Here is a 72,089-nt window from a genome sequence, read left to right as displayed (position 1 = left end):
CTTCCGAATTCCCATTTAAGTGCCCTCCAAAATTAAAGTAGAACACTAATTACTTACATATGATTGGATTTTTTCGATGCTGGTTCATGCAGATGGTGGTGCTAAGAGTGTCCATGCACTGCAATGGCTGTGCAAGAAAAGTTGAGAAACATGTATCAAAGTTGGAAGGTATGTCCTTATAAAATGGTAACTGGTTGATCACCTTTTGTATTTCATCATCTTAAAGATATTATACCCACCAAGATCTTTGAAAATGAATCGGAGTAGTTCATTTGATGAGATTTAAGGTCACCATTTTCATTGAAAATCATATACTTCTCTGTGGGCATGCATCTTCTTTTGGCAGTAAAACAGCCCTGATCCTTTTTTTTTTTGTGTTCACATTGATTTGTATCTCTCTTACCGTGAAGTAATTCATTTTTCTTTTTCCATTTTTAATAATTATCAGGGGTGACCTCATACAAAGTAGACTTGGCAAGCAAGATGGTGGTGGTGATTGGGGACATAATTCCTTTTGAAGTGCTGGAGAGTGTTTCTAAAGTAAAAAATGCTGAGCTTTGGAGTGCTTCTTGCTACTGATCATGAAGAATAACTTGCTCTCACTTGCACGTTACATCCCACTCATCCCAAAGAATTTGCAATTTTATCATTATCAAGCAATTATTATGATACACCGTACATGTCATGTTCCCATCTTTTGTTCTCTTGTGCAGAGAAAAATTAAAATATCTGCATTATATAACAGGAATTAAGCCTTTTGTTTGATTAATTAGCTCTGTGGCTCTGTGCTTTATTCAAAGGCGTAGAAGTTCAGAAATTGTTTAAATGTGACCGACAACCCTGTATAAGAAGTTACTTCAACAAATGAATTGTGTAAATATCACGAGTATTAAAAATTAAAAAAATAATAATAAAGTGGTGTGTGTCTATTATGTATATAGATTGTGTGTTTGGGTTAGAGAATATGTCTTATTTTTTAATAAGAATTTCTTCGAATACTTTTCTCTTTAGTATGATTCTTATTTAAGTAATAAGTAATTTCTCTTTTGGGACTTGACTTATTCAAAGAGGAATATTACTAGTATAAGAAAATGAATATTTCTCCTACGAGAAATAATCACTATATATATGGATGTTGGGTTTACTTATTTGTATAATATAGCAATTAGTTCTCTGCAAGGATATATGGATGTTGGGTTCACTTATTTGTATAATATAGCAATTAGTTCTCTGCAAGTAGATAATTTTTAATGTGAGAGAAACGGTAGGTCTATTGAGAGATTGGATGTCATTAAGATTTTAGGTGTGAGGAAAAATACTAAAGTGATTATACTAATTTTTCACATAGTAAATTTCCTCTCGTCATCCTCGACAGTCGTAATTTTTTTTCAATATAAGAGTTTTTTATGTAAATTCTTATATTATGTTATTGATTTTATTCTTCATTTATTTTTTATTTTTTATTTTGTTTGATACTTTTACTTGCAAGATCTTGGCTGGTATATATATAATGAAAGTGTCGTTCAATATTCAGGCTCATCTATTTTACAAAAGATAGCTCTCTGTATAGACTGCTGGGCCCAGGCAGCAGAAAATAAGAGTAGCACATCCTCTGCGATGTGGTCCAGAGAATCGCAAATGAAGATTGCATGGAAGAGATAAAATGGCAAGCTCAGTCTGTAAAGTGGGAAAGACCAGGATGGCACTGCATGCCCAGCCCACCGACATTAAATGCTTGTTTCCCTTATAATTTATCAGAGTCACATAATTCAGAGTGAAGACTTTAAAAGCAAATAAATCAATCGGCTGAATCTAGCTAGGATGCCAATATGGCCACAGATCCACGGACAACAAGTAACAGTCTTCAAATCTTCTGTTGTAAGTACTTGCGCCCCTTTTTTCTTTTTTTATACAACGAACCCCCGATTCTACCCTCCAAAATCAACAATAGAGAATTTAACCTTAGCCAACTTCATTAGAAGGGGAATTCCGTCTCACTCGAACCCATGCACTCAAGATACACTCAAACCTTGAGTATAACTTTTTCTTATTATGGTTTTGTTGAAGATATAGTTGCAGCTGAGCTGGACAGACCTAGCTGGCGTGTCAAGTTGGAAATAACCGACTGACATGTGGCAAGTGCTAAGTGGCTGAACTAAATCTAGAGTTGTTAATTAGTTAGAATAATAGCTTATAAGCTTAGCTAAGTAAGCTTATCAACTGTATTGAACTTTTGGTTAATAAAAATCGAGAATCTTCTATTTCATTTTCTCTGTTTTTTCTTTGTTTCCAAACATCTCATTACAAATTCTAATATGGTATCAGAGCCACGAAGCATGGCAAATCCAAACAATTCAGGATTGTCTTCACTTTCCTTTTCCTTTATCCAACCAACAAAACTTGATCGAACAAATTATCTAGTGTGGAGAGCTCAAATTCGAGCTTCGATTATTGCAAATGGTCTTGAAGGTTTTATCAAAGGTGAATCTCTCTGTCCAAATCGTTTCCTCTCTTCATATGAGAATGCTGCCAGTAGGTCAGAAGCTCAGAGTTCAAGCAGACGTGAAAATCCTGCCTATATTGATTGGAAGAAAGCTGACAAGCTTCTACAAAGCTGGATGCTGTCGTCTATGGTAGACAATGTACTTATCATGATTGTGGATTGTGATACTTCACTTGAGATCTGGGAGAAACTTGCCGAGATGTTCATGTCACAGTCAAAGGCTAGATATATGCCTCTGAAAATGCAGATTCAAACCATAAAGAAAGGAGCTATGTCAGTAAGTGATTACTTCAATAAGATGAAAAAAATTGCAGATAACTTAGCTATTAGTGGTAGTCCTCTTGCTTCAACTGATTTTATAATGCATTTGTTCACTGGTTTAGATGATAACTATGAGTCACTTGTGACAACCATACTTGCTAGGCTGGAAAAAGATAGTCTAACTGTTGAAGAAGTGTATTCCTTAATGCTTAGTCATGAAACTAGGGTTGAAATGAGTAAGGGAAAGGTGCAAAATGAATTGATGCACGATATGTCAGCTAATTTTTCTCAGAAAGGACAGAATTACAATAAATTCAATAATGCTAATCAGAGAGGTTTTAATGGTGGAAATTTTACTGGAATAGACAATGGCAAAGGAGGATATAATGTTGATAAGGAAGTCATTTGTCAAATATGTTTCATACCTGGTCATGTAGCATACAAATGTAGGAATAGATTTAATCAGAATTTTATTCCTAGACAAGGAAGAGGTGGTTTTAGGCCTCGAGGTGGTTTCAATTACAGAGGTTTTCCTGGTCAGTCTCAGAACATGTATGGAAGAGGTTATGGTGGTTTTTATGGTGCTGCAATTGGTGTTCCTAGATATACTGCACCAATGTTTCAAGGAAATGTTGCATATCAGAATGCAAATGTTATGTATCCTCAAGGATTTCCTGTGATTCAAGGACTACCAGACCAATACAATGGTGCAATTGCTACTCCATTTGCTAACTATGGAGTTATTCCTCCTACTGTTCCTAATGCACAGATTGCTCCTACTGCTCCAGTTGCTGGTTATGAAGTTGTAGCTAATCCTGCTTGGTATATTGACTCAGGGGCAACAAATCATGTGACAAAGGAAGCAGGTATCTTCTCTTCTTACTCAGTTTATCATGGTTTTGATAAGCTACATGTAGGAAATGGCATGGGGCTGCATATTAAACATGTTGGTTGCACAATATTGAATACACATGCTGCAACATCTATCTATCTAAATAACATTTTGCATGTCCCAGCTATAACCAAAAACCTCTTAAGTGTATCTAAACTACTGGCTGACAATGATGTTGTTGTTGAATTCCATAAAACCTCTTGTTTTGTCAAGGACAAGAACTCAAGGATCATCTTGCTCAAGGGGATTGCTAGAGGAGGATTATATCAAGTTGAAGGTCTTGTTGCAGTGTCTCATGCTGCAGTTTCAAATAGAGTCAAGTCTAATGTTTTTTGTGTCATTTCCAATTCCAGTTCTGTGTCAAATGTATGTTCTTCTCCAGTGTCAATGATTAGTCATTCCAATATTTCAAACTTTATACACTCTAGAGATATTTTGACAGATGTAAATACTTCTCAATTCAATAATGAAGCCTCAATGGCCTTGTCTGTTGCTTACTCAAAATCAGTTGATTACAATATTTTGCATAAGAGAATTGGTCATCCTACAGTGCATGCTCTTAAACAAATTCTGAAGCATCTCAATCCTTCTCTCGATATCAATAGAGCCCTCAAACCAATTTTTTGTAATGCTTGCCAATTTGGAAAATGTCACATGCAACATTTTCCCTCTATAAATACCACTACCATTCAACCACTGGAATTGTTGCATGCTGATATATGGGGACCAACTCATTTGCTGTCATCTCAAGGCTATCACTACTATCTTTCTATCTTAGATGACTTCACTAGATTCACCTAGATATTCCCTCTTGTTACCAAATCTCAAGCCTTACAAACCTTTATTGAATTCCAGCATATGATAGAAAAATGTCTCAATAAGAAAATCAAATGTCTTCAAACAGATTGGGGAGGTGAATTTAGGCCATTTCTTCCTTATCTTGCTGAGTAGGGAATCCAATTTAGACACCCTTGTCCTTACATTCATCATCAGAATGGAAAGATTGAACGCAAACATAGACATATAGTGGAAACAGGCCTTACCCTTCTTGCTCAAGCACATTTACCACTGAAGTTTTGGTGGAATGCCTTCCATACTGCAACATTTCTCATAAACAGGCTACTCACACCCATTCTAGATAATAAATCACCATTTGAGAAATTATTCAACAAAAAGCCAGATTACTCAATTATGAGGGTATTTGGGTGTGCTTGTTTCCCATATCTGAGGCCCTATAATCATCATAAATTAGAGTTTAGAACTGCCAGATATATTTTTCTTGGGTATAGCTCTCTTCACAAAGGCTATTTGTGTCTTCATTCTTCTGGTAGAATCTATGTTAGTAACCATGTTACATTTGATGAGTCATGTTTTCCTTTTCAGTCAGGAGTTGATTTTTCTTCAGTTAGTCACTCTTGCTCTTCTTCTGATCATTCCTCTCAATCTTCTGATCATTCATCTTCTGTTTTTCCTTTGATTCAACTTGATATAACCAAGTCTTCATCCTTAACAGCAGTTGATCTCGGTTCCTCTCTACCCTCTCCAAATTCCTCTTCTCAATACTCTATCCAATCCCACTCAAACCAATCTACCTCACATGTCCATCATTTAACTCCACCATTGGAATCAGCTACTGGTCATCCAATGCTCACTCGATTAAAGGCTGGTATATTCAAACCTAAAGCCTATATTACAGCCAATTCTACTAAGCCTACAGAACCTGCTACTACCTCAAAAGCTCTTCAAGATTCAGCTTGGCATAAAGCTATGACAGATGAGTATCAAGCCTTAATCCATAATCATACTTGGACTCTTGTCAAACCTACTCATCCCGTTAAAGTAATTGGGAATAAGTGGGTATTTCGGATTAAATATAATCCCGATGGCAGTGTCTCTAGATACAAGGCTAGACTTCTTGCTAAGGGGTTTCATCAAACTCAAGGGCTGGATTTCCATGAAACTTTCAGTCCTGTCATTAAATCCTCAACCATCAGAATTATCTTGAGTATGGCAGTAATAAATCATTGAGTACTCAGGCAAATAGACATTAATAATGCCTTCCTTAATGGCCACTTAACTGAAGAGGTTTATATGCAACAGCCTGAGGGGTTTATAGATAGTTCCAGACCTAACTATGTTTGTAAGTTGCATAAAGCACTCTATGGGCTTAAACAGGCTCCAAGGGCATGGTTTGATAGACTCAAATTAGTTCTTACAACTCAGTGGGGCTTTAGGAATTCCATTTCAGACACTTCCCTTTTCTTTAAGAGAACACAAGGTCATCTGCGGCTTGTCTTGGTGTATGTAGATGATATTATTATTACAGGCTCCAGTCCTCAGCTTGTTCAGCATACTATTATCAACTTCCAGTCTGCTTTTGCACTTAAAGATCTTGGTGCATTGAATTATTTTTTGGGAGTTCAGGTCCTTTACAACAAATCTGGTATTCATCTTTCTCAGTCCAAGTATATCACTGATTTGCTTGCCAAGGTGCACAAGCAGGACAGTACACCTTGTTCTACTCCTATGCTTTCTAGAGTGGCCTTTACTAAAGCTGATGGTGAACCCTTTTCTGATGTTACTCTATACAGAAGCACCATAGGTGCTCTTCAGTATGCTACATTGACTAGACCAGAGATTGCTTTTTCTGTCAACAAGCTTAGTCAATTTCTATCCTCTTCTACTGTCACTCATTGGCAGGCATGTAAAAGGATTTTACGTTATCTAAAGGGTACTGTTAGTCTTGGTTTACAGTTCTACAATCATGGTAGTTTGCATGTTGACTGTTTTAGTGATGCTGATTGGGCTGGGGACAGAGATGATAGGAGGTCTGTGGCTGGTTATTGTGTTTATATGGGTCCAAATTTAGTGTCTTGGTGCTCTAAAAAGCAAGCAGTGGTATCTCGATCCAGTGCTGAGTCTGAATATCAAGCATTAGCAATGGCAGCAGCTGAAGTCTTATGGATTCGATCTCTTCTAACTGAGATTGGTCTTACTCTTTCCTCCATTCCAATCATATGGTGTGATAATCAAAGTGCAGCAGCTTTAGCTTCTAATCCCAAGTTTCATTCCAGGACAAAACACATTGAATTGGATGTTCATTTTATTAGAGAGAAAGTTGCTGCTCAATGTCTTAAGGTTCAGTATATTTCTAGCTCAGAACAGACTGCTGACATTCTCACCAAAGCTCTTTCTTATCATCCTTTTCTCTACTTACGTGACAAGCTCAACCTTACTTCCTCGGTTGAGCTTGAGGGGGGATGTTGAAGATATAGTTGCAGCTGAGCTGGACAGACTGTTGAGTGTTAGAAAATGCATATTTATAAAGGAGAAAACCATCATTTTACATTTTAAGTCTTACTAACAACCCTTACTTTTATGTTTTTAACATTCTTGTGATTTAATTACGTGTGTTTTATTTTAATTAAGTACTTTATGTATTTTAGGGGCATTATAGTCATTTCACAATAAAGGAGAGATCAGACGGCAAAACGGACATCACTTTTGAACTCAGGACGGTCAAAAACCTAAGGAGGAGCATAAAAGGAAAAATGGCACTATTCACATGTACGGTACTATTCACATGTACGGTACTGTATACGTTACTGTTCACGACACTGTTCACATAGACGGATGATGACGTGGCATTGACCGATGATATGGCATTGACTGATGAGGTGTCACGATCCTGTTGGACTAAAATTCTTATGTACTGTTGATGGTGACGTGGCAGCATATCAGTGGACGAAAAATCTCGCGTACGGTGCATGCATCACACAGGATTATTTTCAACCAAACCGCGTTACTGTTCATCCGGGTCAAACCGCGTTACTGTTCAAAGTCGGGTCAAACCGTGTTACTGTTCATCCGCGTGGTCAAACCGTGGACTGTTGACTGATGACGTGGCGCAATCCTGAGCGTCCAAACTGTTTTTAATCCGATGGCCATGATTTACTCCATGTATCTATAAAAAGGGGGCCTCTCCCCCCTAATTTGATATCTCTGAATCCATTTTTGGACTCCATTTTCTGTAATTCTCTCTCCATCTTGTATTTTCTTCGTATTTTAATAAATTCCCATTTTGCCCCTAGTTCAATTATGAGTGACTAATTTTCTTTCAAGCTTGGGTTGAAGGTGAAGTCTCAACATGTGTCATGGGCTTAATTTGGTAAATTTATTTTCTCTTCCCCTCTAGTTTTTGTGGATGTTTTGACTTCTCGTCGACAAATAATACTAATCTTGTCTAGTACCGCCTTGGTTACACCGGCTCTCTAGTATAAGGTTATTATTATTTGGCACGGTAAGCCCTTAGCACCATATTGATTAGAGCGTGGTTCATGAGGTGTGGATTCCCCCCTCATGATTTAATTGGTATTAATAAGGAATATTTAGCCCATGATGCATGTTGATACGGATCCAGATACCCAAGTACGTCAATTTAATAGATTTTCTCTTCAATTTATTCTCTCAATTGCAATTCCAATTTTAGAATTTATTCTCGCCATTTTAATTTAAGTTTTAGCATATTCCAAATCATTTCCACCACAAATCCAATCACCCATTTACAAAATTAATTCTACACAATTAAAATCCACCTCCTCGTGGGATCGACACTCGTCACCATTGATCTATACTACAATAGATTCGTGTGCTTGCGAGTACATTAAAATTTGCACAACAAGTTTTTGGCGCCGTTGCCGGGGAGGTAAGTACTTTTAATTCAGAGAATTAATTTTTGTGAATAATTTCTTTTATTTGTTTTCTTGTATTTTTTTTTATTATAAAAAAAAAGAAAAAAAAAGTGAATCTATATTTAAATGTTAGTATTTTTTTTCTTTTTCTCTTCTTTAAAATTCTGTAATTTCATTTTCAATTTATTTTTTCTTTGTAATTTTTTTTTGTTTGTTTATCTTATTAATTTATTTTTAGTTGATTTATTTCACGTATTTGTTTTTATGTTTTTTTTATAGTAAGGTTGTAATAGCGCAATAAGGTTAGTATCGTAATTTCTCCCTCTTCTTTATTTTTATTTGTTTTGTTCCCATCTTTATTTTTATTTTATTTGTTTTGCATGCATGGTCGTAGGTCATTATTACCTAATCTTGAACCTATAGACCTTGAATTAGAAAAAACACTTCGCACACAAAAACACATTAAAAATAAATTTGAAATGGATTTACAAGCACCACAGGAGAGGCCATTTAAGGACTATTTTAGTCCCTTAGCTAATTTGAGCACATCATGCATAAGATACCCAAATGTAGCTGCTAGGAGTTTTGAATTAAAACCTAGTGTGCTAAATTGTCTCCCCACATTTTATGGCCTAGAAAATGAGGATCCATATAATCATCTGAATGATTTTCATGCTATTTGTCAAACTTTTAAATACGAAAATTTTTCAGATGATGATGTAAATCTTAGATTATTCCCATTTTCTTTAAAGGATAGAGCTCGTTCATGGCTTAATACATTGCCTGCTAATAGCATTGCATCATGGGAACAAATGGTAACGAAATTTTTGAATAAATATTTCCCAGTGCATAAAACCAATGATATTCGCAGGAAAATCTCAGAGTTTACCCAGAGAGAGGACGAGCAATTTTTCGAAACATGGGAGCGATTCAATGGGCTACTCTTGAAGTGTCCACATCATGGGTATGAGAAATGGCACCAATGCCAATACTTTTTGGAGGGATTACTACCGAATGTGCAAGAATGGCTAATGGCAACAAGTGGAGGAGAGCTAATGTCAAAAAGTGCATCAGAAATTTGGGAGTTTTTCCAGCGACAAGCGGATAATTCCCAACAACGGAGTCGATCACTCAGGAATACTAGAAGAATTAAAGGAGTGAATGAGGTTCACATTGGCGAATCAACTTCAGGAATCAAAGAAGTCAAGGAGATGGTTGAAGGTCTTGCTCGACAAATAGCATCGTTATCGACTGCTAAATCAACAGAACCACATGACCATGACTCATACTCAAATCAAGCCAATGCCATAAGTGTAATGAGAAAGCCATCAAATTACAACCCATACTCCAACACATATAACCCTGGATGGAGAGACCACCTCAATTTTTCATGGTCTCAAGGATTCCAACAAAATGGACCAGCAGCTCCAGCTCCACCAATGCAACAAATTCCTCAAGCCTCTCAGCCCCCATTTAGACCATTCAATCAGAATCAGAACTACTCTCAACCCAGACCATGGGAGGATGCATTCCAAAATTTCAAGAATGTTACTCACTCCACGATTGAGCAACAGAACCGCACCATTGATGGACTACGAAATGAATTGAGAGCGGGCTTCAACTCACAAGCTCAATCAGTTTCAAACCTCGAGAAGATGGTGGGACAACTTGCTTCTTCAGTTCAGACCTTGGCAATGACTGTTGAGAAAGGCAAGTTTCCAAGTCAACCAGTGCTTGATCCTAAAGGAGTGCATGAAGCAAGTACCAGTTCACCACAGCAGCATGGAGAGGTCAAAGCAGTAATGACCTTGCGAAAAGGAAAAGAAGTCGACAACAAAGTGGAGATGCCAGTGACAAAAGAAAATCAAATTGTACCTGTGAATGTTGAGGACTCATCACCGGAGGAGAGAGAAGAAACCAACCCACGGGAATATGTTTCCAAAGCTCCATTTCCTCAGAGGTTAGCTAAAGGAAAAAAGGAAAAATCCACAGGTGAGATTCTTGAAATCTTCAAACAGGTAAGTGTTAACATCCATTTACTTGATGCTATTAAGCAAGTTCCATCTTATGCCAAGTTTCTTAAAGACCTTTGTACTAAAAAGAGAAATATGCATGTTCAAAAGAAGGCATTTTTAACAGAAAACGTTAGTTCTATACTCCAACATAAAATTCCTTTAAAATGCAAAGACCTAGGCTCCCCCACTATCTCATGTAGTATAGGGAACCACACAATTGAGAATGCTTTGTTGGATTTAGGAGCTAGTGTAAATCTTTTGCCTTACTCTGTATTCGTGAAACTTGGACTTGGAGAATTACACCCAACTCCAGTGGTGTTATAGCTTGCAGATCGGTCCACGAAAATACCTCGTGGTATTGTGGAGGACGTGCTTATCCAGGTAGACAAGTTTTATTTTCCTGTTGATTTCATTGTAATTGACACTCAACCAATACAGGACTCGATGAAGCACATCCCCATTATTCTAGGTTGACCTTTCTTGGCAACTGCGGATGCTCACATTCAATGCAGGACTGGAAATATGCAGTTGTCCTTCGGCAACATGACTATGGAGCTAAACATTTTCAACATTGCCAAACAACCTCACAGTGCAGATGATGGAATTGTTGATGTGGATTTAATTGAAGCATTAGTTGATGATACTTTTGTTTCAAACCTTAGTGATGATCCTTTACAAACATGTTTAACTCACTTGGTTTGGATTTTGATATTGACAGATCGGTCGATGAGGTCAACGCCCTGCTTGACTCAGCACCATCTATGGACACTAATAAATGGAAGTCAAGAGTTGAGCAACTAGCACCATCAGAGAAGCAACTCATTCCATCATCAGAATCACCATCAAAACTCGAGCTCAAACCATTGCCCAACACTTTGGAATATGCGTTTTTGGGAGAAGAAAGCACTCTGCCGGTAATCATCTCATCATCCCTCAATGACGAACAAAAAGGTAAGTTGTTAGATGTTTTAAAAGAGCACAAAGGGGCATTAGGATGGACCATAGCGGACATAAAAGGTATAAACCCAGTAGACTGCATGCATTACATTCACCTTGATGAAAATGCTAAATCTACTAGGGAAATGCAACGTCGGTTAAATCCTAATATGAAAGAAGTTGTTAGAACAGAAGTCCTTAAGCTATTAGATGCTGGTATCATTTACCCCATTTCTGATAGTTCATGGGTTAGTCCTGTACAAGTTGTCCCCAAAAAGTCAGGAGTCACAGTAGTTACCAATGCTGATAATGAATTGATACCCACTAGAGTGACTACATGATGGCGTGTATGCATTGATTATAGAAAGTTGAATTCTGTCACACGTAAAGACCATTTTCCTTTACCATTTATTGATCAAATGCTTGATAGATTAGCAGGACATGAATTTTATTGCTTTCTAGATGGCTACTCAGGATATAATCAGATTCTCATAGCACCAAAAGATCAAGAGAAAACTACTTTCACTTGCCCTTTTGGCACATTTGCATATAGGAGGATGCCATTTGGATTATGTAATGCACCTGCTACATTTCAACGATGCATGTTGAGCATTTTTTCTGATATGGTTGAACGATTCCTTGAAGTCTTTATGGATGATTTTTCTGTCTTTGGTGACTCATTTGATCAATGTTTACATCATCTAACACTAGTTCTGCAGAGATGTATCGAGAAGAATTTGGTCTTAAATTGGGAGAAATGTCATTTTATGGTAAAACAAGGTATTGTTCTTGGTCACATCATTTCGAGCAAAGGTATTGAGGTTGACAAAGCCAAAGTGGATCTCATTTCTAATCTTTCTTCACCCAAAACAGTCAAAGAAGTAAGATCTTTCCTTGGGCATGCTGGTTTCTATAGACGTTTCATTAAAGATTTTAGCAAAGTTTCTAGACCCTTATGCAATCTACTTGCTAAGGATGTACCTTTTGTCTTTGATGATTCATGTCTTGTTGCGTTTGAAAAGTTAAAGCAGTTGTTAACATCATCACCCATCATTCAGCCCCCGAACTGGAACTTACCATTTGAGCTCATGTGTGATGCATCTGATTATGCAGTAGGAGCAGTATTAGGACAAAGAGTTGATCGAATTCCCCACGTTATTTACTATGCTAGTATGACATTGAATGATGCACAGTTGAACTATTCAACTACTGAAAAAAGAAATGCTAGCAGTAGTGTTTGCATTAGAAAAATTTCGATCATATCTCATTGGTTGTAAAATAATTATATTCACGGATCATGCTGCTCTTAAATATCTTCTCACAAAGAAAGATGCAAAAGCTAGACTAATTCGTTGGGTGTTACTTTTGCAGGAATTTGACTTGGAATTCAAAGATAAGAAAGGGACAGAAAATGTTGTGGCGGACCACCTCTCTCGTCTCCATTTTGACACAATTACAGAATCATTACCATTGAATGAGTCATTTCCAGATGAACAATTAATGAATGTAGAAGTATTACCTTGGTATGCTGATATAGTTAATTATCTTGTTACAGGTAAACTTCCAGAGCATTGGACCAAGCAAGACAAGGCTAAATTCTTTGCAGAAATAAAGAATTTCTTTTGGGATGACCCGTATTTGTTCAAGTATTGTGCGGATCAAATTGTTAGACGATGTGTCCCAGAAAGTGAAATTCAGAATATCCTTTCATTCTGCCATGAACAAGCTTGTGGAGGCCATTTCAGTGCTAAGAAAACAGCGACTAAAGTTTTACAATGTCGTTTCTATTGGCCATCTATATTTCGAGACGCTTACACTTTCTGTTCTTCATGTGATAGGTGTCAACGAATGGGGAGCATTACACGGAGAAACATGATGCCACTAAATCTAATTTTAGTGGTTGAGATTTTTGACGTATGGGGTATCGACTTCATGGGACCCTTTCCCCTGTCTTTTGGCCATCAATACATATTGGTTGCTGTTGACTATATATCGAAATGGGTAGAAGCAATTCCATGTAGGACCAATGATCACAAGGTGGTGATAGCATTTTTGAAAAGCAACATTGTTTCACGCTTTGGATTCCCTCGAGCAATAATCAATGATGGTGGTGCCCACTTTTGTAACAAAGCATTCAAAGTACTTTTGACAAAGTATTCAATCACACACAAAGTGGCGACCCCGTATCATCCGCAAACCAGTGGCCAAGTTGAGATATCCAATCGAGAAATAAAGCACATATTAGAAAAGACGATGAGGCCGGACAGAAAAGATTGGTCATTAAGACTTGATGATGCCTTATGGGCATATAGAACGGCTTTCAAGACCCCGATTGGGATGTCACCCTACAGGCTAGTGTATGGAAAAGCTTGCCACCTACCTGTGGAACTCAAGCATCGTGCGTATTGGGCCATCAAGAAATTCAATTTTGACATGCAGCAAGCCAGCTTAGAAAGAAGATTACAGCTGGCAGAACTTGAAGAAATTTACAATGACGCGTACGAAAATGCCAAGATTTACAAGCAACGAATGAAAGTCTTCCATGATAAGCAAATTATGAGAAAATCGTTCACTCCAGGTCAGAAAGTGCTTTTATTCAATTCTCGCTTGCACCTATTCCCAGGTAAGTTACGCTCTCGTTGGTCTGGCCCATTTATTGTTCATACTGTTTTTCTACATTGGGCAATTGAAATTAAGGACCCAAAGAACGGTGTCACGTTTAAAGTTAATGGTCAAAGATTAAAGCCATATCTAGAATACCAACCACATGGAGAAGACATCGAGATAAATTTGAGTGACCCACCAAATTTGAATTGATTTTTTTTTCTTTTCGTTGATTTGATTTTTCTTTCTTTCTTTTTATTATTATTCTTTTGCTAATTGAAATTGCTTTTGCATAAGTGTGTTTATTTTACCATTAAGTTTTCTCTTATCATTTTTAATCATGAGTCTCATACTTAGACCGTTCCTCCTGAACATTCTTAAACCACTTCAACGTGTCAAAACTCATCTCAAAAGGCAGATTCAATTTTGTAAAACACAACGCATTTGGGCTCTACAACCACCAGAGTTAGTAGCCTATGTTGAGGGTTTAGAACGCCAACTCAGAGACATTGAGAGAAGTGTTTACGACATCCAGTTGGAGCTTGAGGTAAATTCAATAAGAGGACGATTTTAATTTTCTTTTTGTGTTTTAATTTGTTTTTTTCTGTTTGAGTGCTTTAGTTTGTTACCCCGGTGAAGTGGCGGATAACGGTACTCCGTGATAATCAAGTCGGTTACTTCAGTTTCCCATAATAACTGATATTCTGAGGCGAAAGTATGGACAGAAACGAGATTCTAGCGAAGCTTCACAAGCGATTCCCTTCACTTCCTCAGAATGCCCTCCTTACGATCTATAAAGCTCGGTCCGAACGCATGCGATTACTCATGAGGAATAACATACCTGCTGACATCCGTTGGTTAATCGAGGCTAAAGTACGATCGGCAGGTGAGTTACCTCCAAAATTTATTGCATTCATGCCTGGTTGTGGTAAAGGAAATTATGCAAGAAAACGACGAGCTCGAAGAATTTCTATTGCTTGTCATAAGTGTGCCAGAATGAGTTGCAATAAAAACCCATGTTCTTTAGGAATGGTGTCTGATAACAGGGAAGATAAGATTCAATTTATTAGGGATGGCTTGAATAAGGAGTCATTGGATGATATCCTTTTGTCTCTTGAAACGCATCCCAGTGGATATGTGCAAGGAGCGATTCTCCAGTTATGGCCATTATTCCAGAAAGAGCATGCACGATATAGTCTCGGGAATCTGACTATAAACGACCATGTTTGCCAGTTTATAAGAAAACTGGATAGGAAGCCTATCCTCGACCCATAGAGGGCGTTCAAGCCGTTTCTGGACGTAAAACCAGAGGAACATGTGAGCCACAGTCGCAACTACGTGTAAATATCCTTTTACTTTATTGTTATTTTATTTCACTATTGTCTTATTGTTTGCATTATTGTCTTTAATCATTTTATTACTATTTACTTTTTCCTTTTTACTGTTTCCTTTTTGACTCGCGAGCCATGTGCTTTACGCGTTATTTGACACTGACATGTTACCTCATACACAACTGTGACCCACTGTCACCAAGACTCTTAAATGTGATTTTTTTTTTCAAGCACTCACAAATTATTTTTCGAGAAGTATCGCAATGGCAGCTACTCCCAATAGACAATTCAAGAACATTTGTGTGCTTTCCGGATTTACCTATGGCAAACATAAAGAGTTCGTTGAGGCAGCCATAGATCTTGGTAGAAGCATAGCAGCGAGAAAATTACACTTGGTGTATGGAGGAGGTAACCAAGGGTTATCAAAAATGGTCTCAGAAGCAGCTTTTATCAGAGGAAGTCAAGTGTTAGGCATCATCCCAAGAGTCCTAAAATCATTGGGCAGTTCGTCTGACTCATCAGGTATGCAAGAAAGAATCACTGAAATGCTTAATCATGCTGATGCTTTTATTTTCCTTCCAGGAGATCTTGCAACACTAGAGGCACTTATCACACTAGCATCTTGGGCCCATCTGCACATCCACCAGAAACCCATCGGTTTGTTAAATGTCAAAATAACTTTTATGATGGCTTTATCGCATTTCTTAACCATGCAATAAAAAATTATTTCATTCCCGCTAATGTGAAAAACTCTTTATTTGTGCTCACACTGCTAATGAGCTACTTGATCTGTTACAAGCTTATAGACCGGAGCCAGACCCCTGGACCTTTGTGTTGGAGCGTCCAAATAATGACGGTAACAGTAGCAGCAGTAAGAAGTACAAATTAGATTTAACTTTCCGCCTGTAAATATTTTCTTCTGTGTTGCACCACCCAGGTGATGTCTTCTAAACTCTACTTCTTTCCTTTCAAACATTGAGGACAATGTTTCATTCTGGCTGGGGGGAGAGAATAGTCGATAATTGTGGAATCTTGGTTAGGTTTTTACTGATTTTTTGTTGTAGAAACTAACTGTTGCTAACTTTTTGTGTTGAAGATGGCTGAATATGGAGTGTAGTTACTCTAGAAACGCATCTTCATTGTTTGAAAAAAAAAACAAAAAAAAATTTCAAAAAAAAAAATTAGACATTTTCTTTTTCTTTATTAAGTTTTGGTGTTTATTTTTCTTCTTTTTAATTTCTCCTCTATGAATATACATTTTCCAACTTTTGAGTCGAAGATGGCTGAATATGGAGAGTAGTGCCTCTAGAAACGCATCTTCTAAGTTTAAAAAAAAAAAACTATTTTCGTTTTCTATCATTTTAAGTGTAACTTTTCTAATTAGTTTTTATGCATCATTTTCACATTCCTGCATGCATATTTTTCCTTTCATGTTTAGAATAGGTTGGGGGGTAGAATGTTGTTTAAAAAAAAAAAAAATTTGTGTGATTTGTTTTAACATTGGATGACATGATTAATTTCAAATTTTAGTATTTGTATTATCTTTGGTCTTAAGTGATGTTACATTATGTTTGCTACTTTACATGTTGATGTCGGAGACATATATGAGTTGCTTGAAGAAATGAACATGTCATAATAAGTACCGAGTGAGTTTTTGAGCCTATCATTTTTCTTGGAGAGTAACCATTTTGCTCATTCTTTATATAGCTTAACAGTTTATTATTGTATGCACGATCTCTAGATTTTTTTTTTGAGTTAACCCTTAATTAAAAAAAAAAAAAAGTGTGTTGCTACATTGGGAGGCCCATCTAACTAGTAGATATGGATGATTATTTAGAGCCCTAAAAGATGATGGAGAGGCCATCTTTGATCCGTTTGAGCCTTTCAAGTCATCCCTTTTATTAAATATCCATAGTTAACCCTTTTGAGCCCTTAAAAATAAAGAAAAAAAAATATTTTCTTTGTCAACTTATCATCTTGACCCACTCCGATTTGGAGTGTTATCCGATATCTTATAAGTTCCATCACCTATTTATGTTTGAGAAAATGTAAATACTTATTTTGTTCAGTGAAGTTATGCCAAATAAAAGCAAAAAAAAAACAAAAACAAAAACAAAAGTTGTTGTTTCAAAAGAATAAAAATAGGTGAAATCCACCTTGCAACTTCCAAAAAAAAAAAAATTCTGCATTTTTCTCAAACATACACTTTGTTTTCCTTATTTCCTTTCTTTGTTAGCCATATCCCTAGCCTACGTTACGTCCTAATAAAAGTCTTTCTTGATTTTAGGGAACTATAGTTTGAAGTAGAAGTTAGTTATATGGGCTAAAAAGATGTAGTGGTGCATAATAAAAATAAATAAATAAAAGATAAATAAATTGGGTTGACTAGCATTTTTATTTGAGTTGAGATCGTATTTTTTATAAGCTAAGGGCATATTTATTTCATCTTGGTGAGAGCATGTGATATCACTTCTTTATTATTTTCTCTCTCAATTACCATTCATTGGAGTGACTATTTTTATTGGTTTTAATTTCTTTGTGAGAGTGTCACTACTTCCAGTGAGATTTTGGGGTTTGACATGTCATTCTTGAAAGTAGCTATAACAAAGTCTACTGGGCTGATTCATGTGGATGGTTGATGTGGGTGTGATGTTGCTTTAGACTGGAGATAATGCTTATACTTTTATTTGATTGCTATCATTAATCTGATGGAATAAATACGAGTGTTTTTATTTCAAAAAAAAAATCATTTTGAATTTGAATTTTGTTTTCGCTTTATTTGCTAGGGACTAGTAATAAGCTGGTTGGGGGGTGTGTTGGGTGTTAGAAAATGCATATTTATAAAGGAGAAAACCATCATTTTACATTTTAAGTCTTACTAACAACCTTTACTTTTATGTTTTTAACATTCTTGTGATTTAATTACGTGTGTTTTATTTTAATTAAGTACTTTATGTATTTTAGGGGCATTATAGTCATTTCACAATAAAGGAGAGATCAGACGGCAAAACGGACATCACTTTTGAACTCAGGACGGTCAAAAACCTTAGGAGGAGCATAAAAGGAAAAATGGCACTATTCACATGTACGGTACTATTCACATGTACGGTACTGTATACGTTACTGTTCACGACACTGTTCACATAGACGGATGATGACGTGGCATTGACCGATGATATGGCATTGACTGATGAGGTGTCACGATCCTGTTGGACTAAAATTCTTATGTACTGTTGATGGTGACGTGGCAGCATATCAGTGGACGAAAAATCTCGCGTACGGTGCATGCATCACACAGGATTATTTTCAACCAAACCGCGTTACTGTTCATCCGGGTCAAACCGCGTTACTGTTCAAAGTCGGGTCAAACCGTGTTACTATTCATCCGCGTGGTCAAACCGTGGACTGTTGACTGATGACGTGGCGCAATCCTGAGCGTCCAAACTGTTTTTAATCCGATGGCCATGATTTACTCCATGTATCTATAAAAAGGGGGCCTCTCCCCCCTAATTTGATATCTCTGAATCCATTTTTGGACTCCATTTTCTGTAATTCTCTCTCCATCTTGTATTTTCTTCGTATTTTAATAAATTCCCATTTTGCCCCTAGTTCAATTATGAGTGACTAATTTTCTTTCAAGCTTGGATTGAAGGTGAAGTCTCAACATGTGTCATGGGCTTAATTTGGTAAATTTATTTTCTCTTCCCCTCTAGTTTTTGTGGATGTTTTGACTTCTCGTCGACAAATAATACTAATCTTGTCTAGTACCGCCTTGGTTACACCGGCTCTCTAGTATAAGGTTATTATTATTTGGCACGGTAAGCCCTTAGCACCATATTGATTAGAGCGTGGTTCATGAGGTGTGGATTCCCCCCTCATGATTTAATTGGTATTAATAAGGAATATTTAGCCCATGATGCATGTTGATACGGATCCAGATACCCAAGTACGTCAATTTAATAGATTTTCTCTTCAATTTATTCTCTCAATTGCAATTCCAATTTTAGAATTTATTCTCGCCATTTTAATTTAAGTTTTAGCATATTCCAAATCATTTCCACCACAAATCCAATCACCCATTTACAAAATTAATTCTACACAATTAAAATCCACCTCCTCGTGGGATCGACACTCGTCACCATTGATCTATACTACAATAGATTCGTGCGCTTGCGAGTACATTAAAACAGACCTAGCTAGCGTGTCAAGTTGGAAATAACTGACTGACATGTGGCAAGTGCTAAGTGGCTGAACTAAATCTAGAGTTGTTAATTAGTTAGAATAATAGCTTATAAGCTTAGCTAAGTAAGCTTATCAACTGTATTGAACTTTTGGTTAATAAAAATCGAGAATCTTCTATTTCATTTTCTCTGTTTTTTCTTTGTTTCCAAACATCTCATTACAAATTCTAATAGGTTTTAACTAATCTCTCTTGTCAATGAACTTTTGGTTGATTATGGACGCCTTTTTTTTAATCCAAACGATATGAGATTTCGTACAAATTTAATTTGTAGAGACCTCATCACTTGGAACTTGTGTTGTATCCAAAAGTATCCCCAACCCAAAGAAAATAAGTTCAATTCTATAACTCATTCATTTTTCTTATAGCCCAATGAATTGAGGGAATAGGCGTCCGAGGAAACTTTATTTCAATATATAAATATAGGCTTGCATACAAGCAAAATCATATATTCGAACCAATAGACGAAGCATTGTCCCTCGTTGATCCACGTGAGCCAACTAGTCAAAGTGGATCCATAAGTTGGGTCCGCCTCGCATGACATCCAACGAGGAAGGAACCAGCGGACTCTGGGTAAAGTTTTGTCTAGCTCGAGCTCGACGAGTAAGCAAATCATTCTTCGTTGTAGCCTCTCATGAGATCACTGTTCTAACTTCAACGAAATGAAGCAAGTGCGAATATCAACTTGACAAGTGATAATGATGGTCTTCTAAATAAGGACGGTCATAGAATTCTTTCGACGAGTATATATGAGTGCCTAAGTAATGAATTCTCAAGTTGAAAAAAGTATTCTTCCCTTTATCAAGCTTATCATACAAAATCTATCATTCTAAAAGAATTCACTGGCCTAGTAACGAGTTGATGGATGTAATTTATATACACATTTTATCTTTAATTATATATTTGTTAGTTTTTTTATTTGTCATTTTTAATTAATTGAATTACTTTATTAAATAGGGAATTAATTGGAGATTATGGATAAAAAAAATGAAAAAACTCAATTTAGGAAGTTAAGGAGATTAAATTGAGAATCTATTGAAGGATAGGAAATTAAAAGAATCAATTTATTGAGATTTAATTCAAAAAGAGAAGAGATGCATCACGTGAGAAGCAATTGCTATTACTATCAGCATGTGCATGGCATTAAAAAAAGAAATCCTAATGCAATTCTAAGTGGTGGGCACGTGGGAGAGTAAAACAAATTAAAGGCCAAGACTTTTGGCTTTAGATTTAAAAAGGTGGGGCCAATTTTGAGGACTATATAAGGTAGCTTTTGGCCTTTGGACAGAGAAGGAGAGGGAGCCGCCAGAGAGGAGAAAAAAAAAGGAGAAAGCATTCGGCAGAAAAGAGAACAGCGGCAACAGCAATAGTTCGGCTTTCCATGGCTGACTTTATTAATTTCGTTGCTTCTAATTTAAGTATGTCTAACTAATTTTTTTATACTGAGATTAAGGATGAAACTTTATTCAATAAAATAATTATCTTTCTATTTAATTAATTCTCTACATGTGTACTTTAATGTTTATGGTTATTGTTTCACATGATTAGTTGAATGTTATTAAATCTTTTCATAAATTTTGTCATACATTATTGATTGTTAGGATTAATATTTGACTAAATCTATGTTAGATCTATGAAGTATAGACATGATTATCTTTGATTCTGTGTCTTTCATTAAATTATTTACACAGAGTACTTAAGAAACTTTGACTCTTTGTTATTCGATATGTTTATATAGGATACTTAGATATCATACTATTAAGCAGAAAAATAACGTACACAAGATTAATTTTAATTGGACTTAATTGTTATATCCATAAGATGACATATATTGATTTCGAATTGTCACTCTAAAATTAGGGATTAATTAATAATTGGATAATTACTAGTTAAATAGTAATGGATTCTGAAACCTTGATAATTTTTGTCTTATTAAATTTTCATTTGCTTTAATTGTTTTCTTAGTTTAATTAGTTTGATTTCTCTTAAAAACTCAATTTGCTCAACTATGTTAAGATTAATATTAATTTTAGATTTAAATTAAATTTTTTAATTTATAGTGTGAGTTCGACCTCATTACTACTATTCTATTTTTAAATTTATGCGCTTGTAAGTATTTTGACCCGATTTCATATTTGGAGAAGAGAGGAGGATGAAGTTCCACCTCATCCCCTCCCAATTTCTCGTTTTAATTTTATTTTTTGAAATTAGTAGTGAATAAATAATACAATTTAAATTGTAAAATATTAAATGTTGATGTAAATAACAAATATAAAAAAATTTATACATATGACATAAGTATTAATTAATATAAAGACTTTAATGTGATTTAAACTCAACAACAGCCCAAAGACTATAACCGACAAGCGCACAATCCATAAATCAAACCCTTAACCACTCGCTCATAGTCTCATTCATTCTTTCCAAATTATTCGCGCCTCAACTAGCACCTATCTCGTCCTCATCTCATCATAGCTCAATAGGACATTACCTCCTCATCTCATTTATTTAAGTATGTATATCTATTTCAATTATTTCATTATTGATATAAAATTATTAATTTTTAGTTATAGGATTATGAAGATTTATTAAAATAATTATTATGATAATTTATATTTTGTAGTATAACTTTTTTAATAAATTAATATTAATGTAAGATATACTGTCAAATTTTATTTATTTATTTTTATTTTTATATAATTAAATTAAATTCAAAAATTAAAAATATATTAATTATTTAGAAATTGAAACCTTCTAGATTCTTTGCTATCATTCGGGAACCCTATATATCGCCTCCTCCCAAATAATTCTAATAGGATCGACGAGGAAAGACCATATATAAAATATAAAGAATAGGCAGGGGGATGGCGGAACCCTTTTCTTCCCTCGTTATTGCCATCCCTACAAAAAATCACATGGGTCATTAAACCAAGCTGTCATCGGGCCTGTCCAGCCCAATTAGTATCCTCGTCCTTTCGGTTTTGGACTTCGCATCATAATCGCTCGCTTTCAAATGTCATAATTGGACGAGTCCGACAAAACGCTGGCGTTGCATCTCTTCTTTTGCGAAGTTTCGTTGTTTGCCACGTCAGTCATTTGCCTGGCCATAGTGAATCCTTTCCTTATCCACATTCTTCTCTTCCTCCTCCAAAATTTTGAAATAAATAAATAAATAAAATCCGATACCGAAAGAATCCAAACGATTTAACATTTGGAAACGCACTAAAAAGATCCTCAATTCCTAAAAAATTAGCAAAAAAGTAAAATAAAAAATAAAAAAAGACACAATGCTCAAATCACCCCTGCTTCTCTCTATTCTTCTCGTCCTGATACCTCTGTCATCTTCGGACCCGAACCCGCCGACCCTGGCCCATGCGGAGCTAACCAACTACGGGTTCCCGATCGGGCTCCTTCCTGTCTCGGTTCAGAGCCACACTCTAAACCAAACCTCGGGCGAGTTCTTCGTTCATCTGGGAGGTGCGTGTAGGTTGACGCTCCCGCCGGACAACTACCTGGCCACGTACTCAAACAAAATCAGGGGGAAAATCGAGCAGGGTCGGATCGCGGAGCTGGACGGGATTCGGGTCCGGGCTTTCTTCAAGTGGTGGGCCATCACGGGGATCCGATCAAGTGGGGATAATCTGGTGTTTGAAATTGGAATGGTCACGGCCAAGTATCCCAGTAAGAATTTTGATGAAAGTCCCGAGTGTGACGGCCATAAATCAGCTGCTTGATGTAGGTTTGGGTTTCTAAAATTCAATTTTTTAAAAATAATTAATTGCTGTTACATTGATCAATTTTAGAGTAAAGTTTTAATTTTTATTATCGGAATAAATAGAAATGTATTAGAAAGTGGTAGGAGGGGCAAGTTTGTAGTTTGACGAGGGAACTGAAAGTCTTGTCGAGTGACCGTAGAAGGAAATAAGAAGTGGAAATGGCAAATCCCAAATCCCAATTCAGTGGTTTTAATTCAAGCGTTATTCGTACATGTACTGGAACTCTTAAGTGATTGTGGTATTGATGAACGAGGGAGTATGATAACATTGCATTGTGAATTTGATGCTGTTCAGAGAACAGTACAAGCCAGAGTTGAGCGTAATAAATCAAACTCTTATTAGATCATAGCTTCTAACAGCTTCATCTTCATGGTTCTACTTTATAGTTAGTAATGGGGAGAGTTGTTAAGATCCTTTTTAGAAAATATGAATGCGTGTTTATGCCTGAATTTGGCGGCTGAAATTGATGTTGAGTTGCAAAATAACACTTTTAGTATTAAGGCCAAGTAAATTTTATCGCAATAATGTTGGGCCTGGAAACTCTAGTTCTTTTCTGCAGACAATAGAGTTTTATCTGCTGAATGCCTCATGCGGAGACTAGAGAGCAACCGTTTCTTCTTACAAATTTTACCACGAGGTCCAAGACATGCATATTAAAAATAGACTTCCTATTTGATCTTGTTAGAAATGCCATTGTCCGTTCTGTAGGATAGTAAGCATAGTACACATTAATACTTTTTATACACCAATATGCTTAATTTAACTCGTAATTCACATTCTACAATGCTTTCGTCTGCATCATGCATAATTTTACTTGGTTATGCATAATTCACATTCTAGTCGACTTGTTATGGTGTTGATGATTGGACGAAAAATTCTATCAAACTCGCGTCACGAATTTTCATATTTCTTTGCAGGGCTTGCTGTTAGCTGCAGGAAATAATATTATATTAACATAAAGCAGGGAGTACTAGCCACTAGGCAATGAATTTGTAGGTTTGTAGACTGCTTATGTCAATCTTAACCAGGTGGATGAAATCCTCATGGTATTTCTTTTCCTGCATGTAATCTGTAAATTCGGTTATGGATTTCAGCCTTTATTATGGCTGTGTCAGTCTCTTCTCGTTATGAATAATGGTAATATTGGAGTTCTGAAATTATTCTGGGTATTGATTGTTTTGAACTGTGTTATCGTATATACCTTTTGGAAATTTTTAGCTAAAAAATTAGGTAGAAATTTCAAAGAGATGGTGATGCCAAAGCATTGTACAATAGATATGATGTTATGCGAATAAAACTTGAGGAACAAGGTTTCCCTCCATTACATTGCCCTTCAATACTTTTTACTGCAAAATGAAAAATAGCATCCACGGATCAAAGAGACTTAGTTGAAGCGGTATAATTCTCAATGAACCGAGTGAACTCGTCCAAATGCTTGTAGCTCAAATGCGTACTGCCAAAAATATCTCTCACTGCCCGTGCATTCGCTCTAAGTGGCTCACCTTCTTGGTCCACCACGACTCGCCTAATGCAATCGGCCACTGAGTCCCTCGTAAACGACCCATCTTGCTCATTTCTCTCTACCTCAAGCCCGAGCCGCCTGCTGTGCATCAACCTAGCAACCAACCCAGTATCCGAACTCCCGGGGAGTAAAATCAACGGCCGTCCCAACCCGAGCGCCTCAATGACCGAACTCCAACCAGAGTGAGTCAAGAACCCACCAATAGATGGATGGGCCAAGATCCTTAACTGAGGTGCCCAATCCGTCCACACCAAGCCCGTACCGGAGACCCGGTCTTGAAACCCGGGTGGGAGTAGATGATCCAGGCCCGATTCCCCTTCGACAAGTGGGCGGTTCTTGATTATCCAAATAAAAGGCAACCCGGATTTCTCTAGTCCATAAGCTAACTCATGCAGCAGCTCTTGACTGAGAGTCATCTCAGTCCCGAATGCAGCATAAACCACCGAGTTATTTTCCTTACTGTCAAGCCAGTCTTTTAACACCGGCCAATGCTCACCCGCGGCGGAATCTTGGAGTGATGGTGCGAGCAAGCCGACCGGCAAAACCGGTTTTTGGAGCATCTTACCGAGTAAACGAAGAGCGTCGGGTTCAAACTCTGCACAGCTCCTGAGAATCACGACTCGGCAATCTTGAAGCACAAATGCTGCGCGAAGATAATCGGACACCGAGTCGTCCATGCCGTCCTGGTTGATTAACGTCTCGTAGGGTTTAAAAGCGAGATTAGATTGAAAGTCTATCCACTCAGGGACCACCGTGAAGTCCTCTGGCTTCTGGCGTCGACCTGCGATCACGTCTGAAGGCGGGCCAGTAAAACAAAGAGTTGCGGCGCTGTATATGCTGAAGAAGACTGAGTTGACGCCGAGTTGAGCGGCGACAGGAGGCAACCAGTGAGAGATAAAGTCGTGAATGATCCAGTTGACGCGTGAATCTTGGAGGAAGTTTGTCAAGGGAAGTTGTAGCAAGTCGTGGGCCTTTTTAAGATAAGGAACTTTGTGAATGGGTAATTCGGCAGTTGACTCAGCTCCCTCTGGCAGGCCATCAAGTTGAGGCAAAGGAAGCTGTATATAGCTCAAACGGGAGGACAAATTAGTGGGAATTTGTGGGAGGCGATCAATATTTTTTGGGGTGGAGATGTAAGATACGTGGTGACCCTTTTCAGCCAAAAACATGGCGACTTGGAAAAAAGGCATGATGTGGCCGTAAGCCAGCCATGGAAACATTGCTATGTGAAGCTTCTGTCTGTTTTGAAGATCCATATTTGCTTGGAGATTGGCTCTAGTTGTTGTTTCTTTGCTCCTCTTCTTCTTTTATTTTATGTCAATTACTAAACATAGTTTGCGGTACTGGAAGCGGTGGGTGATTGATTAATTGGCCTACTTAACATAACAACATTGCAAGTGGTCTCATTCACAAGCAGCTGTTGTCAATTATGGCCGGCAGATTTGATTTGAATAAATTTTTTTATTTTTAAAATTTTTTAAGTTTTTTTAATTTAGTTAATTTTTTTATATTCTACCAAATTAACGAGTTTTAATCTATAAGTTCATAATTTTTGTGAAAGAGCAAAAATTATGATTCACTCATTTATTAGAACTCGAGTGCTTATGGTCTTGGTGCATTAGGGAACAAGGTACGTAAAAGTTTATTGTAATTTTGATTCTGTTACTAGAAAGCTGCTTCAAGCCACGGTTGCAGTTTAGTAATTTAAGCTCTCATTGGATTTCCATTAAAGAAATAAAAATTAAAAATTAAAAAAACTCGTGGGATTCTTGCTTCACCTCTTCATTGTTCTACTTTATAGTTTGTATCTACATACTGCATTCAGAAAGTTAGAGATGAATAAATTAATTTAAAAAATATCTTAATTTGAACTGAATTCTTTAGGCTTCATTTTCTAAAATAAAACAGAAAGTTAATCCGCATTCAACTCTTGGCATATGTCCGAAGATTTTTTAATCAGATTAATTTACATGATTATGACAAACTCGCAAATAGTAACAACGAGAATATTGATAATGCAAGCAACAAACAAAATAAAAAATATCAGTGAATGTTATATTAAATTCAACCGCATATATCATGTATGTATTAATTAATTGTAATACATTAGAAGTATTTTAGAATTTTTATAGTAAAATATGGGTATGCGACCAGGTTTGATCTTTTTGTTTTGAACTCCGATGATAATTTATTATACTAGGCTTGGGTTTAAACCTTAATTATTTTTTTTAAGATTTAAATGTGAAACCGGATGATTGCAAATAAAGATTTAAATTACTATCATTTTTTTAGTCAATTCTATAGATCTCTAATCTATTAACAATAATATAGAAAATAAAAATTAATTTTCTGCCTATGTAACTTAAAAGAAAATTCTTAAAATTTTAAAGAATAATCACCAAAAAATTAGAGTCTTTTAAAAATATGGGATCCTACACCACCGCCTAATTTATTTAGAGCTAAATTTATCTCAATTTTTTATATTTTAAATAAAATAAAATAAATTAAAATTTATAATAATTTAAAAAATAAATATTTTAAAAATTATTTGTTTTGCGGCAATAATCTGAAATTCAGCTCATTAATGACCACCTGGCTGTCGTTTCCTTCGTCCTTCGTCCTTCGTCCTTTTTCCTTTTTTTTTTTTTGTTGTTGTTGTTTGCATGATTGTATCTATCAATTATTATTTTAAACTGTTTGGAGTAGTGGCTCATAGGATTGGCAATGGAATGAGATGGGATGATATGAAATTTATTAATTTTAGTCCTATCCTGTATATATAAATGAGATGAAAAAATATTTTAACCTCATTCTTATATTTTTTTAAGATAAAAATATATTTTAATCTCGTCTAAAAAAAAAATGAAATCCTACGGATCCCATTCTAATTGAAAAAATTTATATTTTTAATCGGTAATGAGACGGAATGGGACAGAATTTGTCAATCTCACTCTCGTCCCGCATATGTAATTGGAATAAAAAAATATCTTAATCTCATCCTTAAATTTTTTTATAAGACAAAAATATATTTTAATCTTGTCCTAAATGAGATAAAATCCCGCAGGATCCCATCCCATCGAAAAAAATTATCATCCTTAGAGGCCCAGGGGTGGTGGGTGACTAGTAGGCCCAGGTCTATACGTAAGTCTAGGGATGGCAAAATAACCCGGACCCGGCCCGAGCCCGGACGAACCCGGATAATTCGGGCTGGGTTGAACCCGCACCGGAATATAAAAAAATCTGGGTCCGGAATAAATTTTAATAACCCGGATATATCCGGGTCCGAGTCCGGGTTTAGGTTAACCCGGACATCCAGAACCCGGACCCGGATATTTAATTTTTATATTATTTTTTAATTAATTTTATTGATTAATCTAAATGTGTTATTATTTAGAAATGTATTAATTTTTTATTTTTAGAATTTTAAAAATTAATATTGATTCATTGATCCGGGTTCAAAATTCAGATTTTTTCGGGTTGAACCCGGACCCGGACCCAGGTAAAAAAATCCGGATTAAAATCCGGATCCGAAAAAAGAAAATGGTATTCGGGTCCAGATCCGGAAAGACTAAACCCGGATCCAAACCCAGATTTTGCCATCCCTACGTAAGTATGTGCATGTCACATCTTTGCTGTCAGTGAATCAACGTCTGTTTCAGCTTTGTTATGACCACGTCGCCAAGAGGACCCCATTGCTTGTAGCCCGTTTGTCGCCAGCGCACCTGCCCCACGCCTATAAAGGACGTGAAATTTTTTCCCCAAATATAGGTCTAAACGGGGCCATTGTATTGCCTGCAAAAATTAGAGCGATTGATTTTTTTTTTATTGAAGATTAATTTCGAATTACTCTTCTCATCAAATGATAATATTCAAAATATGTTAAAATTATTGAAAACCTCAATTTTTCTCTTATTTGTGTTAGGAAGGCAAAAAAATATTTATTAATTCACTTAGGCTTTAAGCGAACCTTTTTTTTTTAGGCCTTCATATATTCAACAACATCAACTCTAAAAGAAATATAAAATAGCTCAAAATTTGTTCTTTTTTTTTGTCATATGTCAATGTAAAATATAAATTAAAATTTTTAAAAAAATAAGAACAATAATAATTTAAAATAAAATAATTATAATGATAGCACTTGGAAAGTTGACTAACTGGAATGAGTATAATAATCATAAGATGATAGCAATGGATTTCATAAAGAAGAATTTTCTTTATAGAGAAAAAAGTAAGAAATTTTTTTAGTTTAGATTATTGTTTATTCAATGTCTATTGGTTTTTAGGTTTTTAATATAATTTAATGGAATGCAAAATATCAATTCTAACATTAATAATTTTGATGGAGTATTTTTCTTTCTTTCTTTTTTTCCTTGAAAGTGAAAGCATTTAATATGTTCCTTGGAAGGATTAACAAACGAAAGGATTAAGGGTTACAGTCATTAATTGTACCATGAAGATAGTATGATATAGAACTTTTATAAAAAGATATAAATCTTAGGATATGTTTGTTAAATATCTTAAATCTAAAATTTTAGTAGTTTTAAATATTTTTTTAAATTTGTTTGTTTATTTTTGTAACTTACATTTGATTTTTTGACAAATACTTATGAATAAGAAAAGTGAATTTTTATTACTTTTATTTAAATGTGAAGTAAATACTGTATCCTAAAAATATTCTTTTAAGGCCATGTTTGCTTAAGCGTAGAGGAGTGGGGAGAGGAAAAGAATTTGATTTCTTTTCCACTTTCCCCTGTTTGGTTGAACCAAATTTAATTGAAATTCAATTTCTATCAGATTGAGTAATTTGCATTACTTATCAATGGATAATGATTTCAAATTCCTCATCTATTGGAATATAAAAATTCTAATACTATCCTCTAAATAAAATTAATTTTAAATAAGTTAAAGTGCAAATAATTTACATTTAGTTTCTTAAATTAATATGATGAACTTATTTGAAAAACGAAAAAGCAGTAAAGTGAATTGCTGGACAGTCATCGGAGACTCGTGGGCTTTTCGCCAGAGAAGCGCTTCACCTTTCAAACCGATACTAATGGAATCCTTATGAGCCGATCTACAACTCTCTGGAGTTAGAAATGCTAATACACATTGTTATTTACCTCAAATCTTATTTTAATGTTTGGAAAAATTTTAACTTTTATATTTCCGACCATATACTGTATTTGCTGCCAAATTAACACTTCCAATGAGTAAAGCATCCATATATGATCATTATTATGTATTTAACGAGATAAAAAATAACGTTCAATAGCGGCCAACAGCGGTCATAGGTGACGGCTGCGACGGTCAACTACTGTCCAAGACCTGGTGTTGTAATTTTAAAAAAAATCTCTATTTAACTAGGTATTTCAATAGGCTAATATATTATTGTTTTCAATAATTATAAATATTTAGAAACTAAATTGAATATATAACTAGTTATGCAATGTTACTTATTTTGATTATAAAATAATAATGAATAAAAAATATAATAAAAAATTAAATGTTTTGTTATTAATTTATTTTCTATATTAAATTAATTCATAGTTTAATTATTTTTTTAAATTTATTAATAATATTAACATTAAAGATAATGGGTATATTTGTCCAAATAAAAAATATGTAATTTCTTTTCCTCTCAAATTTAATGTAAAACAAAACAATAGCAATGAATTTTTGCACTCCTCTTCTCTCATCACCTCTCCACTCCTCTCCTTTTTTTTTTTTTCCTTTTCTCCTCTCCTCCCCTTTCTTGAAACCAAACACCACCTAAATATATTTGTTTTCTTATACTATAAAAACCTAATCCCTTTATTTATTTTGACTTATAACGAAATAAATGTCAAATAAACATGTTTAAGTTTTTTTTTATTTATAAAAACAATCAAATGCCACTTGTATCCAGATATTAAAAAAGAAAAACAAATATATTGTTTAGATATTTATAGTTAGACACACTCAGACTTTAGATAAATTCATATATATTTAGATTTTTTTTAAAAATGTTGCCTTTGTTTCAACGTGAAATTATCAAATATAGTATTTGTATGAGGAAAAAAATTTAAACTTTACACAATTATGAATGGGAATAATAACAATAAAATGCCTAAAAATTTATTTTTCCCTACATACATAACTTAAAAGAAAATCTTTGAAATTTCAAAGAATAATTGCCCTGAAAAATAGGGGTCATTCTAAATATGAGATTTAAGTGACTGCCTAGTTCACTTAGTGCTAAAGTCGTTCCCATTAAATAAAAATAAAAATATATTAAAAATTATAACAATTTAAAAAATAGATATTTTAAAAATTGTTGCTTCAACAATGGATAATTTGAAATTTATCCATCTAAAGAGCTAGCTATTGATTCCTTTTTTTTTTTTCCAATCAATTATTATTTTTTAAAAAAATGAGATTCATCCCACGTTAAGCACCACAGTTAGCACAAAACGGTGTGTTTTGTACTAACTATAAAATAAGTCACTATAGCGCACAACACACACTCGTCTCACACAGCTCTCACACAAACTCACACCGCACTCATGCTAAAATGTAGCGTTTCTCACACATCTGACTACTTTGTGCTCTCTCCGTCGGCGTTCTCTCTCTCTCTCTCTTGCTATGGGTATCTCCACACCTAGTTGTTGGCTCTCTTTATCTCTCTCTCTACCCTGTCGATAACTGCAACTTCACTCTCTCGACTTCACTTGTCATTGGCTGCGTAATCGATTTGTGGAGGTAATTTATTTCATTATTGCCAAATTTTGGTTGTGCTGATTACGAATATGTAAAGATTCAATTGCCATTGTGTTAAATTGTGTTGACAGTTTTTGTTAAAACTTTCTATTACAAATTGTAAAATGCTATTCTATTGTTTGATATTTGCTATTAAAACTTGCTGTTAGATATTGTTAAATTGTGTTGATATATACACTTCATGAGTTGCTTTTGGGATGATTATGCAAGAAAATATAAGTTGCAACAGGCATATGAATTAGTTTAGATTGATTTGTATTAGGCAAATGAGTTCAAATAGATTGATTTGTAATTGCATTTTTTAGTCTTAGGAGCTTATTGAGATGACTTTGTGCTGGAAATGGCACCATGATCACTATAACTAGAGCTTATTATATATATATAGCTACAAATCACATCCTTTATATGCCTTTTTTTGTTGAATTTATGATCGGAAATATATGCTTGGACATAGTTACGTTGCATCTACACCCAATTAGTGTCTTTAGTAAATTTCTATAAATTACTTTCCAACTTTACAAATAAAGTAGCATAATCGAATGAAACATTATCCCTATTTATATAAAATTATAATTTGAAAAGCTTTCAATTCAATAGTTTTGCTCTTGGATCGGAACAATGACATTTAAAATGACAGAAGCTTAACTTAAGATGCCTATTTCACTCACAAGGATAAAGATTGCTTAATTTTAACTTTAGCTTCATTAATTCAAATATTGACAAACTATGAGTTGTATATTTAAGTTATTGGTAAGCTTATTAAGCTGATCATGCACAGAGAAAGCATTTGATTTGTATTTGCATTTGAGAATTACTATTATGTGTTGTTTATATTTGAAATCATCATTATGTGCTATAATGACTTACCTTGACAATCATTATGTGCTTTTGTTTATATTTGTACATAATTTATTCAATCATTATGTTTTCTACCACAAGCGAAAATCAAACACAGCTAAAAGCTTGTGAAAAATACTGCAACAGTAGTAAGGTCTTACAAACTTCATGTACAAGAGAAAATTTGAATCGTAAGTTTTAAAAGTGCAAAAGATGTGAGACTTTTGAATGGGATAATGATAAGAAGAGCGGTGAATCTAATGACTTTGGAGAGATGAAAGATCGGGATATGAATGAGATTATAATTGACATCTTATTAGGAGAAGTCTGCAAGTTGGGGTATAAAATAAAATGCTTGTCTCTTAGATTTCAATTGTTTGAGAAAGAACTTCAACAAAGACAACGTGAAGATCAAAGGCAATTGACATAGAATGAACTACAAAAAAGAGAACCAAGTCTTATTGTAAAATATGTCCCATAATTAATTATAACTGTTTTAATATGTATTATATTTAAGTTGTATACTTAACTAATATATCGTTATCCTTTTTTTTTAGAAATATATCATGAATACTTCAGTAGATGCAAAAAAATTTTCACGACATTAATGTTAATGTATTAGCTTCTCTTATTAATATATTAGCTTTTGTTATTTCATTAGTTGACTTTCATATTATACTTGAAATTAATGATAATTGGTGCATATTGAGTAAGAAGTTTGAGAGCAATGCCAAGAGAATGCGTTGTAACTGAGATCAACACATATACCCAGAAGCATTCTAATACCACACGACTAAAACTACAAATATGCCACTAATGGAAAAATATGCCATTATAGGAATAAGTCCATGTATCAAATTCACAAGCTCACAAGCTCACAACTCATAGCCAAAGGTTTGTATCATAATATGAATGAGAATATAACAGACATTTGCATTCTTCATTCTTAAAATACAAATACAATATTATTCTATGAAATCACTTTGAAACTCCCTATTAACTCTGTATTCATTATCTTATTGAAAGAGTGGTTGCTGAAAATGTCCATGTAGCTGGTGTTATGGTTGCTATTATAAAAAATAAATATCTTGTTATAATAAAGAAAATAAAGTAGATAAGATGAGCAAATACTAAAGTAGATAAGATAAGCAAATACAAAATTTATCACCACTTACCGTGCAAGAATTTTGTGTAGATGTTGGATAAACACTATCCCCAATTACATGATACAAGTTCATAAGATCCTAAAACAAACATATAATAATGGAACTTTAACGAAACGATAATAAAAAAATTATATACATAAAGTGCGAAAAAGCTTACATTACAATAGTCCATAATTCCATGTGGGTACATATTCCTATCAACGGAATTTCCTTCAAGATTTTGAGGTGTTGGGATCACAGTTGGATCACAGTTGCCACTAGATCCATCTTGAAAAGTCAACAAAACTAACATTTGAACATCATTTATGAAATAGATTATTCTACTTTAATAAATTTTAAAATTAAGCTTTGCATTAGAACATGCTGAATTCATTTTAGATTTTGAAAATTTGTTGGACTTTTTTCTTTGACAAAGTGGATGACCTTTACAATGCTTAGCTACTGGATCACGTACTGTCTTAACATCATTTGTTGAAATTCCCACGACATTACTACAACTTCCTTGGCCTGTAGAAATAGTTGCTTCATTACCTCCGCACTAAATTATTTTCGGTAGATCTTTCCGTACATTCTCAATCCAATTCAAAACAAGATTACAACTTTCAACATTTGTTGTAGCCATATTTGTAATTTATGCAATACTAATAAAGATTTTCTCATATCGCTTTTGTTCATCTGTGCAACTATGTTGTTCATAACTTGTCTTCATCCTACTATGACATCTCCACACATCTTTTTCTCCATCTTCGTAGGTGTACTTTTCTGGAAGTACTTCTATGTCATTGTGTATTATAATTGTAATGTCATGTCTACAAAGAATTCATTTAAACTGGAACCTTGAACAACTACAATGAATTTCACCATTTTTTTTTCAAAATGTACTTTAAAAAAAGTTATTTTTTTTTACTGTCTCCAACTTTAACATTCTCTCTAACTATATATTCACAACCCATAGAATTGACAAATTCATAATATATCTTCCCAATCAACTCTTGTTGAAATTCTTGAAATTTCGAAATAGTGTACATATCTCAGATTTGCTTCTCAATCGCATAAAATGTCACACATGGCATTTGTTGGGAAACACATAAAGACTCATCTTTTTCCACTAAGTCAGACTTTTTTTAGGCTCTTTCTTAACTAGTATCTACTAAATGGGTGGTCAACCAAATAAAGATTTGCAATAAGTAAAATCAAAACAAAATGCTACAATAGATTCTAAGCAACACACATATATAAGTCAAATAACCATTAAGTTTGTTTAACACCCAACTATATCAAAGTTTAGTTTATAGCAGGCGATAAAATAGTAACAACACACGTTTTTGCCATCAAATACATTGCTAGAGAAATATAAAAATAAGCAAATAAAAAGTAGAAATTGAGATACGCTAAATTCAAGCCGTCTTTCTCTTAGGTTTGTGCGATCTCTCATTCTTTTTCTCAAAAATCTCTTGTTGCAGCCCTCAACTCTCTCTTATTCTCTTCCTTTTCTTTTTATCTCAGTTGTTTTTTTTGTGACAACCCCCTTTTTGTTTTCACAAGTGCTCTTTTTATATCTTGAAATTAGGGCAACCAAACGCATGTGGCCGCGTGTCTCTTTTTTTGGCAACCTCGGGTTGCATATTTTTTTGTGCCGTCTGTCACTATTTTGTTTGCTAATGATAGTGACAGTGCAGTAACAACTGCAGCATGCTTTATCGGTTAACATGTGAGTAGTCTTGTATGTGTTTGCTCTTGGCTTGCTGCAGCAATTAGTACCACATCTTCTCTGAGGCAGACTTGTTTTAGTTTATCTGCAAACAAGTTCTTTGTCATTTCTACAGGTCTGCTGCTGCAGCATCCATCCATTACGCTTGAACTTTTTGGTCACCTACAATCATTCACATAGTCAGAGCACAAAGTGATCTAAAACACAATCAATTTATTAAAATTAAACTTAAATAGATTCTCATACAAAATGTAACTAAAAATGTAATAAAAACACATCATTTACTCTTTAAGTAATGTTAGTTTAAATTTAGAAATGTCATGATAACTCTTGTTTTATAGAGTTGTCAAGTTGTATATCGTATATGTGTGTGCTGTATACGTGTGTGTTTTTCATTTCCTTTTTTTAAGCCAACTTGATCAGGTTGTTGGCTTGGATCAGGTTGGCAACATTTGATCTGATCGGATATTATGCTCAATCTGATCTAATTCGAACTCAATTTTTTTCGGATTGGATCAGGTCGAGTTGGATTAGATTGGTTATTTTGTCCACTCCTACCAAACATGACTTAAAAATGTGTACTATATTTTTATAGCTTTGCAATAGCTTTATGAAATAAACATTTTTCTTCTCGGTTGTAATTTCTTTCTTTTTTTATTTCAACACATTCGTCTTGTTAATACTAAGTAGTGCTTTGAAAGTGCTTGGTGTTGAGGAAGTGATAATAGAATTTGTTTGCATGCAGTCACATACTCCCTACCTCTACTAATAGAAGCACGCCACATATTATGGTATGAGATTGCAGCACTAGTTCATGCCTCATATGTTGATAACCTAGTTTTGTATGTATCTTTTTTTTTTTAATAAATGGTTGTGGTTGTTTGGCTATCGTATATTAATAGTTATTATATGCGGTTTCTTTGTTTCATTGTTCAACACTCTTAGTTACTTCCAATTTAACTGTGATTCATATTTTATATCTTGGAACTCAAGTGCTTATGGTATTTGATGAACTGAGGAACAAATTAAAATTTCATTGTACGTTTGATACTGTTAATAAAAGCTTCAAGCTGCAGTTGCGGACTTTAAAGTTTAGAGTTGAATAAGTTAGTTTAAAATTTAGAATTTGGCTTAAATTATTTAGGCTTCAATCTCTAAATCAAATAAAAATTTAATTCGCAATCAACTCTCGGCATATACCCAGGAATTTTTTATTTTTGTTGGTATTAAGAGCATTGTTTTTTTTTAAATCAATATTTAACCCCAAAAAAGGTCTTTAGCTTTTTTTTTAATACAAAATTTTCAAAAAATAAATTATACTAAAAAAATTAGATTTCTTGGATTAGAAAAGAAATAGTGCTATTTAATTTCCCTTCATGGCATTTTAGAGCATGGTTAAGTCGGAAATTTTTGGTAAAAAAAGCCAAGTCATGATATTTGCGATGGTTTTTTTTACTGTTTATGTCTCATTTGCACCTTTGCTTCAAAAAATTACCAAGGAGGTGGGGCAAATATCATGAGATAACCAGATAATTATAGGGTGTGTTTGGCATACTGTATTGTATTATATTGTATTGTATCAGTACTGTATTATAATAATGTTATTCAATATTTGGTGTTGCACTGTATTGTATTAATTTTTTTGTAATTAATTTAAATTATATATTATATTATAATCATATATTTAAATTGTATTAATATTTTATATTATTATTAATTTTAAATTAATATTATTCAAATTTAAATAATTATTAATTATATTAAATTATAAATTTACTAATAAAATGTAAAAATAATAAATATAATATTATATTATTGAATAATAAATTATAAGTTTATTAATTTATATCAATAATTATAATGTAAAAATAAATAATTAAAATTAAAATTACATAATATTATATTAAATTCAAAATTTATATTTATCTATAATAATAATAATAATAATAATAATAATAATAATAAGAAAATTTAGTTAAAAAAAAAGAAGAAGATGCAAGCTAATGCGGCAATTAGCTTGGGCCCATTAATGCAATGCTGCTGTAGCTATGTTAACTACCAAACATGAGTATGTATAAACTTAATATAACGAGGAGTTCTAATACCATAACCAAACATGCCCATAAGTTATAACCAGCATTCTTTACTTTTGGACGAAGGCCCAGTGGGCAAGATCCGGGGTTCAAAGCCCAAGCCCAATTCACTTGGGCGGGCAGCTTGCAACAAATAGTCAGGAAAAAGGGTTTGTAAGTGGTGTGAATGAAACGCCTTTTTTTTTTTTAATCTCCCTTTTTGTATAATTATATTTACAGATACATTATGAACTGAAATTTGTTGGAAGTCTGGGTAATTTTTAAAAATCTCCCCTGAGGTTTGGGCTTGTTGCAAGTAGATGACGAGAATTTATTTATTTGTAAAAAACCCTCTACCGTTAGTTAATTTTAATATTGACCGTTAGTTGACTGTGCAAAGACAATATTACCCTTAATAACGATTTATAGATGGAAATAACTAAAAAAAAATTAAAATTGTTGGCTATTTTACCCTCTTTAAATTATTGATATTTTCTTAAAGTTCCTACAAGAAAGATAAATTAAAAAATTAAAAAATTCTCTTTAAATTATTAATATTTTCTTAAAGTTCCTATAAAAAGATAAAATTAAAAACTTGAAAATGAAATAGTTATAATCTTTACCTATGATATTGTAAATCTTTAGAATTGACAAGGATAAAATTGTCAAAAAATAGAGTTTGTGCTTTTCGCGCCAACAATTTTAATTTTTTTTTAGTTATTTCCGTCTATAAACTATTGTTAAGGGTAATATTGTCTTTGTACAGTCAACTAACGGTCAATGTTAAAGTTAACTGACGGTAGAGAGTTTTTTATAAATAAATAAATTCTCGCCATCTACTTGCAACAAGCTCAAACCTCAGGAGAGGTTTTTAAAAATTACCCTGGAAGTCTAGATGCCTACATTTGCAGTACACCCTAAAAATCTGCTGAGCAGTAGCTCATATATCTACTCGCACAAGGCCACAATTACTAGGCAACACGAAGCACCACTTCGGATTGACGCCAACAAACGAGCATATCCAGAAGCATGCTGTAAGATATACGTTCCAACAATAATCATCATCCGGTCCATTAGAAATGCCACTTCGATATTGTATAGAATATACATAATTCAACTCGTAATTCGACAATAATTGTCAACTTTTATCATGCTTTTTTTTTCCCCCGATACCCAAAAATTAGATGAATTGTATATATTAATTAACCAAGAAGGTGGACAAAATTTAAATTATTTTTTTAGTTCTACGTTTTTTTAGAATTCAAACTCGGGTACTCAAATTTAAAAAAAAAACTGCTTAAAAAGTAAAAATGCAAAATATACTATTTATTTACCGTACGAACAATTGTTTTAAAGCAAATTAAATAGACAGGGAGTGCCATGCCATTCGAAACCATACTCTCATGTCTCCCAATTACATCGGCATTTACAAATAACCATTAATTAAGGGAAGGAAGAAGAAGGCGGGCAAAACAAAAAAAGGTCGACGACGTTCCAACTGTACTTTCTCCGAGGCATGGTGCTTTTTGGCTCCATATTTACAGCAGTGTGCTACTGCTAAAAGTCTAGAAATTTCTTTTTATGTATTTTATAACATTGTTGGTAAAACTACGATGCAATTGGAAGTTTTAATTGAAGGGCAGCTGCTTTGTGCGACTCTTTAAAAAATAGTATACAAAATTATGTCTAAGTTATAACTAACAGCCCAAAACTACCACCAAAATGTGTCAAAATTTAAAGTATACTTAATTAGTCATTTTCTAAAAGATTTTTTAAATTAAAAAATATTTATATTATTTTAATTAAATTTTTTCTCAATTAAAATAATAATTTCATTCTTCAAGAATGAGATAATACTCAATTGAAAACTCTAAAACACTATCCAAATGATATTTTTGAAATAAGATTATCTTTTCCTCTTTAATATTAAGAGAGAGAAAGATAATATCATTTGAAAAATATTTTAGAACAATTTTTATTTGTATAACTTTTCAGATAATAAGTAGAATTTTATTTAAAGAGGTTTTTTTTTTTGTCTTAATCATGAGGTATCTTGGGGAGGGATCCAATTGTGGAAGGCACCTTTAAGCCCGTACCGCAACTCAAACTAGAAGTTTTCGCTCGAACTGAGAGGCACAAGTTCTCTCAACAAAGATGATTTTTCTGCGACTTGAAATGGAGAGCAAACTCAATCAAGTCACTTAAGGGAACTCTATTTCTAGTGGACTTGTTTTTTTTAGTGATGCTTGTCATTACAAACGACAGAAAACTAAAGCTCATAAAAAGCAATGATTGGTGTGAAGCGGTCACAGGTCCGCGCAAGGCAATTAATCCCATGCATGTGATCATCATTTATACACGTAGATTAGAAAAGATAAATACAAAAAAGGCAATTACTGCAAGCTGTTGGGCATATAAATGTTGCAAAAGCACTTAAATTAGCGTTTGCATTTGCATGCAGCTGCATTTGTTGCTGCTGCTGCTTGTGACAAGAAGTTGCTTATGAGATGTCATTTGAGTGGTTAATTCCTTCGTTTCCATTTCCGTAGAGGATCTAGAAAGTTCATGCTTTTAAGCAAGAACTGCTTTTCCCCCTCCTTTACTTTGGACTGCAGAGCCACCTTTTTGCCTTTTTGTAGGGTCTAAAGATTCTGATATGTTACGATTTTGATGCATCTCAATGCCGTGTTCATTGCATAAGTTTCATCTCTATTTTTAGGGTTAATTTTGTCCTGCCCCCAACTGTTTGAACATTTTTCGTCACGCATCCATATATTTCGAAAATACTCACTCCACACCCAATTCTGTTAATTTGACCGTTATGTTTAACGGAGCTATTTGAAGTTTAAGTAAATGTCCGAAATACCCCTTATCTTGAATTAGAGAAAAATAAAATGAGATAAAATGTTAATTTAATAATTAATGTTTACATTAAAAAATTTTATTTAAAGGTAATTAATAATAATTTCATTAATTAAATTATCAAATAAATTTAATTTATCATCATCAAATAATATTTTGGATATGAATTTTTAAATTTGCCCTTTGACCGTTAGAATAAACGGTCAAATTAACGGAATTGGGTGTGGAGTGAGTATTTTCAAAACATATGGGTGCGTGGCGAAAAATGTTGAAACATATGGGTGCGTGGCGAAAAATGTTGAAACAGTTGGGTGCAGGACAAAATTAACCCCTATTTTTAAAATATTTTTTTCAAATCTTTGTTTCTTTCGTAATCTTTTATAGAGAATTTGAATTCTTTTGGATCTAATACCGATCTAAGCTACAATGATCTTTTAAAAAAACTGTGCACTTTATAATAATGTATGGTTAATATGTAATCATAGATACAACTTAGAATGTTGTAAAAAGATTAGTGTGTAAAAAAAAAAAAAATCATGCAAACACTAGAGTACTGAACCGAAATTCATATGGATATTATGTATTTGAGAGACGATAATGAAAAAAATTGATGGCCTAACTGAGAGCTAAAATGTCCAACAAAAAATCATGGTTGTAACCTATAATAGTCATTTTGTCATATTTCTCGTTTATAATTATAGTTATACAATGATCAATCATACACGAGATAATTGTAAGTCAACATATAATTACTTTGGGCACATAGGCGGGCAATTATTTCTTTTTGAAGTATACAATAAATCTTCATTGTGTTAATCGTATGTGTGTGTGTTTACACATATGTGTACATAAACATTTTCAACAACTATTTACAAACCCCAAAGGAAAAAAAAAAGAAATAAATAAAGAAAGAAAATTGTGTGTATCACAATCTCAGTAAATGCATATTCAAACCATAAATGGTATCCAGTGAGTTAAGCAGTGGCATCACCGGTCACATCATATTTCTATAAATTGTTTGTTGGACAACCCATGTCCAACTCTTTGGACATGGCACTGTCACTGCGTTGTTATCGACACATTATCATAAGATTCTATTTAATTTTAATTTCACTATTTTGCGCAACCTGCTTCTTCCATAAAGGCCAAAATCAGGCACTATATGTGTTCACATTATTAATTGTCGCCGCCCCAGTAGAGTTATTTTGGAAAGCATAACATTATTCAATTGCCAACCCTCGAGACTTTTTTACAAGGGAACAAAAAGAGTGAAAAATAATAATAATATTTTAAAATTAAAAAGTTAATAGAAATATGACAGATATTATTAAAAAAATATATTCTTATTTCACTATTGAGGTGGATAATTTAAGTCCCTCTCAATGTATTCTGGCAGTTACTTTTTCTCTGTATTTATAAGATAATTTTGAACTGAATTTCATTTGTATCAAACAGATGGAAGAAGGTCTGGATAGATTTCTACCGTACTGAATTAACAAAATATCTCGGTTCTCGAAAATAAAATAATAAAAAATTTCTTTGCGCGGGTGGGGTCAACAAAGCCAGCAATTCTTCACCAGCCCCATGAAATTCACGAACCTTTAACACAAAACCCGCCAATGAGAGGCTACATGGGGTGTTGGTGTGTCCGCCCAAGTGTTAATTGGTTAAAAAAAGGCACAATAAAATGTGCGTGAATGAATCATTAAAAGTGCCAAACCTCTTGGTTTTGAGTTTGACATGGCAACCAACTTTTGTTGACTGTTTCTTTCCCCACACTCATTTGAAGATTCTGCTGACACGTATTCAAATTTTAGACCTGTGCTTTTCCAGGAATCCCATTTCCTACGACTCTAAAAGTCCCTTTAATTAATTCCAGGAAATTACCCGCCTCATTAATCAGTTACTCCTCAATTAGTCTTTTCAGTCAACAGTATCAAACAAAACTATAATCCCCCCCCCCCCTCCCTTTCTTAGTCACAGGATTAGATCGGACGGTTTAGATCAGATCATCAGATCCATATTGCCAAGCCATGCAGTGACAAATCTAAGCAAAAACTAGATAAACTAAATGGATCACCATCATCCCCCACACCCACCATCACTTCGCGTGTCATACACGCACCAATCCTAGAACGGGACATTGCTTCATGCACTTTTTCCCCGCTCCGCTGAACCAACCCTGATTTTACATTAGCACCGATCGCTGTCAACGCGCCGTACCTGAGCGTGTGCTTTACCTCCCACAATTCGCTTAACTTGGAAACGTGAACGACTCGCAGAAGCTTTTCTCTCTCAGAAAAAAAAGGGAAAAAAAAAAAAAACAAACTAATAACAACGGCGAAGTTTCTCTCTCTGTCTTTGGATTCGTGACTTCTCTAAAGCAAAATTCTTTGGGTTTTGTCTCGTTAAAACCCTAGATTCCTCCCCATTGTTTACAGGTACATGAATTTTCTTTGATTTGTTTTCGTTTTTTTTTTATAGTTTTTGAATTTTATCTGTAAATAAAAATCATGCCTTTTTTAAAAATTCTTTCTACGCGTTCAGATCCGTTCTTGTTTCTGTTTCCATCTCTGTTCGTTTTTGTTTCTAAATTTACGTTACTTTTCGTGCTTTAGTTTTGGAAATTTATTTGCTTTTTGACATTTGATTTTGATTTCTTGTAACGCTTTTTATTTATTTACTGTTAAATTCGCACAATGTATGAACATTAGCCTGTGAAATAGTATTAGCAATGCTGCATCATGTAGCTTTTGAATCTGTTTTGTCGAGTTTTGAATATGTAAATTGGGGATTTTTTTTTGTTTCTTTTTTATGTTTCGATGGGATTCTAAAACGGGATTGGAGTTTTTTTCTTTTTCAATTTTTAATTTAGTTGGCTGTGTTTCTGTTGCATGAAATTATATGATAGATAGGAAAAGTAGTTTTATTTTTTTTTGATGGAGTTATATTCTTATTGAAGCATTTTTTTTTTTTAAATGAAGCTTCGAATTGTCAAGTTTACAGCTCTACAGTATAATCTGATGTGCTTGCTCTCTTGTTCTGTTTCAAACACGAGCTGCATTGCGGCTGAGGTAAAAGAAAAAGAATAAAATAGGAGAGTAGAGAATGAAAATTTACCATGGTCGCAAATGAGAAAACAGTTAAAACCTTTATTTATTTTAAACTTTTTTGGTAAAGTGGTTGAGAAGTAATGGAATTTTAATCTCCTATGTTTTCATTTAAAGAAGATAAAAATTAGCTCAACTATATTGGAATTGCTTGGATGGAGTATACATTATTGGTGTATTATTACAGTTGATTTAATTATTTATGTTTTAAAACTTTTTTCCATATTGTATCTTCTCTGTAATTTATGAGTGTGCCAAGGCTTGAATACTCATTCACCCTTACAGGGAGGCTTGCTAACAAACTACATTGAAGCTTTAGGCAATGGATTTGGAAGATAAATTCCTTGCTAGAGGTATGCTATTCATATTTCCAGTGTTTTCTACTTTCATAGCCATTGATTTTTGTTTTATTTTGCGAACATGTTTATGGCATATGCCGCATGGTAATATATTAAGTTAAGGCTCTAAGGCTGTCTTCAATGAGCCTGTTACCAAGTTGGTCCCATGTCATCATATAAAATGAAAATAATAACCTCATATACAAAAATGAAAGCTGGAAAATGAAATAGTGATATGTTTTGTAAAACTCTAATTTGTAGGTTTTCCATACCCCACATTTTAAGGAACTTCTTCTATGGCTCTTAAGCGAAGAATGAGCTAAAAGTGGCTTAATCCATATAGTAACTATCCAGAGAGAGAAATAAGAGAATGGCATTTTGCATTGTTACTGGGCTGTTCGTTTGTGAGTAGTGACTGGTTACTGATGGAAACATGCATTTTTGGTATGTGGCTGTAAGTAATGATGTAATTATGCTGTGATTATCACAAAAGATGACTTCATACTGCATTTTTCTTTTCCCATTTCACGCTAGGGGTGGGCACGGTTCGGTTTGGTTTGGTTCGGTTCGAAATTAAGTAGAACCGATTTAAATCGGTTATTTTATAAAAGGAACCGAATAAGAACCGAACTCAAACGGTTCTTTTCGGTTCGGTTTTTTCGGTTCTGGGCCTATTGGGCTTATTTTGAATTTTTAAATTTTTAGCCCATTGGGCCTCATGAATGTAATAATTTTTTTCAACAATTAATTTATCCTAATTTTATTACAAATATTAACAATAAATACAAAGTATTCAAAACACATTTTATCACTAATATCTTACTAACTATTAATAAGATACTCCCAAAATATGAAATATTAAAATTTCAAAATACATAACCAAACTCCAATACTCCATCTATATAAACATAATCATAATGTTATAAAGAGAAATAAAAATAACAACAATTACAACTTACAACACAAAATAAAAAAAAAATTGCAAACAAATGCCAACAACATTCTCCCATCTTCATCAATATCAACATCAACTTTAGGCATTCTCCAACTCAATATTTGGATCTATAAAAAAAATTTAAACAATAAATAATTAAATAAACAATCTATATAAATAAGATGCTAGTTTAAAAAAAAAAAAGAAAACTTACTGGTAAGCAACATCAATCAACTGTCATTTACTCCAACCCAATATTTGCAAGTTTATGTTAGTTATCTTACACAATCAGTTAAAAATTAACACATGTTTGATTTGAATAAAATTAAAAAATAATTCGGTTTTTCGGTTCAGCTAAGTGAACCGAATACCGAACCGACATTTCGGTTTTTTTTTACAAACGGTATTTTTGGTTTTTTTTAAAAATAAAAACCGAACCGAATTAGAAAAAACCGTCGGTTCGGTTCGGTTTTTTTAAGACTACGGTTTTTTTGCCCACCCCTATTTCACGCTATCTTACTCATGTCTAAGGCATTAACTCTTTTTTTTAATCATTAATTAAACACATACGCACAGTACATGAAACTTGAACCCAAAGTCCTGATAAGGCTACCCACTAACCAGTAGAGCCAAGCCTTGGTCTCATCTATTGTGTTAACTCTTGATTGTTTTAAATCATCAAAAATTTCTTGACATCTATAGAAGCTGCACTTGCAATTTCAACATTCGCTTCACCGGAACATGCATTTGCAGTTCCCTTAATATTCATAATGCACAACAAGCAAGTCCCTTTTTTTGGGTGGGGAAGGGGGGTGTTTGTGTGTGTGATGAAAATCAAATAATGGATCTGTATTAACACTTACAAGTTATTATTCAAATTTGTAAAGCTTAGTGGAAGTTTGTGCCAAAAATTAATATTATGTTGTCCAACATAAAGTTTGATCAGGAAAATGGACGTGTGCTTACTAATTTGGACAAGACATTGTTTGCTTTGTTTTTGGCCAATATGGAACATGATAGCATTGTTGATAAGGGTATGGTATGATTACGAAATTAAAATTCATTTGTGACTTTCATTTAGGAGTCTATCTTTGTATCTGCACATCATTTTTTGTTAGAGAATTTTCTTTTTTTATAAACTAATTAATTTCATGGCTTACTATATACACCATCTCAAGGGTAACGTAGGCCAATAGTTGCAACTCCAAGCTAGAATAGAAAATAAAGAACCTAAAATATGATGGCTGATGGCTAATATTTAATAGTGAAAGCCAAATCATAATTATGACTTCTATATTTTCTTGCTATTTCTTATTATATTTTATCGTAGTTTCCTTCTGTGAGCATTTTCTAATTTTTGACGTGATAAAATAAATTATATGTTCTTAGTTATTTATGGTTTGCTTTAAATACCTTTGTTACACAGTCGACGCCTTCGCAGGCTGTTAACTTTGAGAGGAAACCCAAAATAAAATATGCCCAATTTTATGATACAAACTTTTCAAAGAGGAGGAATTCTCCTTCCTCTGGCCACCCTTATGCACTTTTATATTTAAGAAAGGTAGCTATATACTTTAGGTAAATTAAGTTAAAAAAATAACAAAATATTATACAAACTAGATCATTAAATCTCTTAGTTTGATGACGTATGGTGTGGAATGTCCGACTTTTCTATGTATAAAGCCCCTATGGAAGAGTGTCAAATAAAGAACAGAGAGTTGGCCAGGCAAGCATAATAAGTTGGGCATTTGTCAATCATCTGTCATCTTAAAGCGGTTGTATGTTGAACGATGCCCCCAGCTTTAGATGCATACAAAATCTCTGCAGATATGATACTTAGTTATCAAATATACATACAGAAGGGACGTCATTATTCATAAAGCTGATGTCATTGCAACTAGGCTGGCAACAGATCGGTTTTTTAATACAGTTTGTAGCTGATTATTATGAGCAGCTTCCAATTTTCAATATAATTACGAGTCTTTCATCCAAATCTGGTAGGCCCATAAACTAGTGAATTAAAATTGGATCCTAGACTATGTGGTGCAGTAAATACTTGAACCAATTAAATTTTATTTGAAAATATAAAAACCTAATAGTCCTGAAATACCATGCCTGTGCTGCTCGCCGCTGAGGAGTGAGGACTACAACCCACTTGTGGATGCTGCTGCAGTTCCTCCCGTTTGGTTCATTTTCCTTTTCCTATTATTTTCAGTTCAAGGACCTTCTTCCTAATCTCTTCCCAATTTAAATTCATTTGTTATGTGGTTCGTCATATAGATCTGTGATTTCTATGTGATGCTGCTTTCATAGATACATTTTTACACGCAAGGATTTCTTTTTCCTTTTTTCTTCTCTAAGCGAAAGGGTTTCAAGAATATTTCTTTCTTATATGATGTGAATTTGTTTACATGATCAACTTCTTTATTAATTTTTTGTAGGCGATAATTTATTGGGATTGGTTATTTTCTGATACCTTGTTATGTTTTAAAATCAAGTTTAGTTGGTATTAGTTTCGTAGATTATCAAAATGGGTATTATTTACTTATACATTATTTTTTGTTGTACATTTCACTATATGAACTGATTTGAGTTAAATTAACTAATTATATTATAAAAATTCTTTTTGAACTTTATATGAAGGAATTGGCCTAAAAAAATGAAGGAATAGGCAGCAATTCTTTCCAGCATAAGCCTAGTTGATTCAATTTTCTGTTCTTATTAGCTTTTGATTTGACTCAGTTTTCAACATTGTCGAATATGTCAAAATCAATCTTTCTTGCATAGCATTTATGTTTCTTACTATAGCATACTTTGCTCATTGATATTGATATTGTTGTTTCTTCCTCTTTGCTCAAATTTGTCTTGCAACATTAGCTTATCATTTTTTCTTTAAGAACCCAATGGCATGCAGCAACTCAATGCAATGTTGCTTCATCACGTAACTGCAGTGTCTTTATCCTATTACATCACTTTGAAATTTGGTATTAGACAGTGACTTGAGACAACGGGGAAATCTAGTGTCATGAGTTTGTCCGGGCTTTTTCATGTGATTGTACGTCTGTTCACCATGTGATGAGAATGATTGGTAATAAGCTTTGTTGTCCTTCTCTGTTCGACATTTAGCTTGTATAAAGGAGAAGAAATATGGCCAACATTTATCTTGTTTGATTAAAATAATTGGGAAGGTAGGCTTGAAAATGAGTTTAGGCTGTTGGTGATCCAAGCAGATTCCAGAATGAACCCAATTAGATAGTTGATATTTGCAAATGCCAATGCCACTGTGAATGGGTTTGTTAAAGTTCAATGCCATATTAGATAGTGGATATTGTGCAAACTAAGTCTTACACTTGTATTAGGTTGGATTATCCAATTTGTATGTGTTTGCTGTAGACTTGAAAGTGACCTTTTTACCTATTTCGGCAAAGAGTTGCTCATGTTTTTGTATTGGTTTTTGGTCCAGTTTCTGGTGTTCAAAGCCTTTCTTCCAGTGTGCAGAGCACCCCAGAGAAACTTGGGCACTCAGATGATGCTTCAAGAAGTCCAGAACTCCTCCAGGAGTTTCTGAAATCCGGTCCAAAGAAGGAACTTCTCCGAAGTTGCTTTGATAAGGACAAGAAAAACTCAGCTTCTTCAAAAAGCAAAATGACAGAACTTCCAAAGGCTAATAGCAAGACAATTAAGAAGCAGGATTCGAAAAGAGTTTCTTCTAGCCCCAATAATCAGCCTTCTAGGAAGCAACAGCGGAAGGGAGAAAACCCCATGCGACTCCCTCCTGCTTCTGAGCAGTCTTCAGATTTTGGATCTTCAAATTCTTGGATCTGTAAAAATTCTGCCTGTAGGGCTGTTCTGTCCAGTGATGACACTTTTTGCAAGAGGTGTTCTTGTTGCATCTGTCACTTATTTGATGACAATAAAGACCCTAGCCTTTGGTTGGTTTGTACATCTGATTCTGGTGAGGAGGACTCTTGTGGGTTATCTTGTCATATTGAGTGTGCTCTTCAACGCCAGAAGGTTGGGGTTGTTGATCTTGGGCAATTGATGCAGCTGGATGGCAGTTATTGTTGTGCTTCTTGTGGTAAAGTTTCTGGGATACTTGGGTAAGTAATTATTGCACCTACATATCTTTGGATTCTGATTTTGTTGCCCAGGAATGATTCAAGATCCATTTCGGTGCCTTATAAATCATGATAACATTGGAGTGATGTGATTGATAACTTAGAATTAGTTTTCTTCACAAAACATGCTGTTTGTTCTATTGTATAAAGTTATTCCATTACATATTTGAGGCAAAGCCATTCTACTGATTTGATTGGCATGAAAAAATCATTTGCATTATCAAACACTGCTGCATCGCAATTTAGATGTAGGGTGAGTGAACTAAATTGTTGTTGAGTATGGAGAGTTCTTGTTTGTCCTGTTATGAGATTGAACCAAAACATGAAGAAAAATGAGATCTGTGCACTGCTCTTTGTTTTCCTGTAATAGGATTTTCCACCCTTGGACTGATGGGAATGTTGTGGTCTGATTTGATTGTTACTGGCAGATGTTGGAAGAAGCAGCTAATTGTAGCTAAAGATGCCCGTCGTGTTGATGTACTCTGCTATAGGATTTACTTAAGCTATAGGCTCCTAGATGGGACTTCACGATTCAAAGAATTGCATGATATCATAAAAGATGCAAAGTCCAAACTAGAAACAGAAGTGGGTCCAGTGAATGGAGTGTCTGCAAAGATGGCGCGTGGGATTGTCAGCAGACTCTCTGTTGCTGGTGATGTGCTGAAACTTTGTTTGCTTGCCATCGAGAAAGCTGATGAATGGCTAGCAACTGTCTCTAATGTGAATCCAAAATGCAGAGGTAGCACCCATAATAACTCTTTTTCACCTGATTTGTAAATGATAGATATGAAATTTATTTTAATCAATAATTAAATTTTACTCTTTCCTTGGCAGAGGATTCACTTCCTGCTGCTTGCAGGTTCCTATTTGAAGAAGTGACATCTTCCTCCGTTGTAATTATTTTAATTGAATTGTCTACCGTATCAGCTAACGACATTAAGGGGTATAAGCTGTGGTATTGCAAGAGTAGAGAAGAGATGCACACAAAAGAGCCTATTTGTGTCTTTCCGAGGGCTCAGAGAAGGATTTTGATATCAAATTTGCAGCCATGCACGGAGTACAGTTTTCGGATTGTTTCTTATACAGAGGCAGGTGATTTTGGTCACTCTGAGGCTAAGTGTTTCACCAAGAGTGTGGAGATAATTCACAGGAATCCTAATTCTACGGTGGCCTTGAATCGTAAGAAATCAAATACACATGTTGAGGGTGGTTCTTTTGCTGAAAGGGAATCCAGAAGTATGATGGGGTCGAATTCTTCTGGATTCAAGGTTCGAGACCTTGGAAAGTTTTTGCGACTGGCTTGGGCTCAACAAGAAGGCTGTCTTGAAGGGTTTTGCAGTGCTGATTTAGAAAAGTGCTGTGGAGGTGAAGCAAAGAAAATGGTCAAGCCTGAAAATGCAGAAGAAGAAAGGTTGCCATCTGTTTCTCGTGGACTGGACTTAAATGTTGTATCTGTTCCCGACTTGAATGAAGAACTAACCCCACCATTTGAGTCCTCAAGAGATGAAGATAATGGATGCACTTTTGAACAGGCTGTTGAGGCAGATGATGATGCTGCTTCCCATGACATAGAGAAGAACCGTTTAGCAAGATCACATGGTAGTGGTGACTCCCAAACCTGGAACCATGGGCCAGCTGGAGAAGTGCCTGCTGTTGATTCCCGTGCAGATTTATGCGGGAAAAGAAGAGCACATCCAAACGAAGAGCCACATGAATGTGATAGCACTTTGATTAATGATGGTTCACCATTCCACATTTCAAATGGTTCTTCAGGTAGCCTAGATGAGAATTTTGAGTATTGTGTGAAGATAATTCGGTGGCTAGAATGTGAGGGCCACATTAACCAGGATTTTAGATTGAAATTGCTGACATGGTTTAGCTTAAGATCGACTGAGCAGGAACGTAGGGTGGTGAATACTTTTATTCAAACACTGATTGATGATCCAAGTAGCTTAGCAGGACAATTGGTTGACTCATTTTCAGATATTGTATCAAACAAGAGGGCACGGAATGGATTCTGTAGTAAGCTGTGGCATTAGATTAGGGCAGGGAAAGCAATTCTAAGGATACAGGGTTGCTATTTGCTTCATGATTTATGATTATTCTTTCCTTTCAAAAAGAGGATTACCTCTGATTGTTTCACTCTTCTTTGTACAAGCATTTTTTCACATTGACTGATCTATAAAGAGATCAGTTGGAGCATGTGCCTTTTGAAAAGAGAATTTAGTATTTGTGCCATTTATTTGAGATAGGAATCTTTAAAAACTATACAAATTTTAATTTAATTCTAATAATTAATTTAAAATCTGTGCAATGCATCAAAATCATATCTAAATATGGAAACTTATATTATATTTTAAATTTTGAAAATTATCATTATATATATAAATCAATATGAAATAAAACTTGGGTATTAAAAAAAAAAGTAAATACGGGCGTTTTTTTAACATAAATTACATAATACAGATTGAACTGTTTGAATAATGACGTGCAAATAAAGGCAACTCATCAAAACGCGCCGTTTTGGTTTAAAAGGATTGGAAATTTTAGCTGGTATGATCTCACTGGAATATTGAAACCTGAGGTTCACATAGTTCTTGCAATCCATCATCAACGTTCCACTTCCCAGCTCCCAGTTCTTGCAACACCACTTCTCACTCTCTCTCTCTCTCTCTCTCTATCTATCTATCTTAAAATGCAACTGCTTCATGCTCCATGTTGGCCTCATCTCCCTTTTCAAGGCTGTAAATCACCATCAATACTTGGTAATTTCCTACGCTTTCTTTCTTTTGTTTCTTTGTTGCTAATTTAATACTCTCTCACTGTATTAATTTTTCCCCCTTTGAAATTCGGTTCCTCTATAGCTTTAGTTCCACCGGACAGATTTCTTCAGTTATCAGCTATCAACTTCTCTTTGCACCCCTCAAAGTTGGAAAAGTCCATTTGGGTATCACATAGACCGTCCATTTTTGGCTGTGGCTCAACTAATGCTACTTCTGTTGAAGGTAGTCTTTTTCCTTATCCAAGACAAACCATAAAGCTCTTTACTTTGTTTTGATAAGTTCCATATCCGTGTAAAAATATTACGTTGTTCGCTGAATTAAAGGGTATGCTTGAGACTGAAGTGATGTGCTGTGCTATGAATTGGAATCACTAGCAGACTAGCATTCAAGTATAAGTGGGTACCCAGTTGGTACACATTATGTGCCAATCGGAAGTGTGAGTGTTTACTTAACACTTTACCTACTAACATACCCCAAGTAAGATATGCCGCTTTGATGTAGGACGCATAGGGTTATTTTAAATTTAGAAATTCTTATTAAAGTCAATATTATTTTTGATTTCATATGACTGTTATCTGATAAGTTTGATACCTTTATCTTCTTTCTCTTTTTCTAAGAAACTGATTCATGTTAGAGCTTAAAACTACTGTTTGGGCTGTTAGCTACCGGCTTAAGGTTTTTAGGTCAAGCTGTAACTTAACCATGATAACCAAAGCTAGATTCCTAGCCAGATTGTGTTGGTCTCAGTGCTGGACTGGTGGACTTTTTGTCTGAGATGGAGGTTGACAGTTCCACATTAGCTAGTAAATGGAAAATCCACAGGATAGATGATTCCAACTAATATGCTAGTCTTTTGGATTTGACAAATAGACCCAAGGGCCCAATAAGAGTATCAAGTTCTAGCACCCAATAAGAGTATTAATCTCTAACGTGCTAAACTTTGAAAAGGCTAATACGTTGCATTCTAGTCGTGTGATGATGAATTTATGCTTCTTGTAATGTTGACGTCATCATTTCTATTCTTTCTATTAGCAATTTGCTTCTTCTGACTTTTATCATTTTCATTTTCTACACGTTTCCTTTTCCTCCTTATCTTTAGCTGGTGTTTCTGCAGTATCTACTGGAACAGCTGAGAATGATGTACTGAAAGCCTTGTCGCAAATTATTGATCCAGACTTTGGAACAGATATTGTCTCATGTGGTTTTGTGAAAGATATGCAAATCAACGAAGCTCTGGGAGAGGTCATTTAGAGCATAAGTGTGAGTTTTAATAACATACATTTCAAGGATAGTATCCTTACTTCAACATTTTTACTCTGAATGTCAGGTTTCCTTTCGGTTAGAGCTCACAACTCCAGCATGTCCAATCAAGGACATGGTAAATGACACAATCATCATTGTTTTGATCAAGAAGTGACGTGTGTTTGGAATGGTAGACTATTTGTTTCATGAATTTGCTGAAGATTATTTAGCTTTTAAAAAAAAAAAAAACTTGGGGATTATTATAAAATGCAAATTGCATTTAACTTTCTTTTTTCCTCATCCTTCTTGTGGAAAAATTTTCTTGGCTGTATCTACAAATTTTTATGGGTATAACTTGATTGTGTTTTAGCTTAGATTGATTAAGTTGACAGTATGAGCCCCTTATGATATAAAGAGTGTAATAAGTTATGATTGCATGTCAGTTTGAGCAAAGGGCAAATGAGGTGGTGCTTGCAATTCCTTGGGTCAACAAAGTTAATGTGACTATGTCAGCACAACCAGCCAGACCTATTTTTGCAGAGCAACTTCCAGAAGGTTTACAGAAAATTTCAAATATTGTGGCTGTTTCAAGTTGCAAGGTAGACATGCCTGCTTACCGTTCTTATTTCTTTCCTCAATATGTGCATTAACATGTTGGACAGGGTGGCTATCCACTAGTTAATTGTGTGGAGCCAATTTTATCTATGCATTATTGCTTTCTAGCTTATTTGATTATCTTCAAAGAATTATTGTTTATCCCTGGGATTTTATTGGAAAAGAACTCCCAAGTTTCTCATGGCCTTTAACTGTGAAGGCAAAGTTGACAAGTTTCTATTATTTTTGTGATTTATTTTACCTTTTTACCACGAGACTTTTTACTTATTAGAAATGTTTCAGATGAAATACAGCATTAGCGTGTTTATATAATGGCCCTGTAGTTTTCTATGAGAATACGTAATTTAACTTACTGTTGCAATATCGCATTTCCTGCATTTCCATGAATATACTTAATGAAATTGTGCAGGGAGGTGTAGGGAAATCCACAGTAGCTGTAAATCTTGCTTACACTTTAGCAGGTATGGGTGCAAGGGTTGGTATCTTTGATGCTGATGTCTATGGTCCGAGTTTACCAACAATGGTCTCTCCAGAAAATCGACTGCTAGAGATGGTAGACCTTGAAAATTCTAACATATTTGTAGATGTGGTATAGCGAAGTGATCAATTGTGACAATATGAAAACTTTTTGCAGAATCCGGAGAAGAGAACAATTATTCCAACTGAATACCTGGGAGTCAAGTTGGTGTCTTTTGGATTTTCCGGGCAAGGTCGTGCAATAATGCGAGGTCCAATGGTTTCTGGGGTCATCAACCAACTTCTGACAACAACTGAGTGGTATTTGTTTCTATTAATACTTAAACATGAACTAGTTTGGATCTTTGTAAGAGTTACAGTTCTGGAGTAAATCTTTCTTTTTTTTTCCCCTCTTACGCATTGTGTATGCATCTCCGTGATAAAAAACAAATGGTTAACTTCAAGTGCTGCTCATGAATTCTATGGCTAAATAATATATCCTGGATATGCAGGGGAGAGCTGGACTACCTTGTTATTGACATGCCTCCTGGAACTGGTGACATCCAACTTACTTTATGTCAGGTTCTGGTTTTTCTTGCACTCGTTATGAATATATATCTGTGTTCCAATCCAGGATTTTAAAGTGTGGGAAAGTCCAGGAAAACGTATAAACCGTGCGGTTTATGCGCTTTAAGTTTTAGGCCTCTTAAATCCCATGGTTTTAAAGGTTTGCTCAACTTTCCGCACTTTAAAATCCTGGACCAGAAAACTATTATATATATCTGATAGTGTAGTTCGAATTCTTAAATTTTCCTTGGTCGGTGTCTGTCAATTAGTATTTTTGTGCTTCTGATAAGCATGTTTGCATAGGTTATTTATTTTTCACATTGCTTTTTGCACAGGTTCTTGTTTAAATAGTTTTTTAAATTTTTACTTGTAGATTTTGAGGTATATATAATGGAAATTTCAGGTTGTTCCATTAACAGCTGCTGTTATTGTGACCACCCCTCAAAAGCTTGCATTCATTGATGTTGCGAAAGGAGTTCGCATGTTTTCAAAGCTTAAGGTGTGATATTCTACTATGTGATCATCTGTTCGATTCAACATTAATATTACATATCAAATCTATAAGAATAAATGCCATCTATTCATTCATATAGGTACCTTGTATAGCTGTAGTTGAGAACATGTGCCACTTTGATGCTGATGGGAAACGCTATTATCCATTTGGCAGAGGTTCTGGTTCTCAGGTATGCACGTTATCCAACTATTAGTTTTCTTGATTTGAAAAAAAAAAGGAAATATTTTATTGATGGCAATTCAGGTGTTGTCGCTACTATCTGTTTACTTTGAAAATTCGGCCCATACGTTTGCAGGTTGTCCAACAGTTTGGAATTCCTCATCTCTTTGATCTTCCCATCAGACCAACTGTGAGTTATATGATATAAGTTTGCTTATAAAAGCTATTACTTTGAGACGTATCTGGGTGATTAAGCTACTCTGCTATGACTTGTTCTGAATTATTCGTCAAAATTATTTGTCTGTTCTTTTGTTTTCTTTTTTTTCCCCCTTCTAATCTTCATGGTGTGCAATTTGCCACTTTTGTATGAATCAAGTACCCATTGGTCAAGGATGTAAACTTGACTTCATTCTTCTCCCAAAGAACTCTTATTTAGCAATGGAAGAGTTTCTCCTGTGCAGTATTCATCTATTTCTTTCGGCAATTCATTTAAAGTATTGTCTCAGATTCACATGGAATCCTTTTATGCAAATCAAGTAAATTGGCTTGGCATTCTAAACAAATATTAATCATGCATGTCTATCTTTTCTTAAGCACTGCTGCCCTTGTAATTTTATGAATCAATAATACTTTGAAAATTATATTGTGGTGGGAAAGCATTGCCACTTTTAAAGTTCTTGTATCATTTACTTTGGCAGTTATCTGCTTCTGGAGATAGTGGAATGCCTGAAGTCGCGGCTGATCCCTGCGGTGAAGTTGCCAATACCTTTCAGGATCTTGGAGTATGTGTTGTACAGCAGTGCGCGAAGATTCGCCAACAAGGTATGTATCTCCTGTCCACATGTAGTCTCGTGAACTTGTTAAACCATAATCTAGTGAGGTACTTGAAATAAACCTGCCTCTATTTATGCACATCTTACCAATAATTTTAAATTTCAAATTTGGAATTACATCTGGACCTGCAATGCAGCACCGTTACTACAAAGAATTTTCATCAATTCTCCAAAATTCGTAATCATGTGCAAGAATATAAGCTTTGAAATTGAGATAGAATGTTTAGATTTTGTGGATTATGATGCAAAACCTTCAACCTACTTTTGAGGAAATAATTTTGTTTCTATTCTCTTTTTCATTCTAGTATCAACTGCTGTCATCTATGATAAATCAATCAAAGCAATCAAAGTTAAGGTACCACAATCAGATGAAGAATTCTTTCTGCATCCTGCAACTGTGAGAAGGAATGACCGTTCTGCCCAAAGTGTGGTATGTGGGGATTTTTTTTTTTTTTTTTAAAAAACAGTTTGGTTACATATATGTAGAGATGTAATATATTGGCATCTGAAACCTAGGCCCTAAGCGATAAATTTGATACTACCTAAACTTAATTGTGGCCTGGGACTTGCAGACAAGCACAATGTGTTTTCCAAGAATGTTATAGATAGCATAAGCTATGCGTTCTCTTTTCTTGGAAATGGTAGAGAACCTACAGATTTCTCACTTGGGTATAAAACATACACTCTTCCATATGGTGCTTTTCTTTGTTGAAATTTATTTCCTAGGCTTTAATTTCTTCAGATAACTTGGAAAATGATCACGAACGAGTTGTAAGCAATCCTGATATCACACACCCTGAATAAATTTGAGAGATAAGGTTGAAGTTGAAAACTTGTAATTGAAGACTTCTAAGAGAAAGTAATGAACTATTGATGGATTAGGTAGCAAACAAAATGATATTTTATTGGAAGAAAGAATTTAATATAGTGATTGTTGTCATAAGCTTTGATTCTCCCCAAGTTTGGATATTATTTTTCTCCAACATGTGCTTGACTTTTTCACATACCCCTCCCTTCTCTTTGGTCTGGATTCACTACAGGATGAATGGACAGGTGACCAAAAGCTTCAGTACACTGATGTTCCAGAAGATATTGAACCCGAAGAAATTCGGCCTATGGGAAACTATGCCGTGTCAATTACATGGCCGGATGGATTTAGCCAGGTGGTTTGTCTTATTTTGTTTCATAGCAAAAGTTAAGAAATTTCTATGATGCATAGGTATGGCATCTTTACTGTTCAAAGAGTGGGATTTCTGAAAGGAACTACAGGTATGCAAGGACAGTGGTGAAGTTTCATTTATGAAATTGAAAACCTCCCTTTGACCAAATGCATTACATAGTGATGCTATGGGAACTCTATGCCTGTGGGCAGAGGGTTCTAGATCGCTGACCATCATGTAATGCTTTTATTGCCAGTCGTAATGGGCAATTACTAATATAAAATTCAAATACTTTTATACAATTACGGCCAACCAAACAGTTGCACTGGCTAATATGGAAATATGCCTTATTGCATTTGGCTCAACACTGAGCAAGTGAATATTAGGTGAAGTTGACTCTGTTATCAACTTTAAAATTGGCCTGATGGCGGGGAATTAGCTTTAAAATAGTGACTTAAAGTAATTTCTTGAAGTTTGCATTTTTTTTTTAACATTACAAATTCAGATTCTATATATATATATATATATATATATATATATATATTAAACTTAAATATTTAAGTTTTACCCTTCAAAAATGCTGTCTAAATTCATATTACTGTCTTCTTCGGATATTGAGCTGAGGCATGTGCAGTACTTAGCTCATTTAAGCATTACATTTATCCTCTACACTCATTTGATTCTTTTGTTTGGTTATGGTACAGATAGCACCCTATGATCAACTGCAGACAATGGAGCGGTTGGTCGATGTCCCTCAACCAACGCCTGTGTAGGCATGATTCTGTTGCCATTACTCAGTTTACTATTGTGTGGATGGGAATGGAAGAGTTTTGAGCCCCCTAGCTAGTAATGTTGACTCTACTACCAAGGATTTATCACATCAAGCGGCTCTTAATGGACAGAAACTGGAGTCTGATAGTACCTTATGATAGCTTCCTAAATTGACAAGAAAATTTAGTGGTATTGTTTCCCTTTTTCTGCTTTGCTTTCCTCATCTTTTTTTATTTTGAAACATCATGTATCAGAAACACAATAGTGGAAATTCTAATAGATGAATGCAATTTCGTTTTTGCCCATATTCATCATCATTTTGCCATTTGCAAACCTGAGCCTGCAACAATAGGAAACTTATTCATCAGGTTAAAAAAAGAAAAAGAAAAAGAACAGGACATGTTACAGACAAGTTAACATGCAACATGGGGCTTTACATAGTTGTCACGATCACAAGTGAATTAAACTAGCATTGGTACCATTGCCACCACCGTCCTGAGTAGGCCTAGCAAGACATTTTTGTCACCCATATGTACAAATTATATTTATAATCGTTGTACAAATGTGGTTTTGCTAGTTATTTTTATAATTATATTTATAATTTTATCCAAATAATTACCAATCTAATTTTATAAAAAAAATTAGCACAAAGCTCGTTCAGCATTGAATTTAAATTCGTAACCGTAACTCATCAATAAATCCGGAAATAAGTAGGTGGCATAAAAAAACTGAGCGTTGCGTTTTTCTAGCTTATATTTCACTTATTATCTTCCTTCACTTTCTTGTTAACAAATAACAAGATACTTTTTTAAATTTTTTAATCCTATTTTTAAGAGAAATGTTGGATTATATATACGTACATGTTGTAATTAGTTGTTGATGAAAATTAAAAAAATAAATAAATAAAGAAACATGGTGACAAGGCAAAAAATTGTCTCACATGAGTATTTTCCTTTAATCTATTGCATCAAAATTTTTATTTATAGCTCAATCATGTCTCAAATGTCATTATAGTTTGCTCCTAATTAAGCATTGAATGTCACTTTTTTAGTAGTTATTGTGGGAATGTGGACATTGTAGAAGTTAGGATATTTATTGCCCCAAACTATGTCATTTTCTTTTCTTTTGTCATGAACAGAAATCAAACCAACTCTTCACTCATTTAAGCTGATTCAAATTCAAATTTATTGTATTATTGTAAAACATTACTAGTTGAGCTAAGTTACAAGTATACTCTTATGATTTATCGAGGACCCAAATACCCAATGTACGTACAGTACAATAACACACTTAACACATGCAAGAAGCCAAGAAGTTGGACGGCCTTGCTGTGCACATCAAGTCAAGTAAATTAGCGCGCTTAAACAAAAAGTAGGAAAGTAGAAAGTTGATTAAAATTATAATGGCTGCAAATTTTGAACTTGTAAATTTTGAAGCCTACAGGTACAGTCCATACAGATCATGAGTTAACTAAAGAGTTGAGTGTTGTCTGTGTTCTTAGTGGATGTGAGATATTCTCTTTGACTGGTCTTTTTTACTAATACTTATCATGCGAAAAGATAGTGTGAACCATATAGAAGTCGGTTGGTCTAACTCATACTCAAAAGTTAATCCAAGAATACTTGAGATTTGACTTAACCTGACATCAAAGAAGTAACGAATTGATAGGATAAAAAAAAACACATTGTCAAGCTGACACTGGTTGTTTAGAGCTGAAATTAGATGTTATTGTAGGCAAACGTGACTAGATAATGGTCTAATTAAAATGATTTTAGATATTATTTTAATCTAAATGACTCAACAATTGTGAGATTTTTTATTAAAAAAACAAAGGGGGATAATTTTATTAAATAAATGAATTGATGATGATGATGATGATAATAATAACAAGACCTCCCTATTTATAATAGGATAAGTTAACTCAAATAGGAAAACTAAATCATAATTATATTAAAAATAAAAGATTAAAACATATAACTAATGAAACTCTAATTAAAATGTAAAACATAACAAAAAAAAAAGGACTAAAATAACAATATTCTAAAATATTCTAAAACCTTCCTACATCACAACCTTAATTATATTCTTAGTCCAAGGAATAGACACAGCAAATGTTAGATATTCTCCGGCCCTCCAACATTTATATGCTGGATCCCTCTAAGTTACATGCATGTACCTTACAACTCTCTCACATGAATAGTGAGTGGACCCACATTATTCACTATTCATGTGAGAGGGTTGTAAGGTACATGTATGTAACTTAGCATTAACCTTATATGCTTTATGTTTGTAATAAATTGATCATTAGCTAGTAGGTGAGCAAACTACTCCCCTCGAGACTTAATTTGCAGGCCATGTAAAAGGAAAACGACGAGAAAAGTCGTGCCAATCTGAAAGCAGTTTTTACAAGCACCAACTAAACCTGGAAGCTAGCTTGCTTTAGCTGACTTGAAAGCTCGTCTGATCTGTTTGTACGGTCCGTGCAGTCGTTTCTATTTGAACAAATTAACAGTAGCCTCACACACATATATAAAGATCTGCCGGTTCCTATCATTTATTTATTATTTATTTATAACGTTAGGAACCGTCCTCTTTAATTTCGAAAGAAACTAAATTTTGACACAACTCTTTGCATTAATCTTCATTTTCGAATTCGATATTCATGATTGAAGAAACGCAGTTATGAATGCTTGAAGACAGTGTCATTTTCTTTGATTGTCCATGGCATGGCTGGAGACCAATAGGGTTAGGCCACTGGTGGCATGGCAGCTGCCTTTTGCTTTCTTTCACACCTTTTAGCTTTAAATACTTCAAAACTACCTATTAGTTTTGTCCCATTATTCAATACATTGCCGGGCCTTCTTCAAACATTCAAACTAACTTATTTATTGATCTCACTCCATAAGGTTCGGGTTCACTGAACCGCACGTATAAATTTATGGCATTGACCATCATCGTATCGGATTTCATAGCACCGTCTATCGTAGATGATGATAATAATCAGGGGCGGAGTTAGGGGAAAAATTCTATAGGGGTCCAATTTAAAATTTTAATTTTGATGCCATTATATATGTAAAATTCTAATTCTACAGGGGTCAATACAGATATTTTACACTAATTTTTCACATTTTCTTTAGAAACTCTAAAATTTTTTAAAATTCTACAGTGGCCATGGCACCCTCTAGCCTTATACTAGCTCCGCCCCTGATAATAATGTGGTGGGAAAGTTTTCATACAAGACAATTAAAGCAATCAAATTGGCAGTGACGTTCTCCGTTCTCATGTGTGTGTGTGTGTGTGTGTGTGTGTCTACAAGAAAATCAAATCCGCATTGGTGGTAATGCATACACGCAGCAGATTTGTTCAAGGGATTTTAATTTGTATATTCTTGTTTATGTATAAGCTATGTACTTATAATGTTTTAATGTTGCTTTTCAACATATCTACAGGGCTTGACTGAGAAATTTTTAAGAGGTTTAATTTAGTTGGCCATCGAATTCGAATTCTGGTGAAAATAGTAGCACCAAGTTTGAATTCTAAGACAATAGAAGTCTCTAAGTTTGAATCTTGGAGATCGAGACAATGGTTTGAAAAAAAGAAAATAATTTAAATTTTATCCACCTCTCAACCTCTTAAATGAAAAAATTTTTTAAAAAAAAACAACTACCAAAAAAATATAATCATTTTCAACTGTAGTTCTCATACAATTATTTGAAAGATTTCTTAAATTACATTTCATATACCTTACATCCACTCACACGAATAATGTGTGGTGTGGAGTCCACTCATTATTCATGTAAATAGATGTAAGGTATATGAAATATAGCTTAGAATTGTGAAACCCACTTTTGGTGATTTAAAAAATAAAAAAAACAACGTAGGGGTCATCAAATCAAATTAAGACTTTGTATAATTAATCAATTATGCATGGTAAGTTCACGAGAATATAGCATCGTCGGTGGTCGGACCACTTGCTCAGGCAGTTCTAAAGATATAACGTTAGCGCCAGTTGAGTTGTTCGATTGGCATCGAATAAATTTAACTTTCAAACAACTTTTTCCGTTTTTGTATTAACTTGTGAGGATTTAGGTAGGAGTCACGGTTAGGCGCACGTAGTTGGAGTTGGTGGGCCTTGACTTTGTTGCTATTCGGACAATTAATGACCGTAATTAATGTAAAAAGGTGGTTACTGTTATCGATACGCCAACCAATCCACTCATTAAAAAGTTGTTACAAAAACGTAATCATAGCAATATTGTGGAGTCTTTTTCATAGTGGTTATTCGGTCCATTCAGTGATGTTGAAGATAAAAATTAACCTAATTGAACTATATATATTTTCTTTTTGATTTTTCTTTTTTGGGAAGAAAATCTCGGAGGAGATTTGGAATTTATGTTATGATTGTCAAGTAGTCCAATTTTAAATTATCTTTTTTTTTTAACAAAGCATAATTGACGTGGGATGTTCTTATCACCATGCGGACACAATACACTATTAATTATTAAATAAATAATATCAATATATGGTATATTTAGAATTGAGGTTGAGTAGCTGTAACTTACAAGTTAAAGCACTGAAGTATTTAGTAAACATTTACTGCTGTAGTTTGAAAGTTATATTAATATGATTTTTCACTTGTATAATGAAAAATTTATTATATTTTTAATAAGTTTGTCAAAATTATTATTTAAAATTTATATTCACTACATATTATTAATTTATGTTTCTTAATTATAGTTTTTTTTCTACAATAACTGCAACTTAAAAAATACAACATCTCAATCTCAAATATGACCACAATCTAATAGTAAACTTTCAAATGAGTGATTATTTTGAAATTCAGTCTCCGAACAACTTTGTGGCTTTTAACATCTTTTTTTGGTTAGTCGCTCAAGTTCAACTCTTAAGAAGATAAGTAGTTTAAAATTATATTAGGATCTGCCCACACCTACATTTAAAAAATTTACCCAATAATTTCATACATGCACTTAGGTATGAGAGGTGTATTATGTCCTCTGCAAATCCATCTAGTTAATAAATTCTTTTAAAAGTATTATGTAAATAGAAATTGAATCCTCTCTTGATCAACCTATGTAATCATCCAAATATGTCTTATTATATTCCTCTAAAAGTTTTTTTGACAGTGCTCAATAAATAATCTTCAAGCATTTTTTAATTTGCTCCGACTATATATGATCATAATATATAACCAGTAAATGTCACATACGACATGTATAGCCTTAACATTATTTCACTCCCCACGTTTCATTGATGATTATTTGTTGTCGTCGTCTTATGCATACATCCTTTTCCCCTATTATTAAAGATTAATTGGACTTGTTTGAGGAGTTATCTAGACTTGAGAGCAGTAAGTCCAAAAAGCAAAGATAATAATTGGTAAAAGAAGTCAATATTTTTGTTCTTGAATGTGTACAAAACATAAGAGTCATTAATCTTGCTCAAAATTAAAAAGAGCCACGGCAGCATTCATTGATGTTATATTGTTGCAGTGTTTCAGCCGAGAACTGGTCAACAAAATCTTTCAGAGGATTCTGCTCCAATTTTGGTCCAAAGATGAAAGAACGCAGTGTCTCATTCTTTTGTCGGCCTTTTAAGGCGACAAGTTGCAAGATGCTAGCTAAGCATGTTTTGTTTGAACATGTACTGCTAGGCAAAACAAGACACTTTCACATGCTTACTTTAAGAGGCCTGTTTCTTGGAAATTTAGCTGAGAGAAAGAGATAGACATGGTAATTAATTTAATGTACTCATTACCAAAGAATAATCCATGGTGTGGATGCATTTTTAAACTTTATAAGTAAAACCCACTTGAGATTTCTTTATAATTGGAAGAATTGAAAATGAGTACTCTAAGATACGTATCTGTTAATCTAATGCACACAACATAAAAAACCCCAATAGATGAGCCAAAAATTCACTTTTGATGCTGTCCTTCTCACGTAATATAATATTACGCTCTTATTAGATTTTCTAAGTTGAAGGACATGTTTGTAAAATCCAAAATTTGGCTGCTCTGGTTTGTCTATACTCTGTAAGCATCATCCGGAAGAATTTGTTATCAATATTCCATATCTGATGTCGGCATTTATTATAAAAAGTATATTGAAGGAATGAATTTCTCTTCGGAGTTCGTCGGACATTCTTTTATATTATTATAGTTTTTGATCGAGATAAGATTTGAGATTTAAAAAAAAAAAAAATTTAGGTCACGATTTATTATGATCATTTAAGTGTTTCTGTAGCTTTTAAACTACTGATGTAAAATATCTGATAACATTTACCATTATTGTTTAATAAAAATTTATATTACATTTACTATTAACTTATCTACCTGGTTATATTTATTAAACACTAATATCAAATTTTATTTTACAATTATAATTTTTATTTCATAACAAACTTCGATTTAAAAATGCATCACTACAATATCAAAGTTGAGGTGGGGAACCCTTAAAAAAAATCTGTTTTTCAGGATTCGTTCGTTTGTTATTATTATTATTATTATTTTATTTTTTTGTGGTGATTTTCGATTGAAGAATCTCGTTGTGATAATAATAGCTCAAAAAGGATAGAATCTATCACGAGCGAAGACTGAATTATGGCCACTTATCACTTACTTCCCATGATTTTTATTGTATTATGAATTAGACCACGGGTTTCACGTAATAGGCCTTCACCTCCCTTCCCGTTAACTAGCTATTAAAGTGATAAATGATAATACATACCACGCAAAAAGGGCTTAGACCTTTATTTTATATATACATATTACAATCAAAGGTTCACTAAAAGTTTAAATTCATTCAATTATAATATAATTTAAGGGTTTGCTGAGCATAAATTAGAATTATATATCAAATAGGGCCGAGATTTATCACAATCTATAAATTTTGAGCTTGCATAAAGTCTTGAACTCTTCCCTCTATTTAAAAGAAATAGTGCTCTATATGTCTATTATTTAACCAATAACGTAAATGGTTCAAATGAAGCTGTCCTATGTTTTTAATGATCACGTACAATGCGTCTATTAAATACTAATGATCAAGTATTATTAAAGTTCAAGTACTGTTATATTTTTATTTATTAACCACTAATTGCTCACGTGAATGTTCTTCAAGAGAAGCTTAATTAGGTCGTTAAACAATCTTAATCTGATTAAAACTTTTGAATCTGATAAATAACGGTTAGAAAATGAGGTAAATACTCATTAAAATGAAAATTGTTAAGTAAGTGATAATACATAAACCTAAGGGGAGGTAACCGATAAATAAACATTTATAACTCGGTTAAAATTTCACCATTTGCGTGAAGGACTCTACTAATTCTGAGCTTTCTATTTTGGGTCTCTCTATCTTACATGCATGTAAGATACACTATCCTCACATGAATAATATGTAGGTCTCACACATACACTATTTATATGAGGAGAATATATCTTACGTGCATGTAAGATAGAGATTGCCTTCTAATTTAGTACATCATCTTTGATGTAGCAGTAACCGACTTTTGGCTCACCCAGTTGACGTGGAGTGACCTACAACGAGCGCGGACTGGGCTCACCAAAGCTTTGTGAGGCTCATCGAATCGCGCTTCTATATATCTACGCCGTCCACACGCAATTGATGGGGCAACATCAACAGTCTGACACTCGACACTACATCACGCGATGTACACGTGCCGTCGTTTTCTTTTCAATATGAACGGAAAAGGAAAAATCTTAAAGGTGTTTTAATTTGACTCACCTTCTGGTTGGACCAAAATGAAACAAGTTATCTTCGGTTGTGAAACTTCTTTGTCCGCTGATTGTGACCATAGATTTGAAATGATAAACGTTCACGTAAACTAGTCGACCGCCATCTCTTTTCTACTCTCCGGTTGTGCGTTTCAAGTTCTCTGCTAGCTGTCCAAAAAAGCTCCAAAGCTGATTTTTTTTTTCAATATTATGTAAAACAATTTATTGATAGTTATTCAGAAAGTTATTGGAATTCGTTAAATCAATTTTGCGGTAGCATAGTGATTCCAATATATATATATTAAGAATAAAATTTGTGGTTGCATAGTAAAAAATTTTGAACTTAAAACAATTTAAATTCAATTAATATTTTTTTTAAATGAAATTAAAATCTACTCATACATACGAGACTCAAATTTCTTCTTGATTATTTATACAAAAAAGAGAGCGATTCATTATTTTGTTATTGGATAGCTTCCTCTGAAACTGAATTTGATTGCGCAGGCAATTCCATTAGCCCCCACCTCCAACAAAAAAAAAAAAAAAAGTAACGTTGTAATTAAATATAATTTAATGACATGAATATTTTATAACATGTAGCAGCGAACCACTTCATAATTAAGTAATAGGCACATATATTGGTGTCTCGTCTTACTTGTGTGGGGGTATATTTTTCTTCCTACTATACATATTTTGTTTGAAATGGACTTTAGGGATTTTTCAAGTTAGACTTCAATTTTAATAGATCACAAGTCTTTATAAGTATTTGCAGAGGTTTGAGTCATAGAGTCATTTCTTCTAATATATTTATCACATTTACCATATTGTGCTGGTCTTTGAGGCCAATGACAGTATTATCAGTAAATTTATAATGTAATATTAAAAAAGAAGACATATAATGTTTTTTTTAATGACTATAATTTATAAATAAATTAGAATTTGAGATTTGATGGGACTATAAATAAAAATATATATTTACATCATAATAAATTTTTTTACCTAAATTAACTCAAAAATTTACTTCCCATGAGAAATCAACTTCTATTCCATAATTTCTTTTTTTTTTACAAAAAATAAAAAAATAAAGGAGCCTCATCAAAGCTTGAATCAGTGCCTCAATAATGTTGAGGCTATAGCCTATAGCATTGTGCTATACAAGCCATGCGGCAATCATATATCATTAAATTAAGAATAATAATAAAAAAAAAAAGTGGATGCGTAGGAACCTATGAAATAACAAATAATAAATAAAGTAGAAATAAAATATTTTTGTGATAGGACCAGACCATGGTGGGGGCAAGGAAAACATTGATGAGCGGAAAAGGTTGGGCTTGGACTTATCTCAACGAGTAATAAAATAAAATAAAAAAGCCAAAACAAATAGGCACAACAAGACAAAAGGACCCTTTTGCGTCTGAACACATCCGGCCATTGAAGTCCTTTTCCCATCGTTGTGCTGTCTTCTTATCGGCCCCCACTAGGCGGCACGCCTTCCTCGACTCTCTCGTCCTTCGTTGGCATTCCTTCCAACCCTCTATTAATTTTCAATAATTGGCTCCTCTTTACCATGCTGAAACACATTTCTTTCTTTCTTTTTTTCTCCGAATAAATATCTTAAATTTTTTATCGTAAAAAATATTTTGAATGATTTAACATTCGTCAATTAATTAATAAAATAATATAATTAATTCACCTAATTTTTTTATAAAATTACTTACTATTCAATAAATTACACATTATTTAAAATGAAATTTAGATTAAAAATATTTAATTACTCAAATTTTCAAATGTAGAAGGAGATGCATGCCACTTTTCTTCTTATAGGTTTTAGCATTTTCATCTTACTTCTACTGTCTTCATAATACTCTGTTACTTTAATTTTTGCTGTCAAAATTATTAAAGAAAAATGCTTCACAACCATGAAACAACCATTTCCCACCCTTTTTTTTTTAAAAGAGATAAGGAATTATTGTAAAAACTGTATTGGTTAGAAGGAAACACAAAACAGGTAGAGGAAAATTATTTTTACCCTTAAATTTAACACTGAACGCGGTTCTAAATCTTTGTATACACTAAAATTTTAATTTCAAAACTGAAAATAACTCAAACTTGAATAAAAAAAACTAACAGAATCATGAGTTTGTTTTGTTTGTTTACCATACATATATATAAAATGCACACTCACAGTGGGGTAGCACTTTCTTTTATAACTCGTAATAAGTGTTTTACATTTGAGATTTTGAGAACTTGTTTAAGGATTCCGCTATGTTACGTTTAACGTTCATCTACACACAGCAACAGTTCTCGTGGTGGAGCCCACAACTATTGTTGTGTGTGGCGTATTAAACGTAACGTAGCACCGGTCCTTGTTTAAATAATCAATAAGATTTTTACTAACCCGTATTCTTTACAAATCACAAACGTAAATAGAAAGGACGAGATTCAAAATCGCTTTAATTGAGCAATTAACATTAACTTCAACATTAACAACTGCACTTTTCCGTTGCTGCGCATTCTTATTTGTGTAAAAAAAAAATGATTGATGATCTTTCTGGAGGGAGCTAGCGTGGCTACTAGGCCAGTAGCTAAGAGTATGGTAACGTGTGGGGCTCCTTATTGCCATATCTCAAGACTCAAATGGCAAAGTCACTAAATGATCCCAATTCCCAACTGCCCACAATTAATTTGATCTGATCGGTCCCTGGCTACAGTATTAATTCTGATTCCAATTGACTTGTTGATCATCATTTGCTTGTATAGTGCCGAGATTGTCTCTTCTAATTATTGCCATGTGTAATTCATTGCAATTTTAGTAAATCTTTTAACTCCTCCTTTTTCATCTGTTTTTGTCATTGGTTTGATTTCACTTCTTTTGGCTATAATATAATAATAAATCGTCATTAAGAAGGAAAAAAAAAGTTGAAATTTATCACATTCAAACTTTTTTTTAATACTTAACTGACCAAACTAACTTATCATATATATATATATATAATGTTGGGATTCAGATTTTCTCTTGATCCGAATATATACACACACACACACATATTATACATGTGTGTGTCAAAAAATCTTTAACAATTCAGATATGATCAGATCATGAGAGTACATATTTTATCCATGATGTTAATATGTCTAAATTGAATTTTCAGATAACACTTAATAGAATACTGGATGGTCAAGTCTAATATTTTTATTTTTTAATGAAATTCTTAATTGCTTTATTTATCGATTATCCTATACTTTCTTATGAAATTTAACAAAGTGTAAGCATTAAGTTCTTTTTTTGTTTCATTTAATCATAGCAAGCCAAATACCAATTTAATATTCTTTTTACTCACATTACCACGGTTCGAATTCCTACTTATCTTATAATTTTAAGAGATTCGACCGATTAAACTAGAATAACTAGCACCCACAAACTTTAGGGTTAATTAATTAATTTATGAACAGGGTAGGATTGATTTCCTGAAATAAAAGAGATATAATTGTAGCGAAAACGAAAGAGACAAAAGAAAGGGCAGAAAATATGTGAAAACCATTCTATCAAAGGGTTTCTGGTTATTACCTATTTGGGTTTATTATTACAACAGAAATCAAATAAATGAATATCATTTTTGTGTTTAATTAATTAGTATTTACTAATAAGCCTAAGCCCCCATCTCTCTCTCTCCCTCTCCCTCTCTTTCTCTCTATATAATAGAGGCCAAACCAACAGCAGAAAAAGGTACCAAATACTGCTCTATATCTTTAGCTCTCTCCTTCAACGCTTAGCAGTGCGTATATTATTTCTTTTCTTGCTTCTAGCTTTTGGTTTTCCCGGCAGTAAAGATGGTGATACGAGAACAAGGTCTATCGGCTGCCATGAACGCAAAAATCATAGGCTCAGGCAAGGAAACTCTGGTTCTTGCACACGGGTTTGGAGGAGACCAGTCTATTTGGGACAAAATCACACCCGTTTTGTCTCAGCATTACAGGGTTTTAGCTTTTGACTGGCTTTTCTCTGGAGCGATACTAAATAAAGATCATCAAAGCCTTTATAATCCTGTCAAGTATTCTTCATACGAAGCTTTTGCCGATGATTTGATAACTCTTTTAGAAGAAAATGACTTGAAATCAACCCTGTTCATTGGCCACTCCATGTCTGGTATGATTGGTTGCATTGCTTCTGTTAAGAAACCTGAACTCTTTAAAAGGCTCATACTCATTGGAACTTCTCCTAGGTACATACTCATACCTTTCTCTCTAGAGAGCCATCAAAAAATAAATAAATAAAACCAAAAAAAAGAAAATTTATTTTTTTTCCCTATACTTGCGCATATGCTAAGACTTCTATTTTCAGGGCGATTCTTTTACTTTTCTTTTTTTATATATATTTTTTTAAATTTGGATGAAAATAAGAAACTTCATCCACTAAATAGTAATCTTTATAACTTTTTGTTAACATTTGAATCCGAATTCAGGTGACTGGATGCACAAAGCTTCTTTTGTGAACTATTGACTCATGGCTAAATAAAATTAAAACAAACATGTTTTGTAAATTCTGTGGTAACTTTGCTGCGGCTTTAATGGAAAGAAGAAGAATATTTTCAGATTGTTTTTCATTTTAGTTTATTTTTCCCCCATGTTTTTGATATTTTACCTAACATAACTGCTTTGACTACGGAAAGTTGTCGTTTGGTGTTATCCATTTGCCTTCGATCTCGAGACAAACATGTGGTCGCAAGAGATCTAGTTAAAGATATTGCCGGCTTCTCTATCTTCTGCTTCAATTGTGTGGACAATGGAAGTTCTAAACGCATGGTTCAAGTATTAGTGTCCTCAATCATTAGCAAGCTTAATATTAGCAAACAAGTTCCTTAATTTTTGGACTGGTTCTTTTGCTTCTTAGCTTAAGCTTATTTGTGATTGTGAAAAATAATAATCTATCTCTTAATTATTATATAACTATTTGGTCCATTTTTTTTTCATGTTTATTTGCTGCAAACGAGATCTTATAAATTTATCTTGCAAATTTATGTGTAGGTACATCAACACAGATGATTATGAAGGTGGGTTCAAACCTTCGGATATTGAAAATCTCATCTCAAATGTAGAAACCAATTATGCTAGCTGGGCTTCAAGCTTCCCACGTCTTGTTGTGGATACTAAAGATGCTCCCTCGGTCGAGAAATTTGAAAACTGCTTGAAAAGAATGAGACATGAATTTGCTCTTCCTTTGGCCAAAACTGTGTTTTATAGCGACGAAAGAGAGATTCTCGACAAGGTCGAGACACCATGCACTATTTTCCAGCCCAGTAACGACGCTGTTGTGCCGAACTCAGTTGCTTACTACATGCAGGAGAAGATGAAGGGAAAATCAACGGTGGAGATCATAGAGGCCGATGGACATTTCCCACAGCTTACTGCTCATCTTCAGCTTATTGATGTATTGAATAAAGTGTTAGGCTTTTGATGTTTAATGAATTATTAATTACTAAGATATACAAATAATTGCAAGGCCACCAATCGTGCTTGTCTGGATGGCCTTTTGAGTGTTTGTTTGTTGTTTGTAATTATTTTGTTGTGATAAAATTAAGTAGTCGTGATTTGCAATCCTTTTTTGAGTTGATTCTAGAATTATAAACTGATATGATTCATTCTATGTGTGTGTGTGTGAGAGAGAGAGAGCTGATCACAGCAACATTGCTTCTTTATGAAGAGCCAAGTCCCAAGTGATAAAACTCTCAGTCATCGTCCATTTAATCAAAATCTTATACGTATATTCGGCCGGCTTAAGAAGATAAAAACCAGGGCCCCATGAGGTAATGTAACTCAGTCGCATGTCATTAATGAGGGAGCTTCACATTCCAAAGTTGAAGCCAATCATTATTACCGGATTAGTGCTACTAATTAAAATAATTTTGCTACCTTCGATTATTCTAACATCTAAGAAAAACTTTAGTTGAGGAATGAACTATAGCCTATAGCCACGGGAGTTAAAAGAGCAACCTTCATTATTCAATAGTAATTACAATAATTTTTTTTTTTTTAGCTATTTGCCTCTTGATTTTTGCTTGTCCATTATGCATTAAGGACTTTTTATTTATAATGCAATTTTTCAATATTTTAAGTTGTTGACATCTCTTTATTCTGATATGTTTCCACCACTTAATTATAGTTTGATTCGGAGCCTATATTTATCTTCTTCTCAAAATTGGTCTTTGAAGCTTCTAGATTTTTTTCTTTTCTTTTTTTGTTCACCGTCACTTTATCTTGTAGACGCAAACTCCATTTTAATTAATTATTTAATTTTTCATGCTTCATGCTCTATACTCCACTTTTATGCATGACTTTGCATGCTTCATTTTTTCTTTCATGCTCCATACTCCACTTTTGTGCATGACTTTGCACGATTCACTCTTGTGCATGTCTCTCTACCAATGTGTAGAAGTCAACTAGTGGAATGAGTTGTGTGTGGATCGTTGAGGGGGAGATTGTTGATACAGTACCTGCTACACGGTGCTAGGTGATACAGTGCTAGCTTATTCCACTAGTGGAGTAAAGATTGCCATATTTTTCTGA

At 34.0% G+C, this 72,089-nt stretch overlaps 6 protein-coding genes and 1 non-coding gene across 14 annotated transcripts in view; 5 read left to right on the top strand and 2 right to left on the bottom strand.

The window, feature by feature from the left end:
* The window catches only part of LOC102620555 (hypothetical protein), a 3,424-nt gene extending 1,177 nt beyond the window's left edge, over positions 1-2,247 (top strand). For 4 of the 5 annotated variants that reach the window (XM_006475658.4, XM_006475656.4, XM_006475657.4 and 1 more), the window contains exons 3-4: positions 93-168; positions 449-769. In XM_006475658.4, coding sequence (XP_006475721.1) covers positions 93-168; positions 449-579 — 207 coding nt within the window. In that variant the 3' untranslated portion in view covers positions 580-769. Of the gene's footprint in view, positions 1-92; positions 169-448; positions 770-1,534 lie in introns of those variants that run through there. The other variant, XM_025097160.2, reaches the window with a different exon arrangement.
* A 6,963-nt stretch (positions 2,248-9,210) lies between these two features.
* Positions 9,211-9,314, bottom strand: LOC127898728 (small nucleolar RNA R71). Its single transcript, XR_008050577.1, has one exon. It is a non-coding gene; the product is annotated as a small nucleolar RNA R71 (small nucleolar RNA).
* A 13,284-nt stretch (positions 9,315-22,598) lies between these two features.
* On the top strand, positions 22,599-24,409 carry LOC102621565 (uncharacterized). Of its 2 annotated transcripts, none has more exons than XM_006475661.4 (2): positions 22,599-23,212; positions 24,167-24,409. In XM_006475661.4, exon 1 carries the CDS (start codon positions 22,761-22,763, stop codon positions 23,205-23,207), a length of 447 nt encoding a protein of 148 aa, XP_006475724.1. In that variant the 5' UTR covers positions 22,599-22,760; the 3' UTR covers positions 23,208-23,212; positions 24,167-24,409. The 2 variants fall into 2 exon arrangements, with proteins under 2 accessions (XP_006475724.1, XP_006475723.1); XM_006475660.4 differs by having other exon boundaries at positions 22,609-23,208.
* Positions 24,410-24,623: 214 nt separating this feature from the next.
* On the bottom strand, positions 24,624-26,027 carry LOC107176737 (UDP-glycosyltransferase 91C1-like). The gene has a single exon (XM_015529600.3). It carries the CDS (start codon positions 26,025-26,027, stop codon positions 24,624-24,626), a length of 1,404 nt encoding a protein of 467 aa, XP_015385086.1.
* A 16,424-nt stretch (positions 26,028-42,451) lies between these two features.
* On the top strand, positions 42,452-50,922 carry LOC102622056 (VIN3-like protein 1). 2 transcript variants are annotated; one of them, XM_025097700.2, is made up of 6 exons: positions 42,455-42,616; positions 43,160-43,249; positions 43,571-43,638; positions 48,021-48,657; positions 49,104-49,414; positions 49,510-50,922. In XM_025097700.2, the coding sequence occupies exons 3-6, from the start codon at positions 43,608-43,610 to the stop codon at positions 50,712-50,714; spliced, it is 2,184 nt and encodes a 727-aa protein (XP_024953468.1). In that variant the 5' UTR covers positions 42,455-42,616; positions 43,160-43,249; positions 43,571-43,607; the 3' UTR covers positions 50,715-50,922. The 2 variants fall into 2 exon arrangements, with proteins under 2 accessions (XP_006475725.1, XP_024953468.1); XM_006475662.4 differs by lacking the exon at positions 43,160-43,249 and having other exon boundaries at positions 42,452-42,616.
* A 321-nt stretch (positions 50,923-51,243) lies between these two features.
* On the top strand, positions 51,244-58,086 carry LOC102622559 (hypothetical protein). 2 transcript variants are annotated; one of them, XM_006475665.4, is made up of 15 exons: positions 51,244-51,440; positions 51,540-51,680; positions 52,573-52,700; positions 52,786-52,836; positions 53,144-53,299; positions 53,725-53,868; positions 53,950-54,092; positions 54,284-54,353; positions 54,742-54,837; positions 54,932-55,021; positions 55,148-55,201; positions 55,710-55,833; positions 56,150-56,274; positions 56,885-57,007; positions 57,709-58,086. In XM_006475665.4, the coding sequence occupies exons 1-15, from the start codon at positions 51,371-51,373 to the stop codon at positions 57,775-57,777; spliced, it is 1,584 nt and encodes a 527-aa protein (XP_006475728.1). In that variant the 5' UTR covers positions 51,244-51,370; the 3' UTR covers positions 57,778-58,086. The 2 variants fall into 2 exon arrangements, with proteins under 2 accessions (XP_006475728.1, XP_006475727.1); XM_006475664.4 differs by having other exon boundaries at positions 52,558-52,700.
* An 11,109-nt stretch (positions 58,087-69,195) lies between these two features.
* Positions 69,196-71,122, top strand: LOC102623058 (strigolactone esterase D14). Its single transcript, XM_006475666.4, has 2 exons — positions 69,196-69,748; positions 70,551-71,122. The coding sequence occupies exons 1-2, from the start codon at positions 69,357-69,359 to the stop codon at positions 70,978-70,980; spliced, it is 822 nt and encodes a 273-aa protein (XP_006475729.1). The 5' UTR covers positions 69,196-69,356; the 3' UTR covers positions 70,981-71,122.
* The last annotated feature ends 967 nt before the right edge of the window (positions 71,123-72,089 follow it).

Source organism: Citrus sinensis, chromosome 1 (assembly GCF_022201045.2).
Source record: "Citrus sinensis cultivar Valencia sweet orange chromosome 1, DVS_A1.0, whole genome shotgun sequence".
NCBI lineage: Eukaryota > Viridiplantae > Streptophyta > Magnoliopsida > Sapindales > Rutaceae > Citrus > Citrus sinensis.
The sequence above is the reverse complement of the archived record's forward strand: the minus strand, read 5'-3'. Positions and strand labels throughout refer to the sequence as shown.

Coding starts and splice junctions, on each gene's coding strand:
- LOC102622559 (XM_006475664.4), top strand. CDS start 51,371: ATGCAACTGCTTCATGCTCCATGTTGGCCTCATCTCCCTTTTCAAGGC. Junction 51,441..51,539: donor TAAATCACCATCAATACTTG/GTAATTTCCTAC, acceptor GTTCCTCTATAG/CTTTAGTTCCACCGGACAGA. Junction 52,701..52,785: donor TCAACGAAGCTCTGGGAGAG/GTCATTTAGAGC, acceptor TCTGAATGTCAG/GTTTCCTTTCGGTTAGAGCT.
- LOC102623058 (XM_006475666.4), top strand. CDS start 69,357: ATGGTGATACGAGAACAAGGTCTATCGGCTGCCATGAACGCAAAAATC. Junction 69,749..70,550: donor CTCATTGGAACTTCTCCTAG/GTACATACTCAT, acceptor ATTTATGTGTAG/GTACATCAACACAGATGATT.
- LOC107176737 (XM_015529600.3), bottom strand. CDS start 26,027: ATGGATCTTCAAAACAGACAGAAGCTTCACATAGCAATGTTTCCATGG.
- LOC102621565 (XM_006475661.4), top strand. CDS start 22,761: ATGCTCAAATCACCCCTGCTTCTCTCTATTCTTCTCGTCCTGATACCT.
- LOC102622056 (XM_006475662.4), top strand. CDS start 43,608: ATGGATTTGGAAGATAAATTCCTTGCTAGAG. Junction 43,639..48,020: donor AGATAAATTCCTTGCTAGAG/GTATGCTATTCA, acceptor TTTTTGGTCCAG/TTTCTGGTGTTCAAAGCCTT. Junction 49,415..49,509: donor TGTGAATCCAAAATGCAGAG/GTAGCACCCATA, acceptor TTTCCTTGGCAG/AGGATTCACTTCCTGCTGCT.